Source organism: Lutjanus erythropterus, chromosome 6, assembly GCF_056507025.1.
Source record: "Lutjanus erythropterus isolate fLutEry1 chromosome 6, fLutEry1.hap2, whole genome shotgun sequence".
In the NCBI taxonomy this organism is placed as follows: Eukaryota; Metazoa; Chordata; class Actinopteri; order Lutjaniformes; family Lutjanidae; genus Lutjanus; species Lutjanus erythropterus.
The window spans coordinates 8,581,979-8,642,926 of record NC_139322.1 but is presented as its reverse complement, the minus strand read 5'-3'; the positions used below and the strand labels follow the sequence as shown (position 1 = coordinate 8,642,926).

Sequence of the window (60,948 nt, the reverse complement as noted above, 5' to 3'; positions counted from 1 at the left end):
TGCATCACCTTATATTTATCTTGACATGTGTTATTGAAAACATATACACATATTACATATTTTAAAAATGATATATATAAGCAATTTAGGCTGAGTTAACAGGTCATCTCATTGTTTCTATTTTGAGACAAAATAAGTTAATTTAGGCAAAATTAACAGGTTCTCGTTTTTTTTCCCTCTAATCAGTAAAACAATATACACATTTTTTTATGCTCTATAAAATATTTACTGCAGATATAAATCTGAAATTTCCCAAATATTTACACCTCTGGGAATGACTCCACTAATAAAATGCAACAAGCTGTACTTTGTATCACATCAGACAAAAACTAGAAATAATCTGCTCTTTGTTAGACAGTATTGGACCCTATTAGACTTTATTAGAGGGTAATTAAGGACACATTACAAAAGAACTGTACTGTAAACTATTATTTTGTACTTTATTTTGACCGACTTTATGAGAAGGTAAGGGTCTAGCAGTTATTACCCTATAATAAGAGTCTGACAAAGGGTCTGATACTGTAAACCTCAATGTTTTTAAGGCAAAGGATCCCTTAACTGATAGAGAGACGGAGCAGGGACGCCCTACTACATATACTGGATTCAATATTTTAGAGTCCTCTCTCATTTCTGCTTATCCTTAGCTGCTACAGCTAATGTTAGCTCCATTAGACTCACCCTCTGTACTCTCGGTTTTGGTTTCTGAGGTTCAGGGTATGTCCGGGTGTTTAGATTGTGGCTCACAAGAGTGTCTGTACACTTGAGATCATAATAAAGCTAATTATCCAATATGCTTCAATAACATGTAGCTAGAATAGGCTGACCTGTGTGGACCCCCTGCAAGAATTGTGAGGACCCTCTTAGGGCTCCTGGACCCTCTGATGAAAACCCGTGCTGTATGAAAAAGGACATATTTCTATTTTTTTTTCTAATTTTACACAAAGTACAGCTTGTTACATCTTATTAGTGTACTGTGAAATAAAGTGCAACCCAATTTTCTAGCTCAGTGATGCGAACATTACAGCTCGGCCGAGGAGGACGCCATTAATGTTTAAATCCCGCGTTGTCACGAGCACGAGCCTCTCATCCGTGAGCAGATGCACACTTCCTTCTGCGCAGTGATACAGTAAGCAGGAGCGCATTCAATCTGAAAATGTTGTGCACCGCTTTGCTGCAGTTTCCGGATTGAGAGACACGTTTTCTCTCGTTTGGCTGGTGCGCCGCAGGTGTTACCCAATCAACAGCAACCGCTTCTGTTTAAATGTACGTTTTGCTTTGTTTTGTCAAGGCTATACTTGGCCCAGATGTAGTTCAGTAGAAAGACTTTGCATTTGTTTTTTATTTTTTGTGCAGAGTGCTTTTTAGTTCCATCATATGTCTGACATCTCCAAAATTCAGCAGCTCACACCAAAACAGTCTTGATAAATAAACAGAACTCCAGGCCAGAGGACAAACATGTATTTTTGATTTTTGAGTCAACTGTCTCTTTAATTCTTAATCATTACCAACATTGTGATGTTTGTGTTATAAATGAAGCCAGACTCCCTGAGAATGCGGTTAATTTTCCACACAGGGAGGCTTTCGCTGCCTCTCGGTGGCTGCACTCGGTGCATAATGTGAAAACAGCTTGACTGCTTTCTTCGGGAGTCTTATTTTGAAATGACTCTAAGAGGGATTCAAGTCCCGGATTAAAATATACGTCTATATATATTTTTTTTAATTTATTGGGATCAGTTGTGCTGCCCTGCTCTGAAGACTAAATTTCGTGTTGTTTCAGTGTTGCTACTGTGGAGTACAGAGACATCTAGTGGTTCATCAACTGCTCTTCACAGACTCGTCGTCATTGCTTGAACCCTCCTCATCATCAGCCTGTTGAAGGATGTACAGGAGTAACACCCGCATCTACCGGTCTGTGAGACCACTGACTAATTTATTGTCCACTTTATTCTTGATATGATGGGCTACTGTATTATTTACTGTTCATGCCATTACCATGTATGATACTGTGGCCTTGCATCGCTCCAACATATGAAAAAAGAAGTCTTTTAGTTTTGACATCATGGTAGTTGTAAATGTTTATAAATTGTACAGCACCTGTATAAATATTTGCCTTCATGCAGAAAAAAATCCTCTGTAAATCGTTTCATTATTTTTTTAAGGGATGTGAGAGGAAATGATATAAAATGGGTGAAAAGAAATAATCTGGTCATGGCATTCTGTTCATGCACTGATAAATAAAGGTTTACTGAATAAACATGACTGATGTTTGTTATTTGTGTTTTGTAGATTTAAGGAACAAGGTGATGTACATTAAATGTATCCTATTGGCAGAGGTGGAAGAAACTAACTACAAATACTCAAGTTTCTGTAATTAAGTAGTTTTTGGGTGTTCTGTGTTTTTACTTGTATTTCAGTATTTATTACACAATGTAATATACTTGGTTACTTTCAAAATCATGAATTTTACTGAGTACAAGTTGACTTTGTGTTGGTTTTCTGTTTCTGTTTTAATTCGTGCTTTTTAAAAAATACCACTGTGTTGGGTGAAAGAAATTCCTGCTTTTTTTATAGCTGGAACTAATTATTGAACTCATGTTTGGTGTGGGTCATAATATATGGTAGAACTGCATGAATATAATATTTAAAAAATGTCATACTGCAACTGCAATATGATTCACAATTAGTGGGAATAATCATTTTTGCAGCACAATTTTCATTTTCTCTGCAGCACTATGGGACATCATTATAATTCATTATCAAAATATTGCAGCTTCTGTAGTTTATATATTGCACTGGCCATATTGTGATTTTGATAATATTATTTGGATTGATTGTGCAGCTCTAATCACAAACTATTTGGAGGAGCAGGAGCCCTCTGTCAGTCATTTTGAAGGAGACTCATAGTTGCTCATGTGTCCTGTCTATTTTCTTTTTCTTCAGATGAAAGTAGTTACATAATTAATACTGTTTTGAGAGGAAATAAGTTAACATTTTGCTATAATAGTTGTTTCTTATGACACTTGTACTTTTAATGTTGGTCGGATGAGAGTTAAAACAAAAGTCAGGTCCTTATTCTGCATTGAAACTAGTTTTGTTTGCTGTAATCATTCACCTCCTCCATATTGGATATTAAAGATCTGCTTCTAATGAACTGCCAATGTTTGTGATGAGGAATAAAATCTGCAGCCCTCATTCTGTGCAGAAATACATTCCAACATTTATCTGAAGTGAATATGATCCCCTTTCTGTGGAATAATGAACACGTTTTGAGATGAATTAAAAATATCTGTGCTAAATATGCTAATAGGAATAACCTTGAGACAAAAACTGTGAAAACTGTGCATCTCAAGAGAGAACAAGTGTGACCTAAATAATTATTTTTCTGAAAATATTACTTGAAAATCCAACAAATTGATTTATAATCATCACTGACTGGAGGTTATTCACTAAACCCTGCCATATTGGGCTTCACATGCGAGGTTTGAGAAATGACTGAGAACTGTTTTATGTTTCTTTCAAAGAAAAATCTGAAGCTGATATGAGGTTTGATCAGTCTGAGTCAATCAGCGTTTGGCTGTGGTGGAGGGATAGATAGCAACATAAAAGGGAGAATTTTGTACTAAAAAGACTGTAACTCTGGAAAATACTCACTTTATTTGTCTAACTCAGACTTCTGAAGCCTCGCATTAACTTCAGATAAATTTATACATTTAATTTTGCTCAGAAAAAAGGACTTTGGATTTTGCTTCGCACTGAAAGCACATTAAGAAGTAAACAAATAGAATTAATTACAGTCAATTATTGTACAAAGGTTTAGTTTAATAATGTTTTGAAAAATTGTGAACTTATCCGGCAACATACCGTACATCAGCCTTCTTGGATTCCTCCAGTAACAGTATAGAGTTGATAAAAGGTTGTTTAAAGATACAGTGTGAATTTGCTGAACAAAAGTAAGATACTTGTAGTAATTGATAAGTAATTGAAAAGAAGCTGAAATCAGAGAATGTGAACTTTTTCTTAGCGAAAAACTTACTCAAAATGACAATTGAGTAAAAAAATAGATGCAGATTAATTTCATAGTTGATTATAATAGACTGTAGCTGTTCCTTCCTCAATTGTGTGGAATTTATTTATTGACTGATTAATTTAAAGACAAGAAATGTCGAAGTTTCCACTCAGATAAGCATTTTTTCACTTTGTGCACTGTGCTTGGTATATAGTTCTTAATTTTAAATCTGTAATCTGACAAATAATTTTTACTAAATGTTTCTGTAATCTTATTGTTTTTTGTTTTGTTTTTTTAATGCAACTGTTATGGAGTACAGTTACCTCTGTTTTGTATTCGGTGGTCACACACGTGCACACAGATTGAGTTGATTTGAACCAACGTTTAAACTCAGAGTTCAGAGCTTTAAAAAGTTTTTAAAAGTTGTGAATTCACCCTTTAAGTCACTTCCAGTATATGAATCATGTTCTGTAGCAGCAGTGTGTTCTACCTCTCTGTAGTGAGAACCGTCTGAGTGGAGCACTGCCTCTCGTGGCTGTGATTAAATTAACCATGACGTCAGCTGAGCAGAAGTGAGTGCGTGCGGGGCAGCACGCATTCACCACAGGACCAACTCCAACTCCCATGCAGCTTTGAAACATCGCCAAACTACATGTCCCACGGCTGCCTGCCTTACGCGTGCGCAGAAGAGCCCAAACATTTAAAGAAACTACAAATCGACGGCAGGAGGACTACAATATTTCGCGGACCTGCGCAGTAGAGACCGTGAGTCCTTTAAATGTACTGTACGTGCAAAGATGGCAGCTCCAGTCGACTTGCTCCGTGCGAAAGTAGAAGAAGAAAGGCTGAGGGAGAGTCTGGACAGGTTCATCAAAGAGAGGAAGGAGAAGAAGAAGAAGAGGGAGCTGTCACCGTCAGCTGACAAACGAGAGAAAGAGGCGAAGAAAGTGAAGCTCCATCACCACCAACACGCTGAGCACCACCGGAGCGTCCACAGCCAGCAGCAGAGGCAGCAGCAGCCGCCGCATCAGCTGCAGCAGAGCCCCAAACCCCACAACTTCAGCGCAGGTAAACATGTCCTGCACAGCCACAAACACAGCCACCACCACCACCACAACCACAACCACCACCACCATAACCACAGCCTCACCAACGGCACGAAGAAGAGCCTGCAGTCGGGTTTACCTCCTCCCGCTCCTCCTCCTCCGCCACCACCTCCTCCTCCTCCGCGGAAGGTGCCGGAGCAGCTGCAGAAGAAGCGAGCTGTGCCCTCAGAGCCACCTGCGCTCTTCACTTTCACGCCTCTCAAAATGGTCAAGGCCAAGCCCCAGGAAATCAAGGAGAAGCACCGAGATAAAGACCTGAAACTGAAGCTCAAGAAGGAAAATGCCGAGGCCAATGTGAAGCACGCCGAGGTGAAGAAAAAGAAGGGTGAGTTTTGTTATATTCAAACAAAAGTAGGGCTGTGCACCAGCATGAATGTGGCGATACGATACATACCGTAATACCTACAGGGGTTACGATTCAATATATTATGATATTGCACACTGTAAGCAAGGTGATGCGTTGCTGTTTTGTCAATCACAATATCATAATGCAGTGTTTTTGAGAATCGATAGTGTCACAAAACATAATATTGCAATTCTCAAGTTATTTTCTTACATGCAAAACTATACAAAAAAGAAGTAGGCCTATCCTCCAACCCCAAATCCCAAATAGTTAGTACATTGTGCAAAACATGCATGCAATGATTTGCAAAAACTTTTTGACCTATATTCACTTGAATACAGTACAAAGACAGGATATTTAATGTCCAAACTGGTTAACTTAAGTATTTTATTGTAAATATACCCTGCGACACGTTTCCAAAAAGTTGGGACAGGAGCATGTTTTGAAAGTGAAATTATTTCTCATTCTTGCTTGATACATGACTTCAGGTAGCAGTCCAGGGACTCTGTTGTCATAATGCATCATGCTTCATAATGCATCACACATTTAAATGGGAGACAGGTCAGGTTTAATACAAAGCCAAACTGTTGTTACACCTGCAGAATGTGTCTGGGCATTATCTTGTCAGTTCGTCCCTTTAAGCGTTGCAAAAATACATATTTTTCTATTATCTGTGGTGCTATTTACTATTTTCTTTCTACAGTAGGATGTGTTGGAACTACTTTCTTTCTGCAGTAATATCTACTGCAGAAATCGAGTAGTTCCTAAGTGAAACTGCTCATAATAAGGTCTGTGGATTATCTTAAGTAACCGGGTCATGATATTTGTAAAGAGACACTGGTGTTGGATTTTTTTAAAATATGTTTTTTGGTCCTTTGGGCGCTGTCTAATTCCATTATGTTTGAGAGAAAGCAGACATCTCTACAGCTGATATCTCCAAAACTCTGCAACTCAAACCAAGACAGTCTAAATGAATAAATAGCACTACAGGCCAGAGGAATAATGTAGTTTTGCTTTTGGGATGAACAGTCCCTTTAAAAAATAATCAGATGTAGTGTTCAACTGGGTCACAGAGCAAAATACAGTTTGCCCTCCACTCTTTGTATGTACACTGTGTCTACATGCCCTTCTGACTTTCACTTATTCTTGTACCTGTAGAGCCGAGGCCCCACAATGAGAACGTCAAGGCTCTGACACTGGAGGAGTATCTCCTGAAGAAGAAAAAGAAGAAGAAGAAGCACCGTGAGGAGGAGCACCGTGCAAAGAAGGTCCGACACATGCACAACAAAGCAGTTCAGACTGTATGTGCAGGACCTGGAGCAGATCTTACTCAGCCCGTTAGCCCCGATTCGTCTCTGCCTGGCACCGTGAAGCACGAAAGCAATCGCCAGCCTGGCAGAGACGCCATCGACAACCACCAGCCCTACCTCCACGCTCTCAAACTGGGACACGTCCCCTTCCTCTCCCACCAAGACCACTCTATCCGCAGCTCCTGCCTCCAGACTGGCACCTGGTGTGGACGCTTCATGCATGAGGAACGGCAGGCCAATGGTGGGGGATTAGTTCTGCATGCCTACGCTGATGAGTTAGCCTGTCTCAGCCCGGCGCAGATGGAGTGCTTCGCCCATGAGTTTCTGGAGTTGGCCTTTGCTGAGAAGCCCAGAGGTGCAGCCTGCTATGCCCTGGCAGTGGTGCACAGTGCAGCCTCCTACCTGCCTGACTTCCTGGACTACTTTGCCTTCAACTTCCCAAACACACCAGTCAAGATGGAGTTAATGGGCAAGAAAGACATTGAGACCACCACTATTGCCAACTTTCACTCTCAGGTATGTGGAAAGAGGTTTCCTGGCTTTTGCAAAAACTTTTGCAATGCACTCAACAAAATCCTGCACTTTTATCACAACCAAATTCATCCATCATCACCTCTGATGTGGTCATTTGGTGTTGCTTCGATCAACTAAATCAGCTGAGTTTCTTTTGTGATTTTGTTTTAAATTAGGGCTGCAATTAAGAATTATTTTCATCATTATTTAATCTGTCAATTATATTACTATTAAGTGTTTTTTTTAGTCTATACAATAGCAAGAAATAGTGAAAAATACAATGGGTGGGAATCATCAGAGGCCCGATGATACAGTGTTATCATAATACTTAAGTTGTGATGCAAAATAATTTTGATTTTAAACATTTTTTGATATGCTGAGTATTGCAAGTGCAATTTTTTTTTAAACTGCACATTATATCCCCAAAAGAAAACTTTGTCAGCATCTGTTTTGCCTAATAAAATAACTTTTAGTGCAGTGAAATGGGATTGTTAAGCAGACAGACCAACCAGTCCCACTGACCCTGACCTCTGCTGACGTCACTAGAAAAATAAAATAATTGTTTTAATTATTCTAGTACCAAAAAGTTGAATTTGCAATAGTTATAGGAATTTATATATCAAAAGATGAATACTTTGCATCTGTTTAGAGATGACTTAAAATGACTTAAACTATATAACCAACTGTCGCAGTCGTTGCTGTTTAATTTCTCATCATTAGGGCTGAACGCAGTATTTGTTAAAGGCAGAATGTGTTTGAAAATACCATCTTAAATTAAATATTGTAGTGTTCTGGCCTACTCATCATATTCTACAGACTGAAGAGGACGTCTCTGTTTCATACAGATCCCTGCAGAAATCACACCATGAATGTTTTAACACATTTTTCAATATTGCAAATCATATCAGCAAAAAAAAAGTCCCAATTACATTTCAACTGGACTAATAAATACTGATTAAAATATTGTGTCCAGTCCACTGAAGCGTTAAATTATTGTTCAGATAGCTGGTAAAATAGACATGAGTGCAGAGCCACAGAGTAGTTTTCCCTCACATAGAAATTGTTTTATTAGACTTTACTGTGGCATAAGACCACATGTTGTAATCCAGCAGGGTTGGATGCAGAACAGAGACACTTGAAAGATAAAATCTAAACTTAAAGAATATGGATTCTGGTTACCTGTTATATACTGATACAAAACATTTTACCAAGGACACAAAAAACCTAGAAATTAGTAAACTAGATACTTGTATAATAGTCGAGATGGTGTATGTAAAAAACAAAAAACAATTGACCTTTTTCAACGTAGGCCAAGGCCCCATTCTGTTAAGTGCAGCATGGCCTTTTCAACATTGCACAAGAGTTGCACCGAATGGAACAGAGCCTGAATTAGTGTCATTGGTAACACCTGTGATGATCACCCTACTATTTTCGTGTCAAAATGCCTGCTGTGAAAAAGTCTATTTGCAGACTTCTGTAAGTTGAGAACAAACAAACACAAGTCCCCTGCTGTGCAGTGTATACCTTGACAATGTTGCAGAAACACACAGTGAATGAAAGTGCTGCTACGACGATGAGCTCAGTGGTTGATTCAGTCCGAAGTACACTGTTGTTTAGTCTTAAAACCTGCGCCGGTGCCAAGCTGTGTCTAGCCGATTTAATGAAGTCACTTTTATTCCGTGATGATGGAGACGGAGAAACAATGAGCCAGGATGTGTGTTTGATGTCAGATCTGCAGAGGAGCGCAGCGCTTTTCAGTTTATTCAGGGAAACTAGACCCAGTTTGATTATTTCAGAGAGTGCAAAGACTGAACTGATGCTTGAGAACAGAATGAGATATAAATGCTTTGTTATCTATTGCACTTTACTGGGTCAGTGCTGTTCAGACTGTAAGATATTATAATCACAGCGGTGTTCGTGTACCCAGATAAAAATGTTCTGCATTTATGTAAAAAAAGAAATCTACATATAACAGAACAAAACTGACAGGCTGTGGTGGACAGTGGTCTGTGGTAGACACACTATGAAGCATGTAAGGAATCCATCACTGTGACTGTGTGTGGATTCTAACATTTTATTTGAATATTGAGGTGAGGTGAGGTGAGGCCACACATGCTGCCAGGTGATGGGTAAGAGATTCTCCTCACACAGTAAAAAGCGTCCGTCAGGCATGATGTGCTGCTGCTGCAGCTTCTGCACAGCCATTAACCTGAGGTATGTGGGTGCAAAATCTGCACCGTAGCTTGAAGGATTACTGTATGTCAGAAAAAAAGAAATATTGTAAGACATACTGCTTCAGTGGAGCAGTAATGTCTGCAGTCTTGCTTGAAGTAGAACATGATGAGGAAGTTTCAGAATAGCATTAGCAATTATATCTCGTACAGCGGAGGCTGATCCAGCCAACAGCTGGTGAGAGCTGTGTCCCATTTACATACTACTTAATAAGTCTGTACAGGTTTTGTTTATGCATTGTGTTCACACTGTGAAAGTGATGCAACTAAGCGCTCAAAACAATCAGTATTCATACAAGAAAATCCTGATTAAGTGTTGTTTTTCTGTGGACTAAGCAGAAAAACTGTACACTAAACTTTTCCATGCAAAGGACACTCGAACAGTCTGTCTTTAAAATCCTACAGACAATACAACAACACATAGTGATACGTGGGTTAGCCAACTCATCGCCACTGATACCCATTCCTGTGTGCAATGGTAAATCCATACTTAATGTATGCTGCATCATAATTTCAAGTACTGCTTTGGCCAGGACTCAGAAGTTCTTCATATTTTTTGCTTTTGGATTTTTTTGTCAGCTGGGCAAGTTGTCCCGCTCATGAGGTCTTCTCAGCATCTGTGGCTGGAGGCTTTATGTTTCCATGTTGTCCGTCTGTGCACGCATCTGTCTGACCCACTCTCGCGAACAAGAAATCTTAAGAGCTCACTTGCTGCGTGTCAAATAATCTTTTTTATATACACATATTATACAGACATGGATGTAAACTGGTTGGCGAAGGCGTACAACTATGATGCTGAAATTGAATTAATGCACAGAGTGATCTTATGACATTCAGTGGTGCACAGTTTAGGTGTAAATGGAGAATAAAGAATAAATTTTAGTTGTTAGTTAGAACTAGTTAGCTGCTTTCAGGAGCAAAGCAGCTTCATAGCAGGCACAGACGAGAAAGATGAACATGCCAAACAAGATTTGGAACTGAATTATGTTATTTTAAATTACATGTTATAGCAATAAACATGAAGATAATTATTTTATTTTAGCCCTCACTTTGAAATTCAATATATATGACCTTTTTCACAGCAGCTATAATAAACACAGGTGTTAAGGTCTTGTCACATTTAGGTCTTGTCACATTTAGTAGCCAACATGCAAAATAACAGCACTCTGACTCTGTTTGACCTAAATGGAACAGAGCCTTAATTAGCAGCACTGTTAACACCTGTGTTTACGGCACTATTTCATGCCAAAATAGCTGCTTTGAAAAAGGTCTGTCAGTGTCTAGTATTGAATGGGACACGCTGAATGACGTGAGCTGTTCCTCGCATTCCAGGTGAGCCGGACTTACTGTTCAGGAACGTACCGGTCCGGACCCATGAGGCAGATCAGCTTGGTGGGAGCCGTGGACGAGGAGGTTGGAGACTATTTCCCAGAGTTCCTGGACATGCTGGAGGAGTCGCCCTTCCTCAAGGTCAGAGGAAGATTTATTTTTATCATTTTTTTTATCGACATCCTAAGGACCGTATCAGGGGAAAAGTTTGTCCTCCAGCTTCAGGTGCGATAAAGCCTTGCGTGCTGGCCCACGGTGCCACGGCACTCACAGCAGGAACAGTATGTTCCTGCCATCGTGCATCCAGAACCTGTGCACCCTCCTGTAGACCTCGGGCAAGAATCACTTAATATGCTAAACACAGTATGTTCCCCTCCAGAAGCTCATTAAGAAGTACAAGCACCACACTTTATAATAACTTAATTGCTGATGCATTGTTATTGCTGTAACATCTGTTTAATCTGTTGTACTTTTAATAAAAAAAAGAATGTAAAAACACTAAATCACATGCAATAGTTTGTCATAATATGGTAGCTTGTAATTAAAGCTAGTACAATAAGGTTTAACTGGTTATGAAACAGTCTGTTTATTTCTGATGGCTCTGTATGACCAACATAAGTTAAGGAGACCATCTGTGAAGAAAAGCTGTTTCTGCACAGTGACTCATGATGCTTTCCACCGGCTCAGATTCTCTGTTAAATTTGTGGTTGTAAAGGAGGAAACACTACCTAAAATAAGTTCCTTGTAGTAGCTTTAGGTTTTTCATCAGTTGCATCACAAACTTACAGTTCCAGGTTTCAGCCGCACACAGTAAACAACATTTTTTTTTACTAATGATTATAAGAAAATTACACATATGGGGTTAAGTGGGATCCTGCTCTCAGGTTGGATCTGGAAATGTGCTTGAATACCATGAAGCAAAAAATTCACAGCTGTGTGTGTTTGTGCGCGTTCACAGATGACCCTGCCGTGGGGAAGCCTCTCCAGTCTGAAGCTGGACTGTCGCTCTCAGAGTGACGATGGGCCGATCATGTGGGTGCGACCTGGAGAACAGATGGTTCCCACCGCCGACATGCCCAAATCGCCTTTCAAACGACGCAGGTAAAACCCCAGCTGCACGGGAAACGTGAAGAGAAAAACCCCTGATTTGTTTTGGTTGTCTGAAGGTGATATTTTGTGTTCGCGCTTTAATGACGAGATTTTTGTCTTAGTGAGATTTATGGAAACTGCGTGACAATTAAGGTGTCTCGACGGCCCATATGGTCTGACACTTTCATAGATCAAATCTAAAAATCCATATTCATGTGATAGAGAAAGTATAGTTATGTAATTATAGGCCAAATGGTTGTAATTATGAGTCTGGGCCTGATTATGATAGTGCAGACTGTAAACCTCTCCTCATCTTCCCTCTATCCCATCAAATCTTTTTTGTGCAGGTCCATGAACGAGGTAAAAAACCTACACTACCTGCCGAGGGCCAGTGAACCCAGAGAGGTTCTGTTTGAGGACCGGACTAAAGCCCACGCTGACCATGTCGGCCAGAGCTTCGACTGGCAGAGCACGGCCGCTGTGGGGGTCCTCAAGGCGGTGCACTTTGGAGAATGGTGAGGGTCTTTTGATTTGCTTTAACAAAAAAAAGTTGGTAAATAGTCATTAATGCTTGTAATGACATGATGGTACGTGACGATGGAGGAGTATTAACCTGTGTGTTTTTGCAACGTGCTGCAGGAATAATCGACCTCGGATAACCAAAGATGTTGTGTGTTTCCAAGCTGGGGACTTCAATGAAGTTGTCCAGAGTCTGCAGCTGGATCTGTACGAGCCCCCGGTGTCTCAGGTGAGAACTGGACTTTTTGGACACGATCCATTACGATCCAGGTCATATCGTCAGGTCCAAACAGAATCTGCTGTAATGTGATGTAAATGCACGATTTGTAAATTCTGCTACAGGGGGTCTCTCTTTCTCTCACATTAACACAATGGCAAAGACGCAGTTTGATGATGCCATAAATGTACTTTATGATGTCATAAAGTAGCATGGCATCATGGGAATTGTTATCTTCAGTTTTAAACCACTGATGAAAATCTGATATGGCAGAAATCATGTCTAGTTATCCTCAATGACTTTCTTCCTCACTCTCTGACGTATTCTGTTTTCCTAAAAGTTAAGGCAACTAGAAACTAGCGAGCAATGGCTAGCAGGAAAATACCATTACCATCAATAAATTATGGATTTCTTTGTGATTGATCATTGTCGGAAACATTTGGGATAACGTAAGTACGCAACTCAACAAAAATATATAACGTAAATCTAATATTTTTAGACTGTTTGAAGCAGAAATGTTACATATTATAGCTTTAAGATAACATTTTAAGCAAAAATATGTGCAGAATACATTAAAACAATCTAAAATTAGCTTAAGTATGGCTGAAAGAAATATTTGTTAGATTTTAGTAGAACATTTTAGTTTTGATCTTTTATTTCATCCCCAACAGTCCAAAACAAAGTGTGAACATTTGTTGAAAACGTCAACCAGCTTAAGATGTAGGACACATCAGAGATCAGAGACAGAACATAATATGCAATCAATAACTGTTAATCATTCATCTCTCAAAAATGACCACTTCAACATAAAGACAAACAAATACATAAAAAATAACTGGTAAGGTGCTTGTTGGTATTTTGAGTTTTGCAAGCAGCATCTCTATTGTTTTAAAATTTGTGGAGGTTTCTGACTGATTGCATTTGCAGTATGATCTGCAGTGTTAGAGGGAATGATAATGTTTACATTATTATTCAGATCTTCACTAAAAACATTTTCTTAGGTGTCTGCAGCACAACAATACTTATTTTAAAATGTACTGAAAATTGCAGTAGACCAAATTGTGTTGTCAGAATTCTGCGGCCTGCATCACACATCTTTTTGTAAGATTACTAAACAAGGTAGTATATACTGCTTGAACTATGAAATCACTGTGTATCCTCCTGCAGTGTGTCCAGTGGGTGGACGATGCCAAGCTCAACCAGCTGAGGAGGGAGGGCATCCACTACATCCGCGTGCAGCTCTGTGACGACGACATTTACTTCATCCCGAGGAACGTCATCCACCAGTTCAAGACGGTGTCCGCGGTCTGCAGCCTGGCCTGGCACATCCGCCTCAAACAATACCACCCGGAGGAGAAGGACACGGAGGAGGAGCAGCGGCCAAACGATCTCAGCCCCACCTCGGGCCGAGTCTCTTTCTCCTCCCCCGCCAGGCCCGACGCCACCGTCACGCCCTGCGTGCGTCCACAGGGGGACGGCACCCACGGCGGGGTGGCCAAGACTGAAGAACCGGAGTTCCAGAGGCCGGCGACGCCTCCCAAAGAGCCTCAGCCGGCCGCTCCGCAGCCCACCAAATCCGCTCACCTGCCCCCGACATACCAGGACACCCACCTCTCCCTGAAACCAGTGCATTCTGGATGTACGCCGTCGAAAGAGCCCAACCTTCCTAAAGGTGTCGGCCGCTCTGCAGAGTTCCCTAAATGACCTTCCAGTCTGTCTTTCTGCCCTGAGTGGGAAGAACTCACGTGAAGGATTTGTTTAAAACAGACATCTGTGTCAATCAGGAAGCCTTTCAACTTAAATTATTCACTTTTTTTAATCTTTAAATGTTCATTAAAATGTCCCCTGATGTTTTTTTTCAGCCAAAGTTGACTGTCTAAAGGGACGATATAACACATTTTTAAATTTTTTATTTGATAGCACCTAAACTGGAACTCTCTACTGTCTCATTCAAAAGGTGTGTATCAAGTAAGGAACTATTATTATAAAGCGTTTTATTTTATAAGTTGCCACAATTACTGTAGGGAATTTAAATTCATGTTCAAGGCTCAGCTGTGTCTTTTTTTTTTTTTTTTTTGGAAGAATGATTTTATGGAAGAAGGAGGTCTGTGGCAGTTTCACAAGTGCTGGTGGACTGATTGTTTACATACTTCATATATGTGATTATTCTGGAGGCATGATACGGACTTTGCACTGTCTAATTCATTTCAGTGACAGAAGCATTTAGACTAACTTTATCCACAAGATACAGTCGACTCAGTTTCATAGATCGAGGACATTGTCAGTTGTCTGCAAAACTGGGCTTTTGCCAATTTGAATCAGAAGCTCGGCTCTTGTTGGACTTACAGCACATATTTCCTGGACTGGTCACGGCCGGTAAACACATGGCTACTAGGATCATTAAAATGCGTGGAAGCCCATTTCTGCCAATGTGATGGGGGGGGGGGGGAGTTTTGACAACTTCAATTCCAAAAAAGTTGGGATATCTTGTAAAATGTTAATAAGAACAGAATGCAACGATTTGCAAACCCTTTTTGACTTAAATTCAGTTGAGTACAGTACAAAGGCGAGATACTTAACATTCAGACTGATAAACTTTACTGTTTTTTGTAAATTGATGCCAGCGACACGCTCCAAAAAAGTTGGGACGTGCAACAAAAAGGCGGAGAGAGTCGTTGACTGCTCAAAAAAACACCTGTTTGGAACAGGAAATGATGTTTCTGAATGTGCAGTGGCAAGGACTTTGGGGATTTTATCATCTACAATTCATAATGTCATTAAAAGAATCAGAGAATCCAGAGAAATCTGTGTGTGTGTGGGGCAAAGCTGAAAACCAACATTGAATCCCTGTGACCTTTGACCCCTCAGGCAGCGCTGCATTAAAAAAATAATTAACTTACCGTGCAGTAATGATTCTGTGTCAAATTAATGACAAGCTACTTTGAGAAAAGTTCTCATTATTTTGAGATTCTAAGTGATTGTTATGAGATATCGTCATGTTGGTGGAAATGGGCTCCCACAATAATGAGCAGAAAAAAAGAAAAGTTTATTTTAAACTGAAGAAGAAACATTTTCCTTTGGTTTGAGACTTGGGGGTGAACATTAACATTAAATTAAACTACAAGCACGTAAAACATTTTGTCAGCTTTATAAGTTGCAGTTTGTGCAATTCTTTATTTAAATGGCCTTTTATACAGTGCCCTTTTTCTTACTGTTGATACTGTTTTTGATATTTTATTTATTTTCTTAAGATCGAGCTTAACATATGAACACAGGTTTATAGCCAGTGATGAATATTTAAGATTATTATCTAATTATAGGAGCGCCTCTCAATGATGAAGGAATTACAGCTATTGCATTTAGCAATAATTGTCTAAATCTTTTCTTCAGGTGTGGAGTTTGTCTTCAGTTTTGGTATGTAAATATTATGTTACTGTTGTAGCTGGGAATATGTGAATGCTGTCCGTGCACTCTTTTTTCATTTGATTTAAATTCATACTCACCTTTAGTTTTAGCTGGTAATGTCACTGGGTTGATGAAGGCACCGTTGTGGAGGGTTCCTGTGTGGTGTGTCCCCTTTTCTGAGTGAAAAAGTGTGGATTTATACTGCGATTACATGTAGTTTTTTTTCTCATATAACAATGTGGCCTCCTACAAAATTACCCAGACTGAATTGTGCATTTCACATTTCTTTCAATATGATCTGTCTTCTAAAATTTCTTAACCACAGTCACATAAAGTTTCTGATCAGAGCACGAGATTCACCCGAACCTCACAGAGGCCTTCATTCTTCTACACGCGGTCTTCTGTAACTGAAGTGATGATGTGAAACTGCCTTTGCTCTACCACTGACTACGTCTTAGTGCCTTGTACTGTATTCGTTAAGCCTCATTTAAAACTGTGAGGTTTACTGCTGGTGAGAAGGAGGGTGAAACGGGGAGCGGCCAAGCAGCCATCGTGCATCGTTTTTTGTTCTTATTTATGAAATATGTTGCTTTTTGATTTCTACACCTGCATGTCACCCAGGGGCAAACAATTACTACATCACAGTGTCATTGGAAATTATGCTTTTCATCCTATTCAGGAAGCAGGATGGTTATTTTCTGTTTGTCAGAGATACGGCTGTCATAGGGTCTTGACTTAGCTCAATGTAGAAATAAACCGACAGTTAACGATACTGTCACATCAGCCTTTTGTCATACTTGTTGTGATGCGCTGTGTTTTAGCACCAATGATTGCTGTTGTTAATGTTTGTACTGAGATGTTTTCGATACTTTTTGTCAGTTTCCTGAGTGATTAAGTTAGAGACAGTAGAGATCAGGTACCAATATCATTCAGTCTTGTTGAGTAGAATAAGAAAACACAATGAGAATGCATAGACTTTCTATATTTTTTAATAAATAATTTTGTGTGTAACCAGTGTATGTAACACAGTTTAACTGTACAGTTACATAAGATGCATATTCAATGTGCACCACATTATCTGTACCTTTAATATATCCTTTTCAAGATGTTGCTGATGCTTCTAAAATCATTTAAAAACTACAGATGGATGTGTGAATCATGGCACCGAAACAAAACCGACAGAGACTGGGTTGCACCAACAAAGATGAGCAAAACTTGGTTTAAAATGAGATCCACAGATTAAATATTAATGGGAGATCTGTTGCACAATTTAAAAACTAACTGTGGCTTGCTTACCCAAATAAAAATAAATGAATTAATAAATTTGAGGGCTGTCAGGACCCACTCAGTATAAAAGATGGGGGAAACCTTTTATCCTTTGGCTGCTCAGAAGAATTACTTAGATTGTTTTCCAGCTAACTAAAAGGTTTGCTAAAAAAAACCCCCAAAACATTTCATTGTTTGCTTGCTTGTTAAAAGTTAAAATGTTAATTGTTTTCTAGCTGAAAAGTTAACATAATGTTACATTGTTTTTAGCTAGCTGAAAAGTTTGTGAGTCTACTTTTGTCTACTTGAGTTTAAAGTTTTGGTGCAACATAAATGCATTTAATCAAGTTTTAGAGTAAAAACTAAATTAAGGTTCAAATTAAATCTTCCTTAAATTAAAGCTAGTCAAAAGTTCAGCATCATTCAACACAAAACATCATGTAATCATGTTTAAGAATTCATCTTTGTTGGTGCAACACAAGTGACACACAGTACACTGAATGATGTGAAGTCTATTGTCTTTATAACAGAAAAAGTGAGGCAATGTTTTACCCGTTTTCTTATTTCATGCCAAAAGCACAAAGGCACACGCGTACAAAACTAAATATATTCCTCACACACAAAGTTTGACAGAGTTGCTTTGAGATTTCTTTGAGCAAAAAAAAGTGTGAAACTTCTCTCTGCAGACTGCTCACTTCCTCAGACCAGCCGTTCTAGAGACTGAGTTTGTGTTTAAACATTCAAGTCGCCGAGTCCTCATCGATTGGCTGCCCGCGTTGTTCAACGAGGCACTGATCAATATGTTAACATACAGTACAAAATGCATCAGAGCTGGAAACGAGGCTCTTCCTGTTCTCTGCTGAGGGTGTGACTGTGCTGCGTGAGACAAAGAGAAACAGCCTTCGGTGTTTTTCAGGTCCACTGTAATCGATCTTCCACAGAATCTTAAAGGGATACTCGTATCCTGATCACAGAGGGAATCAAACCCACGTCTCTGGGTAACTCCTGGGGCCTTTTGGCTTTCCAAAACGGTTCCCAAAGCCTGTGGAAGATGAATATGGTGTCATAAAATTTGTGCGTAATATTTTCTGATATAATAATATTGTATTGAAGCAGGCTTACCAAATTTGAACACTGAAGATGCGGCTCCATATGATGGAGGTGGTGTTGCAGGTTGAGTAGGAGGTGGAGGAGGAGCAATTTTAGCTGAGAATATAATTTTTAGACGTGTTAGTTGTATTTTTCTTACAGACACCAGCGCGTTTATTGAACTTAAAGGGACAGTTCACCCCAGAATCAAAAAATGCATTTATTTTCTCTGATCTGTCGTGCTATTCAGCCGTCTTTATATTTCTGGTGTGAGTTGCAGAGTTTTGGAGATATCAGCTGTAGAGATGTCTGCTTTCTCTCCAGTATAATGGAGCTAAATTGGACTCAGCTTGCGCCAAAAAAATGCATTAGAAAAACTCAATAACAAGGTCTCTTTACAGAAATCCTGACCTGGTTACTCAAGGTAATCCACAGACCTTGGTGCGAGCAGTTTGACAAAAGAACTATATTCTTTCTGTAGTAGAATCTACAGGAACTACTTACTACTAGAAAAGTACATGCATTCTGTACCCAAGTAGAGGTACAGAAAGTTCTCGAAGAAAGTAGAAGTACTGATCAACTTCTGTACCGCAATAAAAGTGAAAAAGTACAGGCCATTAAATGTACTCAAAGTATGAAAGTAAAAAGTCGTCCTCTGAAGGACATTTCTACTGTCTCTTTCTGTGCGAATCTGACTGAACCTCATCTTTTCTCCAGTCTCCCTCGCTGTCTTGTTCCTGTTGTTACACTCTCGTGTAGATTTGTCGTTATGTCTTTTTGTTTTTTTTACAGCCTTTTTGTTTTGTACGTCTCTCACATCATCTTCATCTTTTTGTGTTTTATGTGATTTTTGCCTTGTTACATTTTTTACATCAATTTATCTTAAAGTGTTTTTTGTTGTTACGTCATTATCATTGTCATGTTTTTTACACCTTTTTTTCACGCAAAATGAAATTCATCAAACGTATTAAAATTAAAGTAATTAGCCTGTTTTGACAATGTAAGGAGTAGAAAGTACAGATATATGTGTTAAAATATAGGGAGTAAAAGTTAAATGTCCAGTAATTAAGTATTTTTACACTTGGTTACTTCCAATCTCTGCTGGAAGGAAAGTAGTTCCTACATGAAACTGTTGACAACAAGGTCTGTGGATTATTTTCAGAAAGAGGGTCATGATTTTTGAAAAGAAACAGCAGCACGAGCCGAGTGCCAATTAGTCCCATTATGCTGGAGAGAAGGCAGACATCTCTGCAGCTGATATCTCCAAAGATCTCTCTATTACAATAAGTATTTCTGATTTTTGGGGTGGACTGTCCCTTTAAATTTATTACCGTCACTTACCTTTTTTGTGTCTGAAAAACTTCAAACTCTGGACAAAGGAAACAAAAAAGAAAAACAGACTTAAACAGATTTGATTTTCAAATTATTTCACCTTTATTTGTGCGTAGCTGTTGTATTACCTTTGTTCTAGACATGCCCTTGTCGTTGCTTTTGTCTGATTTGTTTCCTGATGCTTCGCTGTTCAGAGAAGGCCTGCGGTTCACATCATGCAGTCCCACTTGTGCTGATAAACACAGAAACAAATAGGAAATTCAACAATTTGCTTTTGAAACTGCCCTCATGACGACCATTTTCTAACTCGCTTTGTTTTATACATCGAGGCTGTTATTATTGTTGTTAAGAATCGCCACAGTCACACATGTGTGATGTGCATTTGAAACTTTTTTTTATATGACACAGTCTTGTACGCGTCTAATAATAATGTGTGAAAGAGGCCAGTGTGTAGCGTGCAGCCCCTTTAATGTCTGAAACTACTCACCACTTCCTCCTTCAGCCACGACCACAGGAGGTGAAGTGAGCTGCTGAGCTGCAGTGAGGGGCTCTGCAGGAGAAACACACACAAAAAACATTAAGATAAAGTAGCCCTCACACGGGAACAAACTTTAGGATTAATCATGAAAAAGACTGCAACAAATCTGCTTTTTTAAAATCAAGCATTGCTGTCTTGCTTTGGTAAAGGATGTCTCCCAGTGGTGGAGATCGGTACTTCTAAATCTCATTTTAACCTGCGTGTTTGTACTCAAACGCAGTGCAGCCTTGCAGAAGGTGATAGACAGGTGGATTACAATCAACAGAAAATTATTTGGTCACTGAACTAAACTGATACATTAAAGTGCTTCCAACAAATCCAAGGAGAAGACCAAAACATACAATGAATTAGGGCTGCACAATTAATCGCAATATTATCAAAACAGCAACACGGCAAAGTCACAGAACCCTGTGTTTGTTTGATAAAGGAAAACTGTCTGACAAAACAGCAGTACTGCAGAGACACCCTGAACAAAACATCTTCAGCTCTCTAGATGAAATGTTTGTTTGGTAAAGACCCCAAAAAACATTAACATCACAACTTTTTTTTCAATGAAAATGAAAACTGTGATGCAAAAATTACCTTAACAACTAAACATATTGAATATCGCAATTGCAATTTCATTCAAACTATTCACAACATGACTTTTTTATCATATCGTGCAGCCCTGCAATGAACTGATCCTAACAATGTAGATTAAGCCTGATATATTTAATCGCTCTGTTGTCTAAAAGCTATAAAAACACAGGATTAAGCCACAGAATTGCACTGATATTGAGTCAAGAACACCTCAACACTCCTGCCACTCACTAACAAAACAAATCTGTGACTGAAAATAGTCCATAACAAATGCAAATACTGAGTAACATTTGATAAAAACTACTGCACAATGCCCAGCTGTTTTAGGAAATAATAAAAAAAAATGAAAGTTTATAACGAATGATGATTAAGAGCAAATACGTGGCAGTTGCACCTGCAAAAATGAGTACTGCATTCCAAAGAGCAAGTTGGAGCCGTAGATCAGATTTTAAATAGGTTCAAATCTATTTAATATAGGATCTATTGTTGAAGCGAGTTGTTTCCCCTGCACCCTCCTACCCAGACTCAATGATCAGCTGTTTATAGGTGTTTGTTGTCTTTCAATGTAAAGTTAAGCCCGTTATTCTGAAAACTGCTCTGATAATAACACAGTCTGGAGTTCATGCAGGACTTTTACTTGTAGCAGATCAAAGTAAGGTTGCAAAGTTTGTGCACTTTAAGTTTCATTTAAACAATTCTAGCGGCACATTAGTTACGTGAATCATTACTTCATGATGCACAAATAATGTAAACAAACAATAATAATGATAATAAAACAATAAGGCTTTCGCTTGATACAGCTGCTGTTGTCCGCCTGTCCCTATTCGTGCTGATTTAACAACGTAACGCCAATAAATCAATTACTGATTAGTCACTAACTTCCCTATTATACAGTATGATAAAAGCACTTATACTTCCACCACCTGGGTCTGTTTTGAAGCCTTAGAGGGATAATCTGCAACAATGATGTTTAGACTCATAAACATAATCCCTTTCAATCATCACTTATGACCCACTAGAAGTGTTTGGTGGTGACTGTGTCTGTAGAAAACCTCCTCCTCTGCCTGTGTTTCCTCATTTTTTCTCAGTTTTTCATCTTGCTGACCCATGATGTGTTCACGAACAGCTCGGACGAAAGCTACTGACTCCTCCTTTAAATCAAGACAAATGAACGAGCTTAAGCTCAGTGCCTCAGTGAAATATGAAGAGACAGACAAGCATGTTGTTGGTTTTGGTCTTTTCATGGAATTTATAATAGAAATGAGGAACAGAGAATACTGATATCATTTTCCTTTCATAGCCAGGTCAAGTAAAATGAAAGTAGAAGAGGACGTTGGCTTCATTCAAGAGAAAACAAAAGCTTACCTAGTCTTGAACTTTTAGCTCGAACACTCTGGGGCGAACAATTGACAACAAAAATGTTAATATATAAACAAATGGAAACTTATGTTAATAAGTGAATGGAAATGCAGCAAAGGGGAGCATAAGAAGAATATGAGTCAGTGAGTTTCTGTAATCCCCCTGTCTTTGACGTATTTGACAGTCATTACCTTGCTCCTGTTCATAACAACATCGAGAAATTTCTTTGGCTGAGCGGTGCCGTCCCACTCAGACGACACGCCGACCCTCGGTGAGGTCGGTGTTGTTTCCGGGAGCCGTGGGTACAGGGCAGTTTTCTCGTGAGCTGTTGGAAAAGAGCGCTTTGTTTAGACAACAAGCTCTGCTGCACGAGCTAAAGCATGTGTTGTAAAAGGAGGTAATAATAGACTCACTCTCCTCTGTGGTGAGGATGAAGGACTCCGGGGTTCTGTCAGGAAGGGGAGGAGTCAGGCGCTCCTCAGCTGCACAGCCAAACATGACATCATTTCACATGTTTGTACAAATTCTCTTGAAGTGACATGGGCAGATATATTTGGATAAGGCGGATAATCTTAAAGTAAATGAGCTCACTTTGAGGAAGAGGTGGAGGAGTCAGTGGGTTCAGAGGTGGACAGTAAGAGTGGCGGTGTGAAGTTATATCTGATGCAGGATCAGGATGTGTCACTGCTACTAGAGATATCACAAGAAGGAGAACAGAAGAACAGTAGAAAATACTTAATTGTCTACCCTTTGCATGCAAAAGGCACAAAGTTAACTTTGCTTATATGTGCAGAAAAAGAGCTATTAAAGAGTCACTTCACCCCAAAATTGCCCGTAGAGATGCCTGCCTTCTCTCAAATGTAACAGAACTAAATGGCACTTGGCTTGTGGTAATTGCAAAAAATGCAATTTATATTTTTTTTCTGCAGTAGAATCTACCAGAACTACTTTCTCTCTACTAGAAAAAGTAGAGTGAAGGCAGACATCTCTACAGTCAATAATTAACCTGTGCATGCAGGCTACATATTAGCTCTGAACATTGTGTTAATATAAAAATCTTACCTGTAAAGACCATTTTTGTTTTCAGACTCTACAAGAAAGAGAGATGCAGTGTTGTTACATAACTACATAAATTTCTAATGCTCTGCAGTGTGTTTATACAGGCTGATCGTGATTCTGTAAATTTCTAGTTAGTTACAGTAAAGAGTAAAAAGAGCGTCCATACCATAAATACAATTAAAAAGGGAAAAAAATGTACATATAATAGCAATTAAAAGGGGATCATTAGATAAATAATACAAAGGAGATATAATATAATCAATGAAATAAAAACTCAATGCCAGTGACTTCAGAAAACTGTGGACCAGAAACCTGCCAGCAGAGTTCAGCTGTGAGCTCAAGACATCTTTCCCAGTGGGAGTGATGAGACTTCTAGTTCAGATTTAAGTCCATTAAGTGCAAATTTTAGAAAAGAAAAGTTTTTAACCTGGACTTAAAAGTTGCCATATTAAGGGGCACATCTAGGTCGCCTGGCAGTTTATTTCAGGCACAGGGCTGCACAACAAAATTATATGAGTAGAATAGGATAAAATATGCAACAAAATAAAATAAAACAATATATACAGTTATTTACATACATACCTTTACACATATACACCCGGGAAATAAATTTTTGTAGTGCAGGTTTCCACTGCAGTTTATGGTTGAGGTGACATTTGTTTTCATCTTCGACAGATGCTGACTTCATTTTGCGCACAAATAATGTGAATATACATATTTCATCTTTCAAACTTGCAGGAAGTCACCAAAGTTATTATAGTTTTGCATTCTATGTTAGCTTTCATTTTCATTTCTACTTTGGTTTAGTTTAAGTTAGTTTTTATTTATTAAATGCTTAGTTTTAGTTTAGTTTTTATTGGTTTCACTATTAGTTTTAGTGGGTTTTTTTATTATAATATGGGCGTATGTGTCATGAGAAAAATTTAAGAAGTTCATAACAGGTACGACAACAAACACAACACGTTGTGAAGGCTGTTGACTCACAGACACAAACACCTCGTTGTGGTTGCTGTATTGACAAATATGACCAAACTCACAAATTCAGAGTTTATTATTACAGACTCAAGGTCCAGATTAAAAAAAACAACAAAAAAAAAAAAAAACAAGACATAACATATGTTAAATTACAAAACGAGAAGCACACAGCTGTGATTAGTTACTGTGCAGTGCTAAATCTTATGTTTGACAACTGCAAGATTATTTCATTCTCAGAGTCATTTAGCAGGAATATAAATTAGTGCATGAGATTTCTTAAGACTGTTTGAAAAGTATTTACTCCTGCAGACACGAACATGTCACTTTGTCTTTTGAGTTTTATTCTTATTGCATCATTATACAAGACCTGAAGTCTCTGAAAGCTCGCTTTTTTGTAGTCTGACCAGAAATGAGCTGTACAATGTGGTGCACAATGTGCTGTGAACGGATTCATCTTCACTCCATCTGAACTCAGACTAAACTGACAAGAGACATTGTTTGTATGTGATGATGATATTTATAGGAGATGCTGCGAGATTAATGCACAAATAAAAACTAAAACTAAAGACATCCTGTATATTTATTTTATTTCAGTTTCGTAAGTGCACATATCATTTCAGTTAGTTTTCATCTATTTTTTTTATTTTTATTTCAGTGAGCTAAAATGTTTTAACGCCTAGTTTTAGTTCACTATAATCGGTTTGACACATATCAGCCAGTGCAGAGACTTTTTTTTCTTACCTTACTCCTCGTCCAGGGTTTCGCCTCCTTCTGGGATGCAGAGGCAGCTGGTCTGAAGTCACCGGACCATTCTGAAGACACTCCTACTCTGTCCATGTTCACGGCCGGCGTGACCTCTAACTTCTGCTCCACAGGAGCTGAAAGGTAAACAAGAATGATCACTTTCATTATTACTTTTTTAATAAAATATACTTATTTACAATTCTTTTAGGTTCATTTTTTTTTAAAGGAGATTATGATTCAGATTGAGTCACCTTGATCGACAGCCAGCTCAAATGATTCGGGGGTTCTCTCTGGAAGTGGGGGGACAGGTGAGGGGGGGCTGCCTGGAAATATGTAAATAAATGTCAGAGTTTGTTATGGGTATTACGCTCACTGTTGCCATGTCAACATCAATGAGTCACCAATACTTTGACAAAAATGATTGCGTTCATTTAGGAACATTAAAAAAAAAATTCAGTATTAATCATCTTCAGAAATGTGGCACTTATAGAAAACCATAACTGAGCATTTAAAGGGATAGTTCACCCAAAAATGAGTCATTATCTAAAACAAACAACAAAAAACAGCGTTGCAGTTTCCCAAACAATTGAAGTAAATAGTGACCAGTTTTCAAAAGTAAAAGAAAAGAAACAAACAAAAAAAAAACAACAACAAAAAATGCGTCACTTACACCATGTTTTTAGCCTAAATCTTCTGTAGATCCTTTTCTTGCACCGTCTGAACTGTGTGTGTGGTGCGACGGTGTGCAAACGACAAGTCAGGACTTTAGATTGTTTTTTCTGTTTGGTCACAAAACTGGTCACTTAACATGTTTGGGAGATTCCTGTGAAACTACAGCAGCGTTTTGTGGACTGAAGAACTAAACCCGACCTTCAGTCAGCATGAGGGTGAGTAGATTATGACTGAATTTTCATTTTTGGGCGAACTACCCCTTTAAGAGTTTTAGACATTTACCACTTGTATTTGCTCACCTCTGAGCTCCCTGACAGCCTCAGCAGCAGCATTGGGTGGAATGATAACCATTAATTTTTCACAGGCATCAGAGTGCTCTGAATGACAAAATAATGTTATTTAACACAAATATCCTCTAAAGTCCGGGACATATTATCAGCACATAGTGAGATAAATGTAAGAGGGAAGCCATTTGTGCTCGCTTCAATGTACACAATACAAAACAATTCATACAACAAACCAAAGGAACTCACATGGGAGAAGTTGGCCTTCAGAGCTGTCTACCAAAAAGCCTCTAGGTTAGAGATGTCTATTTCAGCCTGAACCATGATATTTTCCTAAACTTAGCAAACCTAACCAAACAGCTACAGAAACCTGAAAATACACTCAACAAAAATATGTGCAACGCTTCTGTTTTTGTTCCCATTTTCCATGAGTTCAAGTAAAAGATCTGCGACTTCTTTTGTGCACACATAAGGTTTATTTCTCTATTACTCTCTCTGATTTACTTTATTAAGTGATGACCTGTCCTGCTCTGCCTCTGATTGGCTCACACTCATTGCCTTCGCTGGTCGGGTTGGTTAGTTTTAAACATGAAGACTGAGTGGTTAGGGTTAAGGTTTCTCACCCTAACCCTAACCAATCCGGGTGAGCCAATCAGAGGCAGAGTCAGGCAGGTCATGACAACGCGTAATAAATAAAAACTGCACATTTTGGAGTGACACACCTCTGCAATAATCCTGCTGTTTAATCAGCATGCATGATCTTGGTAAAGAAGTGCTCGCTAACACAGATTTTAACAAGATGTCAGAGAAATAAACCTTTTGTGTGCATATAAAAAGTCTCAGATCTTTCACTTCTCTTCATGAAAAGTGAGAGCAAAAACAAAAGTGTCTCTTGTTGAGCGTAGTTAAAGAGAAACTCAAGGTAATAAGTCAACTAAGTCTAAAAATAATGCATCACCAATAAGCTTCATATGAGAGTCAAACTCGTGTCTCTTGGCAGGAAGTCCTGATCTTTTATCCACCACAACCTGCTTCTAAGCGGACTTGCTGTTTATACTATGTCACCTGACTTCCTAAAGTTTTTCTGGCAGAAAGCCCTGAAGGCTAACTTCTCCCATGTGCCTAAAAAATTGAAGAATATGTCAAAGCTTATGGTTTATATTCCAGACTTTTATCTACACCGAGAGCACCAACCTGGATCCGCAGCCAGAACATAGGATTCAGGGGTTCGTTGAGGTAGGGGAGGAGGCGCCTCCTCATCTGTATTAACTTCAACATTACCTACAAAATGCACATCAGTTAATTGAAATATCTACAAAATCGAATCCTTCTACCCTGCCAAGTCTAACATGTGCACAGATGATCGTTTACCTGAGGCAGGAGAGTTCAGCTCCAGAGTTTGGTCATTCAGACACAGCGAGGGCGCGCTGAAGACGGAGTTAACTCCCAACTGTTTGGGGTCATTAGTAGAGTCCACTGGTACCTCCACTGAGGAAGGGGAGCTCATTGGAGTGTCAAAGTAGGGGTCTTCCACCATCGAACAAAGGACCGCTGCCACAGCTGGTGACGGTGGAGGGTTCAGTGATGGTACGTCGTCGCTCTCCTGTACCCTGTCCTCCACTGCAGGGGCTCCCTGGCTCGTACGCACCAGCGTGGGCGAGGTCCTGGGTCCCTCCTGGGTGGTCACCAGAGCCTCAGGAGGGGTCCGGAGTAGGTAGCGTTGCTGCTGGTCCCTCTGCGTGTCGTTCGTGGCTCTGAAGGCGTGTAGATTTCCTGAGGCAGGAGGCGGTTGAGCGTGGCGCTGAGCTAAAACATCCCTCTCCTCATCCAGCAGGTGCTGGAACTGTGGCAGCAAATCCACATCATCGCTCATGTCGATGAGCTCGTCTTCGGTGTCGACCAGGGGAGCGGACGGGACCACCATCACCTGGACAGGTTAACGAGGAATTGTGAGTCACAGCAGCTTTTGTTATTGTTAAAAGTTATCATAGCTGATGAAAGACAATCACAATTACATTCTGACTGAAAGAATAAACTGACAGTTTTTTGTTAGTATTTCCTGTTTGAGAAGAAGAAAATGAAAATGCTGTCTGATGGCAAAGTGGTGAAAACATTCTAAATATAACGCACACTTAAACTGATAACCCCCCCAGTGGTTAGCAGGTCTTTGCTCAGTTTCCGTGCTGGTGCCCCTTCCTGCCTCTCCACACTAGAGGCATCTAGTGGAGGTAATACACTGACTATTGACAAGTACCTCATACAGCCTCACTTCTAATGATCCAAACTATCCCTTCAAACTCAATAAATGTGAAACACTTATTTTAAAAATGGTATTATTAATGCTTATGCAGTCTTATTAACACATCTTGATGTTAATAAGCATCTTATATTAACTTATTACAGGTGTCTTTGATATAAAGTTTCATCTTAAGCTGTCATGCATAACTTCTATTTAGCATCAAGTAATGCTCTGCCCTTACTTACACAACCTTCATAGTTCATTTTTGAATCACGCAACCTATTTGATTATTTTCCACTCAGATCATGTGACTGCGTTCTATATCAATGTAACAGAAACCACAGGAAAGCCAGCCACAGCTGCTGTTTCTGCTTTGCTGCTTGTGATGGTTAAGTTGTTATTTGATGTTGGTGGAGCGCAAGTTTATATATTTCCATTGTCTCTGTGCACTCTGGCTCTACACATACCGGAGTGTTTCTGGTCGCTCACCTCATTTCTGCGGCTCTGTGCCTCCATGGCCTGCAGGTATCTCTCAAAGAGCAACCTGATGGTTCTGTAGACCAGCTCATACTGTTCCTGAGGTTAAACGACAAAAACCTGCTCTGTTAGGCGACAAAGCCCTGGGGGCACGATGCATGAAACACAAATCATCAAAACATCTTTCATAGAGAGAAGCAGCTGACATGTGGAAGTGCCTGAAATGTAGTTCTGCTTGTTGGGAGGATTTGACAAGTGTAATGCTTTGTTAAAAGAAACAGTAACTACCTTGGTTTGAACCAGCGAAGGCCTCTGGGTTCTCATATTTTGAACCAAGTCGAAGATACTGAAATCTGGAGTGATCATCTACAAATAAGCAGACACATCAGCACAAAGCAGATAAAATCTTTACTGTTGATTTAATATAATTTCAGATAGATATCTCACCTGTTTCTTCAGGAGGTTCCAAGTATAATCAATCACACACAGGGCTCCTGTTCTACCACAGCCGGCACTGCAAACACAGCAGCAAATACTCAGTTTAGGGCTGTTTCAATATGATTAGTCAAATAATTATTTGTTATAGAGGAGCTGAAGAAGACATAAGCAATGGTGGTATCTGCAAACAAACATTGTATCATGATTATCTTGACTTTCTCGTACTTGCATTGCTCGAACCGCACCCATCCAGTACTCCAAGCAAGTGTTAACAAATGCCAAGAGTCATTACTTAGTTCCTAATTTAACCAGCTTTAAAAGTCTTATCTTGAAAAATCTGATAAGAAAGAAGGAAAGAAGGGAAGACAGACAGAAAGAAAAATGTTTAAGGCTTTGACTCAAAGCCTGACAGTCTACTGCATGGGTTTTTGTTTTAGTGAATTTGCTCATTCATAATATCACATGATTATCCTCTATACACTGCCCATTGATTACAGTATAGTGTCATCATTAATCCACAAGGGATGGACGCAATAACATGACCTTCTGTACAAGCAAACTCTACTAGATCTGCACAGAGACGCTATTATTTATATCTGTGTTTGTTCAACCAACAAAATGATCTGTTTCTGTATCTAAATTCAGATACAGAATCAGGCAGATGTTTTATTTTCTAACCTAATGTTTAATTGGCAGTGGAATAATTGTGCATTAAAAGCATCAAAATGATTTAATGTTGACGATATGTAGTAACTGTGCATCCAAAAATAAGGTCTGCAGTCTAAATAGTGAGCTAAGGAAGGTTTCCTGCAGTTAGAATGTTATAATGTTGTAAGTTATAATGAGTCCCACGCTACAAGTTGATCAGCTGTTTATAACTGTCAGGTGTCTTTCAATGTAAGCCTGTTATCATGAATACACACTGGAGTTGGAGTTTAGTGGCCATCTGTCTCACCGCCTGCCAGACTCCATTAACATATTGTTGAATTTAACTGTTATAAACAGCTAAGAGATTTATTAATGTTTTTATGACTCATAAACAGACACTTACTCATTCAGCAAACATTCTGCATTAATTTTAACCACAAGTAACGTGAAAAAGGCAAACAGTTACTCCAACCCAGAACAGAAAAAGGAGAATAGCACAGCAGCAGCATTGATGTCAGAAAAGCAAGAAATTCAGTCTAACATGCTTCCTTAATCTCTAATGACACATCACAGTCAATTTATGATAAATTACAGTGAAGATATTACAGATTACTCCTTTAACAATGAAACATATTTCCACATCCTCACACTGTGGTTTTGATCTGTCTCTCTCGTTTTATTTTTAGCTACGCTAAGTTTTATGAACTGTCTGAGGCCCGGTACCAAATCCCCTTTAACCGAGGGAACTGAAAAATCAGAAAATAAAAAAAAATGAAACCCTACTGTTTTATAAATCAAAAGATTAAGTTTTGCATTGGAAATATAAACTCCACAGTACAGATATCCAAGTATATAAAAATATCCTTCAGTTGAAGGGAATTATTTTGGCGATTAAGGTAGATGAAACCTTTTTAAACTGTCTATGAACTGGCCTTCTCTGAATAATAATGAGCAGAAGTATCAGTTTCCATCATGTTATTTGTGCTTTGCTGAATAATGTATTCAGATTCAGGTGCATCCAGAGTCACGGCGCCAGTGAAGCTTTTTATCTGTGTCAGACAGGAGTTGATTCAGCTCTTTGGTAATTCTTATGTAAGCTGTTACTGGTAGTGTTGTATTGTGTGCTGAGAGGTTTGAGATACTGTCCTCTTTTCCTGTGAGTGTTGAGGAAAATTTTGCGGTGAAAAGTCTTTGACTGCGCGTCTTTTTTTCAGCAGCTGTCTAGTAGTGATATCACTCTGAAGTTTGGTGACTGACTGACTGACTGACTGACTGCTGTGTAGGCTGGATCTGCCACTGACTCAGTATTCCACCTCTGACACATCATTCTGATGAAGGTGTAGGCAAGTTGTGGCATGCCTTCATGTCACATTTTTCCATATTACTTAATAGTTACTTGATAGATACGAGGGAAATAGTAAGTTAGTCATAAAAACATAAAGGCTGTGGGTGTCTCTGCAAAGGCAGGCATTTTAAGGTCCCAGCAGTCATAAAAGTTGTTATATTGTGTTTGATTAAAACATACAGTGTTGTGAAGCATCGTGACATAACCACTGATCACTTTTATTCATGTCCCACAGCTGTGGTCTCAATGTTGGGATACATAAAATGAGTTTTTTGCTCAATACAAATATTACTTTACACCATTTTTAAACTGATCATGTATATAATTTTTCATCTAAAATGTGCCTGTCCCACACTTCTATGTCACAACATCAATATTCTTTTCAAATAACACATATTTATGTGGAAAAAGTCAAAATAACTGTCTGATTTCTTTGCAAGTAATCAGCCAAATCAGTCTTTTTGCGTCATCCATATTTGCAGAATCAATTTCTATTTTTATCTTACTAAGCAAAGTATTGCATAGTTACCAGTCAAAACAAAAATTTCCTTTGTTGCTGAGTTGCACATTGACCAAATCCTTCCTCCTTTCAAGGAACTAAACTACATCTAGTAGAGCTGCAATGATTAATTAATCATTAAATTAATCTCCAGCTATTTTTTCTATTCATCATTCTGAATTCATCTTCTCAAATGAGAATAGTTCACGGTTTCTTTACTCCTCTACTACAGTGAACTGAATGGCTTTGAGTTGTGGACAGAACAAGACGCTTGAGGACGTCGGATTGGGCTCTGGGAAACGGTGATCAACATTTTTCAGCGTTCTCTGACATTTTATGGACCAAACAACTAATCAACAAATCAAGAAAATAGTCAACAGGTCAATCAACGATGAAAATAATCATTATTTGCAGCTCTACTGTCTAGCAGTAAATACTTGATGTATATGTAAACCCAAAAATCCAGTTAAACTGTTTTGCATCTTTTGTGTCTAAGCCCACCACACCTCAGCTGAACTGAGTTCAACTTTTTTTTAACTGTGTGAGTTTCAGTAAAGCAGTTGATGAGCTAAAGTGTAAGTGTTGGAAAAACTGAGGGGAAATGCCCCCACACACACACACACTTTAAAACCTGGTGGGTCGTTGGCTACCCGCCTACATACGTTTCCTGTCTCAAAGAAAAGGGAGGAAGCACCTACAGTAACCTTTTGAGGCCCAAAGTAGAGGACATACACATGCTGCCCACAGGTAATGCATACTGTACCCATGACAACAACTCAATCAAAACCAAAAGTGTGGTTCTCCAGTGTAATCACTGCCTGCCTGAAAGTTTTCACACATCAATATGAGACACAAGAGACACGAGTACCTGCTGCTGTGCCACCAGACATCAGAACAGGTTCTTCCTTCAGGCTTCAGCACTCCAACATGCAAAATTGATTTCATTTATATTTATGACTTATTATTTATTGAACCAATCTGCTGCATATAATTTAATCCTTTGCAGTATTTCTATGGTTGAAAACTGTGGTCCAGTGTGCTTTTGTAAATTTAGGTTATATAATGCTTTTTTATCTCTGAACCTGTTTTGGATCCTTTAAATTCTGTCCTTCATTGATTCATTCATTCCCTTTTGTCCTCATTTAATTTAAAATAATTGTTCATCATCTGAGTTGTATTACTCTTTAAGTGGTCCAACAATTTACACAGTTGAGGTCGATGGGCACTGAAGATAAATAAAGCTGTTTGTTGTCCGCATAGCTATTTAATTTCACACTAAGGCTGCACAATATGGTAAAGAAGTCATATTGTGATTATTTTGACTGAAACTGTGGTTGTGATGTGTGACTTGATTAATTGCATTACACTTATTAAAGTCACTATGATGTGATATTTTTGGGGGTCTTTACAAAAAAAAAGTTTTCTTTCATCAAGTGAACAAGATTTTTAGGTCAGACAGTGCTTTATTATAATGTTGTTTTCTCACACATTCTTCCTTGCAATTTGGTTTTGGTTCTGCAATCTGCATATTGCACTTGGCCATATTGTAATTTCGATAATATTGTGATTAATTGTGCAGCTCTCACACCATTTTGTTGTATAATTTGGCCCAGTGGGAGCATGTTCAGTAAAAATAGTGGACTGAGTATTGAGCCCTGTGAAACACCACAGCAGCAGCGGTTTTCAAAATTTTTGTGGCCGAGGAAAACAAAAGAGCAAGTCAAAATCTCAAGCCACACCTGTATTCATATCCATGCAAAACAGCCTCAAACCAACCTAACCACAGGAGGCAACGAGCGCTTGCCAACTGGAGGCAGAGTTCCTGTAGTGTCAAGCGATGTGTCACACTAATAATTTTCACCATCCGGAAACTGCATGAATGGTGAAAACTGAGGTTCCCTTTAATAGAGGGTTTTCAAAGGACTTTTTGGGAAAAGAGTGCAACAAAGTATAAACATTGTAAATAAAAAATTCACAACTTCTTATTTGTACTGTACAGCATACAGCAATAATAATGTATGACTGTAATAAAATCCCACAGCACACCATTGTGCCTTGCCACACTGTTTGGGAATCAATGTCATTTACACTATGATGAATATCTGAAATGTGTTTACTAACACGCACAAAAATTAGTCAAGAACCGTTCCAGAAATCCCAATAAAATGCTTTTATTAATTAGTCAGTGCAGTTACTACGGAAGTTTCTGTGCTATGGCCACCTATTATTTATTGCGGATGTTATGTTGACTAAGAAAGCTATTTTAAGGTGCAATCAGTGAATTTGGGGAAAGACAAGTGATTACTGAGTCTCATTTCTAGGTTGTTTAAGTAGAGACGGTTTGGATTGGTGGCTCGAAGATGATTGATTGTTGAGTCTTATTCCGAGGTCGTGAAATATGGATGTTTTAGGAATGAGACTCAACATTTGACTATCTTACCGACCTCTGGTTGGCCAAAGCCAGTCACAGACTAGACTTTCTAAAGCCTGAAAAGAGAACCAAGAGGAGGCACAGAAGTCTCATTTTCACTCAGACTACTTGAATTAAATCAAGCTTAAAGGTTATCATGCCTCTTATGCCACCAAAAAAACCCAGCCTACGCTGAGATAAGCCTAATATTTTTCATAATAGATGGATTTTTAAGTTTTTCTTCGACAGAATAAAGTAGAAATAAGTTCCATAAGAAATCCTGACCTGCAGTGAATGCAGATGGGGACGTCATCATGGGCTTGACTGGAACGCATCTCCTCCAACATTTCCAGGATGGGCGGGATGGAGTCTGGTACACCGTGATCCGGCCAGTTGACATAGTGCAGCTGTGTCAAAGTTCGGCTACACTGGAAAAAAGAATTAATGATTGCAGACAGTTATAATACAAGCCTATTTTCAGAGCATATTTAAGAGCAGAGTCACGTATCGGTTCAAGAGAAACACATTTACCACTGTGAAATGTCACTATGAAAGCTGAAGATTTGCATAAATCAAATGATTTTAGCAGACATTAGCTTGTTAGATCCTGTCTGAAAGTCTCTGTAGCACTTAACAACATGTCAGACGATAATCTCTTGTTTGTCTCAGGAGAATTACCCTGAGAGTTATTCTCACAGTCAGGGTATAAACACTGCTTACGTTGCGATAAGTCACCCGTAACGTCCTTGTCAGATAATCTCCTTTACTTTCCTCAGAGTCCTGCAAAAAAAAAAAAAAAAAAGCCAGCAGTGTATCTGTAAGTTTAGTACTTATTCTTGCTGTTTAAAATAGTTAACAGAGATAATGTGAATTTCTTTTGTATTGTTCTAATGATAGCATAAGCAAAAGTTGCATGACGCAGGTGTTGTATGTGTTGAGGACAGCATCAAATTATAACATCAGCATATGTTTTGGAAGAGTTCTAGGAAAGAGCCAAAGCAGCAAGTGTAACTTGTGAAAATAAAAATACTCACACAGTAAACTGTAAAAGGCTCACAAACAAATGGCTGATCGTGTTGCTGTGGCCAGTAGCGCTCACACTTTTTCTACAAAAAAAAGAAAGTAAAGACAGCACAAGGTTTTTCACATATTCCTTTTCACATATTTTAAAGAAAACAGATGTAAGAAAATAAAAATTAACACAAGAATAAAAAACAAGAATAATCAATCAAATTAACAGCAAAGTCACAATAAATAAGATAAATACATAATTTTTGTCCAAAAAGGTGTAGAAAGAAGTGAACTTATCAAGTTCCACCCCCTTTTACATATTTCATCATTAAACTTTGTACTGTGCATGTATATATTCCAGCTTTCTGCCTCAGTGTTCACCACACACAACTCAATCAAACCGAAAAAAAAAAAAAAAAAGTAAACATTCAAAACACAGCAACAACAAGAACACAAAACAACAAAAAACAGAAGTCAACCCACACATCCTGCCTCCTGTATTACTATGCCAAACATTAATCAACATGCTGGCATGTCACAACACATACACACAAAAAAAACACACAATACAACATCACAAGTGAACATCACATTCTTGAGATAACCGACGCCCCTTCCTCATTCTTGTAGATTGCAAAAATTATTTATACGCACATCTTCTTGCACTGTTTGATATTTTTACTCTGCTTGAGTTCTATATTTCACACACTGAAATACACACACTCTCTTCTCAAGATTGGCGGGGACACGTTTTATCAAATTAAAGTTCTGAACTGTCTTACAAACACAACAAAAAATGCTGTCAATCTACACGTTAATCCACTTTGATCCACTACATTGACCTATTGTAGTTTATAAAACCACACCAAGCCGACACATGAAACGCAAAACCAACTACGCAACGCAGTTCGTCTGTTGAGGAAATTAAGTGAAATGTGGAAATGAAGGAAACGGTTTTACCTTTCCCATCTCAAATTCTCGACAGGCCATCACTATGACCTAAAGCCAAACAAGACGAGAACAAATTACAATACATCAAAATACACAAACACATCTGTAAGATATGATAGAACTTTATTAATCCTGAATGAAATTCTTGTCGCAGACTGCTTCAAAAATTACATTAAAAGTATTATTATTATTATTGTTGTTGTTGTATTTTTCCATATATTGTCAAATGCAAATATTTTTTACTTATTCTTATTTTTACATACTTATTACTTTATTTATATTCTGTTTAAATTTCTGTACGCCTATGCATATATACATATATCCTATATATTCTGGAATGGGAGCAACTGCAATGCAACCAATTTCCCCTCCTGGAATCAATAAAGTATTTCTGATTCTAGACTGAAAAGTAATATTGGCACTGATACTGAGAAGTAAAAAGAAGTTATACTGCATCAGATAATGAATGTAAAAACAGCACATGATAATAAACATATTTTACATGATAATAATAATAAACAGTAATGCTGCACATTATAATGAAAAGTAATATTGCACATATTAAAACATGATTTTGAACATAATAGGAAAATAATATCGCACATAACTAATATTAGGGCTGCAGCTAACGATTGTTTTCATAATTGATTGATAATAATTGATTCTTGATTAGCCAATTAGCTGTTTGGTCCATTAAAATGTCAGAAAATGGTGAAAAATGTTGATCATTGTTCCCTAAAGCCCAAGGTGACGTCCTCAAGTGTCTCATTTCGTACACATCCCAAAAAATATTCAGTTTATTGTCACAGAGAGGTAAAGAAACCAGAAAATATTCACACCTTCTTTTTTTAATTAAAAAACAAGTATCAAAATAGTTGCCAATTAATTTGATAGTCGATTAATAATGTGTTAATCGTTGCAGCTCCACATGATGATGAAAAAGTAATACTCAACATGATATTGGTATTTATTATTATTGTTATTTATCTATTTTATGTAGCCAGAGAGCTTCTTTGATCATCTTTACCTCTGAGGCATGCTAACAGTTGTCTTGATAACAACATTACATGTTAAAACAGTGTTTTGTGTCGACATATGAGAGGCGGGTCAGACCTTTATGTTGTACTCCCAAAGCATCCTCATGAAGTCCAGCACTGTGTGAGGCAGAGGACCCTGAGTAGCAATGTAGGCCCTGGAACCTGACATTCCCTGCAGACAAACCGCAGCAGAAGTCAGTGGATGGTAATAACAGTCGCACAAAACCACCCGTTACACGAATGTTAACAGACTGCAGATGCAACTTATATGAACAGAAGCGATTCTCCTTTCGAGGTCGCTGTTACTTTACCTCGATGAAGCTGGCGTTGATGTAGTCAGTGTCATTTTTAGTTGTGGTGAGAGTGAGCTTTACTCTGCTGTGGTCAACTGAAAGCAAGAGGAATATGTGGTTATAAAACGAACGTTGCACATATCAGAGTTGAGTGTGCTGCACCTTTTAACACCCCTATTTACCTTACTGTCAAATGATAAGATATTAGAAAAGATAATATTCTTACGAAATAAAGCAAATATAATCTGTCAAAATCATTACTCACACTTGTACCACATTATTAATTTAGTAGAACATATTATCTGTAACTTTTTTTTTGCTCATATATATCACTTTGCATCATTTCCTGTCATCATAGATTGATTTCACAGATTTCACAGACATTATTTGCTATGTTGGCTAATGGTTCTTTGATCCATCATCATTTTTAGCATTAATGCACCAGAGGTATGGACATATAGAAGTAAAAGTTTCTTAGTCATATCTTATCTGACACTATCTGAACTGTCCTGATGCAGAATTACATTGATCTATTTATGCAAAAGTATAAATGCAAACCAGATCTGGTGTGAGAAAAGCTTACAGGGAACGATGTCCTTATATCGGTTCTTCTTGACGTTTTCCTGTTTCTCTGCTGTCTTGGTGGGGAAGGTCTTATCAGTGCGGTACTTAGTCGACTGACTTTTCAACCTCTGAAAAAAACAAGAAAAGACATTTAACCCTACCACATACCAACCTTTATGAAGCTTAATGTCAAGTCTTATAGTTAGGATGTCATGTAAAACCTAAATAAAAACCAAACGCAATGATTTGCAAAAACCTGTGACCTATATTCAATTCAACACAGTACAAAGGCCAGATATTTAATGTTTAAACTGATTACCTTTATTGTTTTTTGTAAATGTACACTCACTCTGAATTTGATGCAACACATTTCAAAAGAGTTGAGACAGAGGTGTGTTCAACACTGTGTTACATCACTTTTCTTTTAACAACACTCAGTGCGTTTGTGAACTGAGGACACTAACTGTTGAAGTTTTGAAAGCGAAATTCTTTCTCACTCTTGCTAGATATATCACTTCAGGTGCTCGAACAGACCGGGGTCTGTGTTGTCATATTTTGTGCTTCATAATCTGACACGTTCAGTAGGAGACAGGTCTGGACTGCAGGCAGATCAGTCGAGTATCTTTTACTACGAAGCCACAGTGTTGTAACAAGTGCAGAATGTGTCTTAGCGTTGTCTTGCTGAAATAAGCAGGGACGTCTCCGAAAAAGACATCGTCCAGATGGCAGCATATATCGCCCCAAATCTTGTATGTACCTTTCAGCATCAATCGGGCCTTCACAGATGTGACAATTACCCATGATGCCATGGGCACCAGCACACCCCCATACCATTATAGATGCTGACTTTTCAAGGCAACAATCTGGATGGTCCTTCTCCTCTTTAGCCCGGAGGAAGCGTCATCCATGATTTGTGAAAACAGTCTGAAATGTGGACTCATCAGAGCCCAGCACATTTGTCCATTTTGCATCAGTCCATCTCAGATGAGCTCAGATCCAGAAAAGTCTGCAGCGTTCTGGATGTTCTTGATATATGTCTTTCTTTTAGCATGGTAGAGTCTTAACTTGCATTTGAAGATGCACCAACATACTGTGTTTACTGACAACAGTTTTCCAAAGTGTTCCTGAGCCCGTGTAGTATGTGGGGTTTTAATGCAGTGCCTGATGGGTCAAAGGTCACAGGCATTCATTGTTGGTTTTTGGCCTTGTCCATTACATGCAGAGATTTCTCTAGATTGTCTGAATCTTTTAATGATATCATGGATTGTAGATCCTCACAGTGAAATCCCTTAATTCCTGCAGTTTTGTGTTGAGAAACATTCATAAACTGTTGGACTATTTGCTCACGCAGTTTCCACAAAGTGGTAAACTTCAGCTCACTGATGTCTGTGAACCGCCGAGCCTCTACAGGATGCCTTTACAATACCAAGTCATGGTACTATTACATTCAGTTTAATATAAGTTAAAAAGGATTTGCAAATCATTGCATTCTGTTTTTATTTACGTTTTACACAGCATCCAAACTATTTTGGAATCTGGGGTGTTTTATTTGTTTGGGCATTTTTTGCAATATTTTGATAGCTGTTCACTCTGACAGCAGAGTCAGGAAAAAGAGAGGCGCAAATGACAGACAAATTACACGTGACCAATTGCACACTGGTCACACATGGTCAGCTTTTATGTGATTCAACCCCAGATGACCAGAATCTATGACTCACTTTACTAGGAACTGACACGATGTCTTACAAACTGAAAGGATTTCCATCCGGAATGTACTGTGCGGAAGGTTTGACACTCGAAATTTCAGTCATGGCACGTCCATGCTTACAGGATTTGTTGAGACACTGGTCTTTTTGTTCAGAGGCCAGTTCTCGCCGTTCCAAACAGTCTGCTAAAGGCTTTGCAGACCATCTGCGCCGCTGACACCACAGAGTGCTTTTTGTTCACAAAGGAAGTGATGCAATAGACCCCCTTCCTCTGGAGTGGTCGGGGGTGGTAGCAGCATGACAGCAGAAGGGCAGCATGTGAAGCACACGGTGCTGTCCTCAGGCTCTGGCATGTCACTCATCGCCATGGTGGCAGCCCACAGATGATGTCACCCTGAGGCTCAAGACTTCTGAGAGAGTTTTTTTGAGGACATGCATGCGCCTGTGTGTGAATGTACATGCACTGATATATGTGTACAAGACTCATAAACAAATGATAGACTAATTCAGTTATCTTTGTTACACTGTCCTTACATCTAACGATTTTTGAAGTGAACTCGCTGTTGCAGACAAATGATCAATACTGATGTTAAATCATGAGAGTCTTGCTCAGTGTTGCACAGTATACCGTGCAAAGGTATTGCAGTACCCAGCTGTTAAAAATGACACAATACCACCTTTTATTAGTAGAAATACTTTGTATGACAGTGTTAATAAGAGCTGTATTGCTCCACGTGCGACAGCAGGGCTGTGTGTGTGTGTGCTGTTCCGCACTCTGCTTTCACTCCTTCCAGGCATTGTGGGTATGCCACACTTTTTCCTACTAGCGTGAGGCTAGTTAGTAAATGTGACAGATAACAGATTTACATGCCCCCAAATATAAGTCAAAGGAGTGATTTATTTGGTGACACAAAACTTTTTTACCATCAAAATTTGACAAGGTAATTAAGGGTTTGGCTTTAACCTTGTTACTAGTATACCAATATGGCGAATATCTTTATTGGAATTCACAATGGAAGTGAATGGTGACGAGTTTTGCAACATAAAAAACAACAACAACAAAAAAAAAACAACAACAATGAAATGCCCCCATTCTGCTCATCTGGTGTAATCCAGAGCTCCTCAAGTCCCGACATGCTGTTTGCACGTCGTCACAACACACTACAAACATGGTGTTAATAACATTTTTTTAAATCAACTTGGCATGTTGGGGCTTTAGGAGACTTGGATTACACCAGATGAGCAGTATGGAGGCGTTTTATGTTTTTATTTTGTTATTTTTTTAGGTTTGAGAACTGGTCACCATTCACTTACATCATCCGGTGGATTCTGCAGTGCTGTTTTCTTGTGAAACTCCACCAGTGTTTTGTGGTCTAAAAAGACTAAACCCAACCTTCAATCATCATGAAGATAAGCAGATAATGACTGAATTGTCATTTTTTTGTGAATTATCCCTTTAACTTTAATTTTTCGTTGGACAGAATGCCAAACATGACATTGCATCAGGGGCTAATTAATGTATGACCCTGTTGTGAAAACAAATATAAATTAGGGCTGTCCCTGCCTAAGATTTTTCGTTTAGTCGAAACAGATTTTGCCGTCCTATATTCAACGATTCATCCTTTTTTTCCTCCTGCAGTGTAGCGCACCACACTAAATTCCTATATGAGCTTACATGAGTATGTTTTACTAGTAAGACTTGCCTTTTAATGCCTTTCCTTATCATCTGTGATATGAAAATATCAGATTTTCACAGAGTCAGAGAAATTTCTAGTGTGCATCCTCCTGTAGGTCTTTCTGGTGAGTTTGCAGAGAGCAGGTAAACAGCTGATTAAATGAAGCATATGTTACTCTTTAAAATAAGGTCTCTCACTGTTGTGATCCTTTCCATAATGTTGTCAGACACTAACAATAACAATCTGAGCCGGTCAATGGCAAAAACAAGCACAAACAGCAAGCGTCACCTGCTTTGTGCGCTCCATAGGTGCGCCTGGATGATGTGGCTGACAGCACGTCACGTTGCTCTGCATGTTTATCACCCTTCTCTTCCATCACAATTTATTTTGTGGTGATTTTGAGTCTCGGCTTCATTCTGTTACATTGCTCTGTGTACAATAACGCACATAAAAAACTAGAGCCGAAACTTGCCAACTGGTCCTTTTGCCCTCTTTCATCAGTCACCAACAGCGCATGTGGTCTTGAGGATATTTTGTAATAAAAGCACCAGCTACAATAAAAAAATCTATTTATGATTTCCATTAATTTCTGATTGAAATGTTCTCTTTGTGAAGTTGTGTAAGCTTCTATCTATTTTATCCTGTAACTATAATGCACACAGACTGACAAAGAAGAAAAAACACGAATGCTCGACTGGAAGAATGTCCAACTAATGATTTGGTCGTGGACTGTCAGGGGGCAGCCCTAAAAGAAATATTTGGGAAATAAAAAATTATATAGGGAATATAAACTTAATGTTTTGATGGCTTTCTTGTGTTTAGAATATACGACTGAATTAATGTATCATATTTTTTAAAAAAGCCACACAATCATAGGAAAGTAAAAATGTTGTAATCCTGAAGTTGTAGTGACCCTGCAAGATCGTCAGTCTTTGCAAAATCTTAAAACTCTGTGACTTCTGACAAGTTTTTCTTTAGATGTGAAAAGGTGTCAGATCATCTTTTCTAAATCTTCCTGCGTACAGTCGGCATTAGTTGTTAGATGTGACCATGCATTTGCCTATGGGTTTTCCTCATTCATGCGCACTCAGTGACAAGAGTCACTGAGTGCACTCAGTGCAAAGAGGAAGCACAATAGTGGCGCTGGAGCCATTATCACAACAACAGCGTGTTACTTCCCCCAAACACGGTGGCTTTTTGTGAAAATTTGTAAGACTGGAACACTATAAACTTTTTGTCCGAAACTTAATTTGGTGTAAACAAACAGAGAAGTTATGATAAGGTGTCTGATGGTGTGATAATGAAAGCCACAGGAGAAGTAACTACGCAGAGGCTCCATCTACCAGACACCTCACTTCAAAAAAAGGAACACTTGACTCACCGCAAACTCCCCAGCAATGTCATTCGGCACCCCCTCGTCCACAGCCTCCTGTCTCTCCAGCTGGGCCAGGAAGCTCCTCAGTATCCAGGCTTGATGCTCCATGGCTGGCTGTAGAGTACACTGCCTGGGATAGGGCACCTTTCACAGGCATGTCAGGACACAAAGGTCCTCGTCCACGGGTCATGGGCTAGGGTCACCGTGGCTCTGGGCTCAGGGCGGCGGCACGTCTGTTGCTGCTGCTCAAAGCACTTCTCTATAACTGTCACATCAAGGAACTATTGTGAGGGAACGTGTGAACTGTCTCTGAGGAAGTAAGAGTAAGCTAACAGGTTCTGTGGTCAGATTAAAAGTATTGCCGCGCCCCCTGGGTGTCTTTCACTGGGTCCTAAAGTCACTTGGGTGTTTGCATGATGGCGTCACAGCAGAGGGAATGGGAAAAGGAGACACCCACAAACAGAGAAGGCCACACATTTATGCATATAAACGGGAACCAACAGCTGTTCCTACCCAAAGTCAGAGTGCAGCGCAGGCAGTTGAGCCTGTTGGACGACATTCAGGACACACAGGAGGAGGGGAGGAGGAGGAGTGATGTGGGGAGGGATGGAGGCAGAGGCAGAAGGAGTGGTGAAGAGAGAGGCTGTCTGAGAAGCCTGAAAATCCTGATATTCTCAACAAGCCATTGAGCTCTTCATTTATGGCTACTGTATCTTCACAGAAATTATTTGTTTTGGTGAAAACCGCCTCACAGTAGTAACTCTGCCACTTCCTGTAAAACTCAGATTTATTAACTTACTGTCATTTGTTTAACAGGTCAGTTTACCCGTTTTTGATTTTACCAGTTAAAAGAGAAATGGCAGGGTTAAAAAAAATAAAGGAACAATATGAACTGTAATATATTTACTGTAATAATTAATAAAATTACCATAATGTGTCATCAGAGATTAAGGAAACACACTCACTTTTCTGACAACAGCACTATAGCCACAGTCTCCTTTGAAATATTCTTTCTGGGCTGGAATAACAGTATTTGTTTGCCCGTTTCATGCTAGTTAAAAAGTTAAAATGTTACATTGTTTACTACATAGTTAAAAAGTTAAAATGTTACCTTGCTTGCTAGCCAGTTGAAAAGTTAAAATGTTACCTTGCTTGCTAGCCAATTAAAAAGTTAAAATGTTACATTGTTTACCACGTAGTTAAAAGGTTGAAATCTTACATTGTTAGCTAGCCAGTTGAAAAGTTAAAATGCTACTAGTCTAAAAGTTAAAATGCTACATTGTTTGCTTGCTAGTCTAAAAGTTAAAATGCTACATTGTTTGCTTGCTAGTCTAAAAGTTAAAATGTTACATTGTCTCAAAGTTTGGTGCAGCATAATTTAGAGTTAAACCAAGATTTAGTCAGTTTTAAAATCAGTCCCTGTTGGTCCGACCCAGCCTATGAAGACTTACCTTTATTATATATAGCACACTGGATATTCATAACAGTATGAAAAAAATAAAAATAAAACATTTGTATAAAAATACCTTATAGAGGCAGCATGATATAAAGATGAAAACACCAGCATCAAGATGATAAGATAAACACACTGAGAACAGACTTACCAGAGGAGCTGACGTGCTCTTCATTTGAGACAGTCTGCATCGGTTAACACGTGAAATGAGAAAGCGACATTGTCAGATATGACACGCTGAGAACAACAATGAACTTCATCCTGCGTTCAGCGGGTGTTAAACACTACATCAGCAGCATGGTGACATCTAGTGGCTTAGTGGTGAAAGAACACAAAGAGCCATTCTGACATCAAACTGAGAAGTTCAGTTTACTCAGTGGTGTGTGGGGATTTTATCAGTGAGAAATACTTAGATAATCTACTTAAGTAAAAGTAGCTCCCCCACAGTGCAGAAATATACTTCTACAAGTAAAAGTTCTACATTATAAATTCTAGTTGTATATAAATGTATATGAACAGCAAAATGTACTAAATCCACATTGGCTCTTCTGCACAATCAAAAACTAATTTCATTGTAGTACATTCAAGTTTAGTGACATAAACCTAAATTAAATAGATGTGAATCACTGTGGGGATGCTTGCTTACCCAAATTAAACTAAATAAATAACAAATACATTTGAGTGGTACTGGAGTCTAACAAGAAAGTATGAAAGAGGCAGAAAAACTGTGGCTGTCACCTTGTCACCTTAACAATGTGTTGCATTGTTTGCTAGCTAGCTAAAAAGTTTGTGAAACGATACACAGTTTGCCAGCTAGCTATAATGGGGGAAAACACGTATTGTTGTACAGTACTTTGGCAAATGCATTAAGCTGCTGCCCACCAGTAAATTTTATGGCCAAAACCGTGATTTTATAGAATAATATCTGAAAGAAACACAGTCAGACATTTTAATGATCATGCTTTTATCTTATTTAATCTCAAAGGTGGAGGAACATTCAAACTCAGGTGTTTTGCCATGATGAAAATGCAGTTTCCCCAGTTAAACAATTATGTGTGCATTTGGTTTGTTCAAGGTATAACAGCAAGCAAAAGCAAATCTTTAAGCCACAAAGTACCTACAGGAAGTTATGTGATCACCACCACAGTCCACCTCTGCAGCTTCCTGAGTGCTGACACTGGTTGCTAAGTTTTTGTACTCTCATGATTGACATCAAAATGAAGACCCTGTGTCTGTTTTTGCTTTTTCATGGTGAGTGAACTATGATTTACAACTTGTACATAATACTCTTTCCAGTTATTATAAAAGGGAACAAATCTTCTATTCTTTTTGGAGAGTGAAAAATAAATTATAATGTACATTTAAGGGGACAGGGCTGTATTTTGTTGTTTGTTTTTTAAATATCTGTTTCAGTGACAAAACTGTTACTATTTACTGTTTCAGTAAACCCACAACTTTAAGTCAGATTTAAGTCACAAATTTGAGGACGTGACACTTGCTTAAGTATTCATGGCTTGTGACATGACTTAGACTTGAGACAGATGACTTGAAAGGACTTGACTTAGTTTTTGATTAAATATTTGTATTTTTCTGGGCGGACCAGCAGAGACCAACAGACGAGGCAGCTATCATGGATGGGGCTAGTCCCAAAATTGAGAAACACCTTACACAGATGCGTTGGCAGAGTGGTTTACAAACTGGGGTTTGGGGACCAACGGCACAAGATGGAATAGAATATTTGAACTTTTATCACAATTTTTGGAAGTTGGAACAGCAAGGAAAGAAATCAGGTTGGCTGTTTTGCTTGATAGTTATTTAGTGATGATTGTTTGATTTGAATAAATTGTTTTACTGTGATCACTTCATCTTCAAAGCTAAAAAAAAATATATATATATAGATGGGATTCCCGAAGCCCTCTAAAATTTGAGGCCTGTAGTCTAATGTGCATTTATTGCAGGAGTCCTTGACATGAACAAGTTTGGGAACCCCTGCATTAAATGCCCAAGGAGAAATGATGTGATCCAGGGCAGGAGATTTAACATTGTGACAAAATGTTAAATATCAGTAAGCTACAGCGGGTAGAAAGCCTAGAAAAAAGTTGACATGAGGATATGAGGTTTCATTTTCCTGTCCTGAGCCCCTGAGCACTTCATGCACACATGCAACAGTTTACTGAGGCCATTGTGGCAAGTAAGCACGGACTGGCAGCCATCAGCTGCGTGTATGTTTGCATGTCAGCCTCTAACAGTGCTCACCAGAAAAGTCAGTTCTTTCCTCTCTGTACTTTCACAAAGTGACTTTCAAATTCATTTCTCTTCCGGTCAGAAGTCAACATGGACAGAGAGACAAATAATTATCTTACTGTAAACAGTGTGGTTGGCCCATCTGTGGTCGCTGCTGCACACAGGTTTACAAGCAAAAGTAAACATGAATCCACTTTTTATCCCAAAAGTTTTAAAAACAAACGCTGAGCTCTCATCTGGCTGGTCCACCAATCCGTGATTTCTTCGTGCATCGCTGCTGCAGAGGGTTGAGAAGTGGGAGTGCCTCCAGAGTTTGTTCCTCCAGAATCTTCAGTCTGCCACTGATCTTTTCATCCAGAGCTCCTTGGCTCTGAGCAGCTGTCTATCAGCTCTGTGTCTCAGCTCCTCTCACATCCTCTCAGCTCTCTGCAAAAGCCCTGCAATAGATGAGAATGAACACAGATGAAGGTGAAGTCAAAAGTAACTGGGTGAGCTGACAAACTCCTGGACTGAGCATGTTGCTCTTTTGCTGGACTCCTTTTAAGATTCTCTTCATGATAATTCCATCTTATAGCGACTTTTCCTGCAGGAGTTTCTGCCCTTGATTCAGAGTTTCACCAAAGGAAGCACTAGTTGAACAGCCAATAGAAATGCCTAGTCTCTGAGATGACATGTAATTGGTTTAAGTCTACCGTCATGGGCCAGACTTCCTAAAAAGCCTGAAAACAGAACCAAGAAGAGGTACAGAAATCTAGTTCTCTCTCAGACCTCTTAATTTACAATATGCTGAAAGGTTATTATGGAATTATTGCAAATTGATGCCAGAAAATTGTTGCATACCACAGCTTTTAGTAGGTGTAAGTATGGAAGAGTTTTTGGTAATGTTGAAAATAAAACTCAGCTGTTCATGACCATTGTCTTTTCACTGATTTAATCGTGGAAACTGGGGGATCATTAGAGTTTTGTATGACATGACCTGTTTAATTCTCACCATCGTAACTTGGGACCTGCTTGAGACTTGAAGGTTGAGACTTGAGACTTGCTTGTGACTTGTACATTGGTGACTTAGTCCCATCTCTTTTGCTTAATGTTTAATGTTTCATGTTATTTTTCACGTGGGAAATTCTGTAAGCTCACACTTCAAAAGGACCGGATGTTAGCAACCCACTTTAAATTTACATTAGGTTTACAAGGTTAATATTAAAAAGTTAAAAAATGACAATAAATCAGCTAAGATCAAACTGAATGTTGAATATATTGTGGAAGAATATGAAACAAGAGTGCTTTTCTGATTGCTGCGTCTTTGAGAAGTTTCATTCTGACTGGACTGTTTCTTTGCAGCGAGTCTTCAGCTCCGGTGTGACAAAGGGAAGATCACAGCACATATCGGGGGTGAATTCATTCTAACCTGCACGTATGACGCAAGACAATTCCTGTTCAGTAAAAAGTACTGGTGCCGAGGGGACTCCAGCAGCACATGTGAGATTCTGGTGGATTCAGAAGGCAAAAACAAAAATACACACAGGTCTCACATAATAGATGTAGGGAGAAGAGGGCTGTTTGTGAAAGTCACAAATCTACAGTTTGCCGACGCTGGAGTTTACTGGGTTGGAATTGACAAGATATATGCTGACATCATGACATCAGTTAATGTGGTTATCACTGAAGGTAAGAATCAAGAGGTTTTTAATGATATGCTTGGAAAATGTTCATTACTTTAACATTTACAGACGGCATTTGGACATTGACTCTATACTATCAAGCTAGGCTTGGGTGGTATAAAGATATTATGGTATACCAGGGTATAAAGAAATCCGGTATGATTTTCAAAACCATCTAAAATATGCATGCTCCTCTTTCTAATAAACCGATTTGGAGATGTTGTACAGCATTGTGGTGCACAGTATGTACCACCAGAGGTCAGTCTGAGCTGAGAAGCATGACGTCTGGGGGATAAAGTTTCAGGAATAACTAGCAGTGGTTGACTCAGGCTGTCTGAGGGGGAGGGCCAAAAAAAAAAAAAATAAGGACATGGGCTGTGTGCAGTGGGCACCAGTGGGCCAAAAGTCATCATGCACTTTATCACATTTTGTCCAGGAGAAGGACACTCCAGAGAGCACTTTGTCATGTTTTGTCCATTGGAAGGGCAACCTAGGCAGAAAGTCCCCCCTGGTGCCCCCTTGTTAGAAAAAAAAAACAAAACAATGCTGTAGTGCCCACTTGGATGCCCCTATGGCAAACAAAACAAAGTTCTCTCTTAAGTGCCCTTGCAGTGGGAAAATGTGGTAAAGTGTCCTCTAAAGTGCCCTTCTAGTATATAAAACATGTTGAACTGCCCTCTAAAATGTGCTTACAGTGGGCAACGTGGTAAAATGCCTCTGAGGTGCCCCTCTAGTGAACAAATTGTGGTAAAGTGCCCTCTAGAGTGGCCTTCTAGTGGACAAAACATAGTATAATGGCCTCTTAGGTGCCCTTCTAGAGTATTAAATGTGGTACAGTGCCCTTCAAAGTTGCCCTTTGATTGGGCAAAACATGATAAAATGCCATCTAGGATGCCCTTCCAGTGCAGAAAACACAATGCATGGTGCCCTACATTACTAGACAATGATTTTGCCTCTACATGCCTTTAAATAGGTAAATAGTTCTCTGTGTGTTTTTGTTATGGAGTTGTTTTTGTTTTGTACACTAAAACAAAATTAATCTGAACCAGGAATTGAAACTGTTTCACCTTAAATGCGTCATGATTTTTGCCTTTGCACCCAGTCCTTTTATTGATCAAATAATCTAAAATAAAAATTAACTTTCTTCTTTGTGTCAGTTCCAGTATCTAAACCGAGACTTTGGCCCCTGAGCTCTCTGGTGGACAGGCCAACATGCTGGGGCCAGCCAGTGACCGTACGCTGTGGCTGTACAAAGGGCACCGGCGTTCGTTACTCCTGGTACCAAAACACTCACCACATGAGTGTGCTGCTTCACCGCTCGTCAGATTTGCACCTACACTGTGGCTCAGTGGACGAGGGCAGCGATTACTTCTGCACTGCCAGTAATGACATAAGCAGTCAGGAGAGTGATATCCTCTCTGTGCAGGTTCTGATACCTGCAGACAGCAGCTGTATCTATGTCATTAATATGCAGGGTAAGAACAGAACGGATGTTGTCTTCTCTTATATAAATATCAGAGCAAGAACTGGTAAACTGTTCCGTGGAGCCTGTGTTTGTAATGTTTAACCTTCAAAATGCTTCATAACCAGGCCTGAACTCAATCTGCAGATTATTTTACAGTTTTCTTCTGAATTTTCTATGATTATATATTATTATATTTAGTAGATTTTTGTAGAGCCTTAGGAAAAAGTCAACCAGCATAAAATGTAGGACACGTGACTTTTAAAATACAAGGTTCAATGAGGAGCAGAGAGAGCAAAGGATAATTTATGAAAGAATTAAATGTTAATCATTCACCTCCCAAACAGTTACCACTTCAACACATGAACAAACAGATACATTAATGAATAACTTAAGCAGATTCCATGTGGGTCAGCTCATAACACACGCACAATGAACTATTAGAAACACTATAATACATCTTTGTTTTATCACAGAACTTATTTGGATTCAAATGCATTATAATCGTACAGTAAGAACTAATACAACAAATAGATTTTAGAAATTATAAGAATGATCAATACTTCAGTCCCAGAATCACCTTTAATTGCTTCACTCTATTTTTTTATTGTGAAATTATGGCAGTATACTGCTGCCACACACACACACACACACGCACACACACAAAACAGATCAGTATCATGTAATAATGTACAGTGATCATGTCATCATCCTCACTGACACATTTTATGTTATAACAATAAGTTATCACTCTAACATGAAATGTTTCATGTTAAACAAAAATAAATAATATATTGTTGTGGCAAGAAAAGTTTCTTAATATAACATGACAGGTTTGTATGTCATAGTGACATGAAAATATCTTCTTATAACATGAAATATTTTATGCTATAAAAATAAATTATCACATTACAACATGAAACTTTTCACACTGTAACAAGATAAATATATTGATTTAATAAAAACAGTTGTTTTTATGTGATCATTTTGTATGTTGAAATAAAGTGAAAATATCTTGTTATATCTATAATGTGCAAGTCATTATTGCATAACAAGCAATTATGAGCAGCTTTCTGTACATTATCTCACTTGTTACATGGTTATTTACAAAACAGCCCACAATAATTTGATACAAAATATTGATTAAAAAGTGATTTTATTGCTCCTCTAGAGTCTATGATCAGAACTGCATCCATGGCAACGCTCTGCTCTTCATAGCAACGGTCTGTTATACATAGATAAGTCTGCTAAACAGAAATAACAGACATCAGAATGCTGATGACCAAGTGATGAAGTGACCAATCAGAACTGAGTAACGAACAAACCCATGTAATAACTTTTTCTGCAGTTTGCGTCATTAGGAAAGCATGTTGCTTGAAGGGAAAATTTCAAGCTTTCCTCTACAAAGGTCAAGGCTAAATAGAGCAACATAATGTTATGCTTTCATTTTCACTGTGAACGTTCTACTGTATACGGTGTGGGTGGAGGACAAGAGTTGGAGGGTGGAGAGGAAGTGGAGAAAGAAGAAGTGTCATCACTTTCTGATGTTTCTTCATTTATGGGTCCTCAAAAATGTCAGTTTTACGCTTTGAATAAGGCTGTGCCACTCTTGACACTCATATCAATTACTGATATGTCAATCATTCTGAATATTGTTTTACTGTTGTACATTGCTTAGATTAAAGCCCTTGTGTGTAGGATTTGACTTTGGCGACTCCCAGTGGTCATATTAAAAAGTACATTTTGTCAAACAGCAGTGCATCCCAATCCTGTCTGTCATTAACTTTGTAGATCTGGCTCAGCACTCTCACACTGCACTTATTGTCTCACTTTTTGCAAACCCAAAAACACATATTTTAAAGCTCAAAACTTCTAAATTCTAATAAAAAAAAAAAAAAAATCCTACACCAAGTAACCTTAAGTAGGAATAAACAGTATAAACATGGGCATTGTAGGACATGGTGATAAGGTCTGACCTGGTTTTACATCTGTTGTAATGTCTTTATTGCACAATACTCAAGTGCATAAAAGAATGTAATGCCTTTGCTCTTTATCATCAGGTCAACCCATTTATGACTGCGCAGACAGAATGAGCACCACCACGGCCACAACTCCACCACCTCTGACATCCTGCCCAGCGACCATAAAAATCCACTCTGACTCAGGGAATCAGTCTGCACAAATCAATAAAACGGATATTCATCTGTTTTTCAGCAGGTTAGACTTTTTTTTTATCTTACTCACTTTGATGGAAAACAAAGGTTAAAATTAGATTTATTCATCAGTATGTGTTCAAATGGGTCCACAGATCAGTCCATTAATCCTTTTTTTTTTTTTTTTTTTTTTTTTTTTTGTCTTTTTTAGGGCATGGATGGGGATGCCATTTTGGTATACACTGCTGCGTTGGGGCTGTTTTGTGTTCTTGCTGATATTTTTGTGCACGGTAATCAAATGCACAAAAGCAAAACCCAAACATGCCAACAGGAAGAGAGCGGTCAGTTCCAAATAAAAGCCCCATTAGCTTCTGTGACACGCATTTTAAGGGTGGTAGTTCTTTGGAAGTCATATCAGCGCTTGTGCACGTGGGTTTGGCGGTTTTACTGTTGTTGCCAAAGTTCTTTGATAACATGTGACCATCTATGAAGAGTGCAGGTCAGCATGTACTTCAGCACGTTTATCAGAGTGTCTCACTGCAACATGAACAGGATTTCTTTTTTATTTTGAATAATATGATAGCTTTTCAATGCCACGACCAACACATTTAACCCATTTAATATATCACCCATTCATGAGAAATGGGACAAATCATTTAAAAAAAACACAAAATTTAAAAAATTCACAACTTTAAACAATTTAACAAAGCCTTCAAAGCAGAAATCAAAACTTTCACCATGTTTGCTCAGATACTATATTTGTTACAATACACGGAAATGAAACTATTTTAATAAAGTGTACAGAAACTGCTGGAAAGGATGACTAATGAGAAGTGGAAACCAGGCGTTGCTCTGTGGCACTCTGAGAACATTTCGTAATTTGCCAGACTTTTAACGTACTTATATCAGATCAAACAAAAACAGTTGGACCAAGTGTTTATTTTCATTCCATTCATCCACAGAAACAGGTCATACAATAGAGCATTATGAAACAGCGGCCATGTTTCAGGCCAGGTTGGACATTTTACAGCGGAAATTCAAGCTCAAAACATCCTGACCAGAAACAATGCATCTCTCATCTCCATCATGTTTAAACCAGCTGATGCGAATGAAGTTCATGCAGTGGTCAGAGCACGTGAGCGGAGCAGAGTTCATAAACTCAAAAGTTGCAAGTTAGCTTAAATATTTAAAGTTAGTTTTACATGTACTATAACATTACATTTAAATTAAAATGATTGCTAATGTCAGCCATCACAAGTATTTTCAGTAAATGCAACTCAGAATTTTGCAATAAGCTAAAAGAACTGAATAGTTTGAAGCATAAAACCCCATTATTTCATTTACACTAACGTTCAAAATTTAGTTTAATAAACACAAAGGACAGAAAACGCCACTGGTGCTCAACATTTTTATGTCAGTAGAACTTTTTCACTACTTGCAAAAATTAATTAATTCTAGCATGTGGTTTTACAGTGTATATGAATGTGCTTTGAGAGACGGTGTGTGTAAATAAAAATGTATGTTGTAAATATCGCTTGCTGTTCTCTGTGTTTTTGTCTTAGTGAGTGCAAACTGGGGTTCAATCAAAACTGGATTTTTGGAGCTGATGCAGATTTTTTTTTTGTTTGTTTTTGCAGTGATCCCTAAAAAGTTGTTAACACTTGTGTTACTTTCACCAGTATTTTTGTTAAATAAATCACTGAGAAAAAAAAACACACAAATAGAGGAAAATATATATGTGTGCCGATAATATTGGTCAACCAATATATCAGTCTGGCTCTACTGTATTACAATTACTAGTGTCTGGAACTTTTTATGACGAGTGATGCAGATCTACATCTTGTAGAACAAGGATAGTTTCCTCAGAGTTTAAAGAAGTGCAAATACCTCACCCAGATATTGAGAAACCAACCTTTAGTACAAACAATGAATCACTAGTGAGCCGTTTTAAATTCCAGGTGTGCAGGACACAGAATATAAAATCCATGACGGCCGTCACATCAGAAGCTAGAAAGCAGAAACATGATCTGAACTGTGATGTAAAACTGAGCAGTGATTCAGTGGTCAGGCTATTGTCCATCCATTCTCAGGGAAAGAATGGATTCAGAAAGGCTGGATGTCTGATTCAGTATTACTCACAGTGTACTGTGCAGGAGTGCTCAAACTTGTTTCCTTGGAAGGCCAAAGCCGAAAATTGATAGTGGATCATGAGCCAAAAGCAAACCCTTATTGTATTGTATTGTTAAGGCACAAAATGGCATTAGGATCCTCAATTAACTGACATCCTTGGAAATAAACAATCATACATATTTAAATAGCATTTTTACCTAAGACAGCACAAACACCTATTTATAACATTTATATGTTTAATGAAGTTATTTTATTTTATTTTATTTTTATTTTGCTAGAAACATCAGATGTGGCCAAACCAAGTCCTGTGGCCTGCTCATGCTGATACTTGCCAACTGAGACTCTCATTTTTTGTTGCCCTCTCTCTGTTTCCTCCCGGGGTCACACTTCTCCAGAATTTCTCCAGATTTATCCCAAATTATCCCACCGTTTTTCCTTACAGAATTTTTTTTAAAGGAAAAGGGTACACTGAGCAGCTTGATTACTATACCCTTAACATTTGTAAAATATTCATGCTCTGTCTTATTGTAGTCAAACTTGAAAATGGACGAGGTAAGACTAAATGCTGTGGTTGCACTGTTTAAGTTCTAGTTTATTTTGTATTACTCATCAGTGAAATAAGAGGAGGAAAAATTATGTTCTGAAGAGTACCTACCTTTACTACTGGACATTTGGTACAGGTAGGGTGACCAGATGTCCTGAAAAATTCACAACAGTCCTGTATTACAAGAAGTGGTCCTGAATCTTGTCCCGTTTGTCCTGAAAATTAGCCGTTAAAGGATTACGTAATTAACTTGGTACACCAGATGTTTTGTTACGTAGAACCATCTGGGAAGTTGTTCATGGAAACTGTCTGGAAAAAGGCAAACACTTTCAACAAACAATTGGCAGGTGATTGGATGAACCATCTGCCTATCAGATCTAACTGCAACCAATCAGTCGGTCGAGAGGAGCAAAAACATCTTCTCCAGTGTCCTCCTCTTCTGAAATATCTGATTCTATCACAGTATCTACACTAACCTTTTCACTGTTTGTTCAAGACGAGTTGTTTCCATGGACTTTTCTCGCTATCATGACACCTAAAATTACACCCGCAGCCGCCAGTACTCCCTCCTAGGACACAGATTGGCTGCATCACTTTTGATACAGACACAAACGGTAAAGCTTGAAGCCTGGCAAGATCAATTCTTGCATGATTTCACTAATCCCACAAGGGAAATACACAGTGAACAACACAGGAACAGTTTTTCAGTTTCACTTCATAAATAACGGACTGTTTATGTAATTTTGACCTGTTTTAAAGCAGATGACGTGGGAGAGTGCAGCTGCCACTGTGGGAGGAATTTCTGATAAAAAATAGCTAAAATAAAAAGTAAGCTCCTACAACTTTATGACAATCTTGGTTGTGGGAAAGATATTTTAATATGACTTCAACACACCTGTCACCGGTGTGTAGTGGTTCATGTGCCAGGACACTGACTCAGACTCAGATCTTCATAATATTAATAACAAATCATTTGAATCAGAGTCTGATGTTTCTCTAAATTATTCTGTACATTTTAATACTTCCCAACTCCCCTGTCCCAAATGTCACTCATTCTCATTTGTTCACCCGAGGTCCAAAGGTTTCCGTTGCTCTTTCATCTGGTTTCTGTGTACTTTAGATGAGAGAAAAACTGCGTCAGGAGCCACATCTGTTCACTGTTTATAAAGCAGCAGGCGCTGTGATTCTTCACATTTCACTGAGCGTGGCTAGGTGAGTTATAAATTGATCTGATGCATTAAAAAAACATGAATGCTACTAGTGCACCAATGCTAACAAAACTGAAGGGTGTTGCTAAATTGTGTTTCATTAATGTTGTTGATGACACGTTTGTTAACTGATGCCTATCTAACAGCCTTGGTTAGACTTGCCATATCTCATCATGGGTGTCACTTCCTTCCTTCTACTGGGCTGTCTTGGTCTTTCCATTACTACTCAAGGTGTGTGACTTTCATGTTTTAAATGTCATCTGTAGGGCTTGTGGATAAAATACAACTTGGTTGCTAAGAGTTGCATGTTGGGCATTATGCATAATTAGCATAATTAACTCATTATCAGGTAAAATAAAGAAGAAAATCAAAAAATGTCATGGACTCTCTAAAGTAAGTTCACTATAATGTTAACAAACTGCATAATGCAAGTAGAGTACTGTGTAAGAAAACATTTTCAACCCCATTACCCTTATTAGCATAATGATCATTAATAACAACTCTGTTTAATGAAAAAAGCCTAATTCTATGTGTTTTTTAGTAGTATGTTGTTAACTTATTACTATGCTACAACATAATAGTAAGAAAAATAATATTGAAAATGCAAGCAAAAAGTATCCCTGCATCAAGGAGGAAGCACATAGTAATTTTTTTTAAATGAAAAACATATCAGGTAGCTAATATTAGCTAGGTTGCAATTAAATTAACTAACATACAGTTAGTTACAGAAAACTGTTCATAAAATCTTTTTTACAACATGTTATGGAACATTCAAAGCTCTGGGATTTCTAGACATCCTAACCACGGATTAAACTCTTACATCACCTTTTTAAGTTAACAAGAGGCTAAATTATAGCCTTTTCCAGTTTGGGGGAAATCAATTAGTTCATTATGCTAATTACAGAAATTGCACAGCATACAACTCTTAGCAACCAAGCTTAATATCATTTTCTAAGCCTCTAGATGACATTTTAATCAAAAACTTTAATAGGAAACAGCATTGCTTGGTTTCATACAGGCTGCATAGAGTTTCAGTAAACTAACATCTTCCTCTTTTTTTTTTATTTTCCTTTATAGCTCAAGACTGCACCAAACCTGTTGGAGGACCCAACATGAGTATAAAGAACGGAGACATTCTTTTACAAGTATTTCCAGATGGGTCCCAAGTTAGTTTTACTTGTGATGTTGGCTACACGTCTGCAGGGGGCTCTGGAACCAGTACTTGTTTTGGTGGCACATGGACTCCTTTGACGCTGAAATGCGAGAGTGAATATCAGCACTCAATTTTTCTATTCAAATTCCTAATAGCAGCAATGTTTCACAATCACAACCAGTTTAATCTGGAAATATTCTCTAATTTGGGACCCTCTTGCAAATAAAATAAAAAAAATAAAGAATCAATGTCTATTTCTAATGGATTTTATTTTTATTTTGCAGTGGTGACTTGTGGTCTGCCACCTATGGTTGTGAATGGCACTTTCAGTCCGATCAAAGAATCCTATGTCTTTGGAGACTCTGTACAGTACAGCTGTCAGAATGATTTTACACTCAATGGATCAGTGTCAGTATCATGTTCTGATGATGGAACATTTCAGCCTGCTCCTCCAACATGTATCAGTAAGTGTTTTTAATTTTTTCCAACCTTTCTGAACATTTAATTTAATCTCAGCTGTGACTGACGCTTTCACACACTCTGGAAAAGTTTATTTTGAGCAATTGCAGTAATTTCCATTTAAATTGTTCTTTTCTTGCAGGGGTTCAGTGTGAAGAGCCTGTGATTGAAAATGCTGAGTGGGTCTCTGGTTCTCGACCTCCTTATGGACACAAGGCCACGTCGATACACAGGTGCAATTCTGGATTTAAAATGATTGGGTCGCCAACCATCGTATGTGATATAAATAGTCAGTGGTCACCTAAACTTCCAACATGTGAAAGTAAGTCAAATGTCAACATTACTACTTGATTTTGAGGCCCTTTCCATCGTTGTGGGTTAACCACCCTGACAACCTCCTACCTGCAAGACCGTTAGACTGAGAATGCTTTTAATAGTGGCTGGTGCCGCTGCGGTCCCAGGCTGCGATGTCAGGCAGGTGCTAGCATTGGGTCACCTCACCCAGAAGTCCACAACATGTACACCAGCTTGCAAATCTCCTTATATTAATGTGTACAATAAAGTTAGGGAGGGAAAAAAAAACACAGTTCCGCAGTGTCAATAAGAAAATTAGCGTATGTCACTGGTTCTACAATTTGATATTCAAGTAGAATGCCGTGTATTTCCTTGGGGGAAATATGTATGTAAATATGTAGTGAACTGTTCCTTTAATCTTTCCTTTAACCTTTAATAAAGTTCTATATATTTGGTTATCTTTGTTTTCCTTTTTATTTTTTGTTTGTTTGTTTGTTTGGTGTGAAATTAAGCTTGCAAAGGCAGGAAGTTGCTCAAAATAACCTTTAATTGTGTAATGAAAATAGTATCATAAAGAGGAACGATAATTAATTAAATTAAATTAAATTAAAGTCTTCTTGTACTCATCAAACAAATTTCAGATGGCAGCAATATTTCACAATCAGTTCAAACTGACATCATTCTCTGATTTGGAAACCTCTTGTAAATAATGTTCATAAACAATCACTAACTATCTCTATTCTAATAGATGTCATTTTTATTTTGCAGTGGTGACTTGTTCTCCCCCACTTAAGGTTGACCATGGGTCTTTCAGTCCAGGCAAAGAATCCTACAATTACGGAAATGTTGTACAGTACAGTTGTCAGACAGGTTTTATACTCAGTGGATCAAAATCACTGTCATGTTCTGAGGATGGAACATTTAAACCTGTTCCTCCAACATGTATCAGTAAGTGTTTTAATATTTCCAGCCTTGCTCTGCATTTTCCCAATGTGATCTCAGCTGTGACTGATGCTTTCACTCAAAAAAAACTTTTAACAGGAAATAGCTGAAATACTAACCACCCTGACAATCTGCTACCTGCAAGAGCGTTCCCCCGAAAAACAACATGCCTTTAATAGTGCCTGCTGCTGGTGCAGTCCCAGGCTGCGATGTCAGGCAGGTGCTAGCATTGAGTCAGCTCACCCAGAAGTACACGACATGTACACCAGCTTGCAAGTTAGGGAGGGATATAAACACAATTCTGTAAAGTCAATAGTTCACCAAGAAAATAAGCATAAGTCACTGGTTCCACAGTTTGATATTTAAGTAGAATGCAGAGTATTTCCTTGTATGTGGCTAGCACCGCGCTGTACATCTCTGGGTACTCTTTCTGACCCCTAATTAAAATAACTGGAAGCGGCGTGTGTGAAAAGGCCTTTATACTAACACTAATCCTAACACTAACACTAACACTTATCCATGTGTCATCATATTCTTGCATACAATTAGCTTAAAGGGACAGTTTACCCTAAAATCAAAAATACATTTTTTTCCCGTATTGCTATTTATCCATCTATACTGTTTTAGTGTGAGTTGCCTTGTTTTGAGGATATTGTCCGTAGAGACGTCTGCCGTCTCTCAAGTATAATGGAACGAGATGGCACCAGTCCTGCGGTGGTCAAAGTGGCAAAAAGATACATTTGAACTTAGTAGCAGTGTCTTTTTCCAGAAATCACGACCCAGTTTCTCAAAATAATCCACAGATCCTGTTGTGAGCGGTTTCATGTTTGAACTGACGATATTCTCTGACAGTATTCTCTCTTGAGATACTGCATTCACAAATAAGAAATGAACACGAAGCCACAGTGACCTTTGACCTTTAACCACCAAAATTACATCCAAATATTCCTTTCAGGTTTCTGGGCAGAGGTCTTTACTTTACTGAGAGACCTCCTCTAGTTTATGTTATGAAATTACCGATTAAAAAATAGCAGCAATATTAATAGCAGCAATATTTTACAGCCGCTTTAAACTGGCAATATTCCCTGATTTCCTTCTTGTACATAATGTGTTAATAAAAATAAAATCAGTGACAATGTCCATTTTAACAATGCAGTGGCGACTTGTGCTCCGCCACCTATGGTTGAGCATGGGTCTTTCAGTCCAGACAAAAAATCCTATTATTAGATGATGGAATATTTATGCCCACTCCTCTAACATGTACCAGTAATTGTTTTAAGTTTTGCCAACTTTTCTCAACATTTTTTAAATGTAATCTCAGCTGTGACTGATGCTCTCACACACTCTGGAAAAGGCTATTTTAGACAATTGTATTAATTTCAATTTTAAATTTTCTTTTCTTGCAGTGGCTTCTTTCGAGTACCCCGAGATTGAAGAGGTTCTCTGGGACCCCTTATAGCTAAAAGGCTACAGACACATGCAAGTACAGACCTGGATATAATATGATAGGGGAGCATCTCCTGAAATGTCAAATAAATAGTCAGTGGTCACCTGTTGAATCATGCAGCATTCCACATATCTAGCTATCTTTGCTGTCCCATTTTTATTAGATTATTGATTTTTCCCTTTTGCCAGGTGATTAAATTAAGTTTTTCAACGGAAGTATTCATCTATTCACAAACCATGGTGTTAGCTGAGAAGTAATGCTAATGTTAGGTCTCACGGCAGCTAACGAGTAGTATGTCGTTTTAGCATGAAAAATGGCTTGATATCTCTCCATATTTTCACTATATTGTCTTTTCAGTCACTGATGATTGGGTAGCGGTAAAATGATAACAGTTTGTTAGTAATGATGTCAGTAACATTAGCTAGTCAATGGCTGAATGCTAACATTAGCTATTGTCTCACAGTAGCTAATGGGCTATCAAATATGTTGTTTTAGCTTGGAAAATGGCTTGATATCCCTCCATATTTTCACTATCCGTTGTCTTTTTAGTCACTGATCAGTTGGGTAGGGGTGAAATGACAACAATTTGTCAGTAATGATGTCAGTAATGTTACCCAAGAAGTGGCTGAATGCTAACATTAGCTGTTGTCTCACAGTAACTGATGGGCTATCAAATAATGTTGTTTTTATCTTGAAATATGGGTCAGTGTCCCTCCACATTTCCACTATCCATTGTCTTTTCAGTTACTGATCAATTCGGAAGCAATGAAGTGATAACAATTTGAAAGATTCAGGACACAACCTGGAACACAGCTAAGCAACATTTTAGCTTCCCAATCAAATTGTTTTACATTTTCAAAACTTGTAAGACAACTTTAAACCAATGTGTCCGCCCATGTTCAGATAACTCGCATTTATAAAGCAGCAGGAGAACTAACCAGCTTAAAATGATTTAAAGTGTACTGACTTCTAGTATGTTGGCTTCATTTTGATACGTTCATGTGTCGAGTTTCATGATTTGAGAAACAAGTCGATGGAGTGTGTGTAAATAAAGCTTATAAGCTTGTTTGTTTGAGTTTCTGTCTCAGTGAATGTAAACAAATTAAAGATACTGGAACTTTTATGATGAATGACGCAGGCCTACGAACTGTAAACCGAAGATTG

The 60,948-nt window shown here is 38.5% G+C and overlaps 3 protein-coding genes and 1 pseudogene across 7 annotated transcripts; 3 read left to right on the top strand and 1 right to left on the bottom strand.

Annotated features, from left to right (window-relative positions):
- The first annotated feature begins 4,764 nt into the window (after positions 1-4,764).
- Positions 4,765-17,174, top strand: rsbn1 (round spermatid basic protein 1). Its single transcript, XM_084720428.1, has 8 exons — positions 4,765-5,437; positions 6,614-7,281; positions 10,842-10,979; positions 11,797-11,939; positions 12,275-12,442; positions 12,567-12,675; positions 13,831-14,620; positions 16,054-17,174. Exons 1-7 carry the CDS (start codon positions 4,804-4,806, stop codon positions 14,365-14,367), a joined length of 2,397 nt encoding a protein of 798 aa, XP_084576554.1. The 5' UTR covers positions 4,765-4,803; the 3' UTR covers positions 14,368-14,620; positions 16,054-17,174.
- A 565-nt stretch (positions 17,175-17,739) lies between these two features.
- Positions 17,740-43,007, bottom strand: ptpn22 (protein tyrosine phosphatase non-receptor type 22). 4 transcript variants are annotated; one of them, XM_084720424.1, is made up of 26 exons: positions 42,641-42,982; positions 37,897-38,005; positions 37,332-37,408; positions 37,097-37,192; positions 35,993-36,031; positions 35,056-35,127; positions 34,742-34,801; positions 34,307-34,449; positions 29,129-29,195; positions 28,970-29,047; positions 28,694-28,780; positions 27,337-27,892; positions 27,160-27,246; positions 25,981-26,058; positions 25,261-25,332; positions 25,007-25,143; positions 23,294-23,321; positions 22,823-22,921; positions 22,645-22,713; positions 22,423-22,556; positions 22,238-22,265; positions 20,243-20,305; positions 19,884-19,987; positions 19,765-19,792; positions 18,457-18,540; positions 17,740-18,376 (listed from the first exon to the last, which is right to left on the bottom strand). In XM_084720424.1, the coding sequence occupies exons 1-26, from the start codon at positions 42,740-42,742 to the stop codon at positions 18,315-18,317; spliced, it is 2,559 nt and encodes an 852-aa protein (XP_084576550.1). In that variant the 5' UTR covers positions 42,743-42,982; the 3' UTR covers positions 17,740-18,314. The 4 variants fall into 4 exon arrangements, 3 of the variants coding, with proteins under 3 accessions (XP_084576550.1, XP_084576551.1, XP_084576552.1); XM_084720425.1 differs by having other exon boundaries at positions 22,823-22,918; XR_014770688.1 differs by lacking the exons at positions 17,740-18,376; positions 22,238-22,265 and having other exon boundaries at positions 18,457-18,542; positions 19,766-19,792; positions 42,641-43,007.
- Positions 27,790-53,140, top strand: LOC146324815 (uncharacterized). Its single transcript, XM_084720429.1, has 4 exons — positions 27,790-27,914; positions 49,150-49,467; positions 51,515-51,671; positions 51,819-53,140. The coding sequence occupies exons 2-4, from the start codon at positions 49,290-49,292 to the stop codon at positions 51,961-51,963; spliced, it is 480 nt and encodes a 159-aa protein (XP_084576555.1). The 5' UTR covers positions 27,790-27,914; positions 49,150-49,289; the 3' UTR covers positions 51,964-53,140.
- A 2,326-nt stretch (positions 53,141-55,466) lies between these two features.
- Positions 55,467-57,452, top strand: LOC146324814 (complement receptor type 2-like; annotated as a pseudogene). Its single transcript, XR_014770686.1, has 3 exons — positions 55,467-55,720; positions 56,567-57,106; positions 57,244-57,452. The product of XR_014770686.1 is annotated as a complement receptor type 2-like (transcript).
- Positions 57,453-60,948: the final 3,496 nt, after the last annotated feature.

Coding starts and splice junctions, on each gene's coding strand:
- rsbn1 (XM_084720428.1), top strand. CDS start 4,804: ATGGCAGCTCCAGTCGACTTGCTCCGTGCGAAAGTAGAAGAAGAAAGG. Junction 5,438..6,613: donor CGAGGTGAAGAAAAAGAAGG/GTGAGTTTTGTT, acceptor TTGTACCTGTAG/AGCCGAGGCCCCACAATGAG. Junction 12,676..13,830: donor ACGAGCCCCCGGTGTCTCAG/GTGAGAACTGGA, acceptor ATCCTCCTGCAG/TGTGTCCAGTGGGTGGACGA.
- LOC146324815 (XM_084720429.1), top strand. CDS start 49,290: ATGAGTGTGCTGCTTCACCGCTCGTCAGATTTGCACCTACACTGTGGC. Junction 49,468..51,514: donor CTATGTCATTAATATGCAGG/GTAAGAACAGAA, acceptor CTTTATCATCAG/GTCAACCCATTTATGACTGC. Junction 51,672..51,818: donor ATTCATCTGTTTTTCAGCAG/GTTAGACTTTTT, acceptor TGTCTTTTTTAG/GGCATGGATGGGGATGCCAT.
- ptpn22 (XM_084720424.1), bottom strand. CDS start 42,742: ATGGAGCATCAAGCCTGGATACTGAGGAGCTTCCTGGCCCAGCTGGAG. Junction 36,032..37,096: donor TTTGGGAGTACAACATAAAG/GTCTGACCCGCC, acceptor GTTTGGCTTTAG/GTCATAGTGATGGCCTGTCG. Junction 34,450..34,741: donor TACGGGTGACTTATCGCAAC/GTAAGCAGTGTT, acceptor TCTTTTTTCCAG/TGTAGCCGAACTTTGACACA.